Genomic DNA, 70,476 nt, shown 5'->3' with positions numbered 1-70,476 from the left:
GGGGCCTGAGTCTCTTGACACGGGTACGTGCCGGGGGTCTTTGGTCTCTGGACAGGGGTAGGTGCCGGGGGGCCGGGGTCTCTGGACATGGGTAGGTGCCGGGGGGCCTGGGTCTCTGGACGGGGGCATGTGCCGGGGGGCCTGTGTCTCTGGACAGGGGTAGCTGCTGGGGGCGGGTGTCTCTGGGCAGGTGTAGGTGCCAGGGGTCCTGAGTCTCTGGACAGGGGAGGTGCCGGGGGCCCGGGTCTCAGGACAGGGGTAGGTGCCGGGGTCCTGAGTCTCTGGACAGGGGTAAGTGCCGGAGGCCTGGGTCTCTGGACAGGTGTAGGTGCCGGGACACCTTGGTCTTTGGATAGGGTAGGTGCTGCGGGACCTGGGTCTCTGGAAGGGGCAGGTGCCTTGGTCTCTGTATAGGGGTAGGTGCTGGGGGGCCTGGGTCTCTGGAAGGGGCAGGTGCCGGGGGCCTAGGTCTCTGAACGGTGGTTGGTGCCAGGGGGCCTGGGTCTCTGGATGGGTAGGTGCCAGGGGTCCTTGGTCTCTGGACGGGGGCAGGTGCCAGGGGGCCTGGGCCTCGGTAGGTGCCGGGTTCCAGGGCCTCTGGACAGGGAAAGGTGCTGGGGGGACTGGGTCTCTGGACAGGGCTGGTGCCGGGGGCCTGGGTCTCTGAACGGGGATAGGTGCCGGGATCCAGGGCCTCTGGACAGAGGTAGGTGACGGGGGCCTGGGTCTCCGGACAGGGTAGGGGCTGGGGGCCTGGTTCTCTGGAAAGGGTTAGGTGTCGGGGTCCTGGGTCGCTGAACAGGGGTAGGTGCGGGGTCCTGAACAGGGGTAGGGGTTGCGGTCCTGTGCCTCTGGACAGGGGTAGGTATAGGGGGACCTGGGTCTTTAGACAAGGGTAGGTGTGGGGTCCTGGGCCTCTGGACAGGGGCAGGTGCCGGGGTCCAGGGCCTCTCGACAGGGGCACGTGGCGTGGGGCCTGGGTCTCTGAACAGGGGTAGGTGCCGGGGTCCTGGGTCTCTGGACAGGGGCTGGTGCCGGGGGCCTGGGTCTCTCAACGGGGGTAGGTGCCTGGGGCCTGGGTCTCTGGACAGGGACAGGTGCCTGGGGGCCTGGGACTCGACATGGGTAGGTCCCAGGATCCAGGGCCTCTGGATACGGGCAGGTTCCGGGGGGCCTGGGTCTCTTGACAGGGGCAAATGCAGGGGCGCCTGGGTCTCTGGACAGGGATAAGTGCTGGCTGGCCTGGGTCTGGGGACAGGGGTAGGTTCCCGGGGGGCCCGGGTCTCTGGACAGGGGTACGTGCCGGGGTCCAGGGCCTCTGTGCAGGGCTAGGTGCCGGGGGCCCTGGGTCTCTGGACAGGGGTACGTGCCGGGGTCCAGGGCCTCTGCGCAGGGCTAGGTGCCGGGGACCCTGGGTCTCTGGACAGGGTAGGTGCCGGGGGCCTGGGTCTCTGGACAGGGGTAGGTGCCTGGGGGCCTGGGTCTCTGGACATGGGTAGGTTCGGGGTGCTGGACAGGGGTTGGTGTTGGGGGACCTCGGCCTCTGTACAGGGGTAGGTGTTGGGGGACCTTGGTCTCTGGACAGGGGTAGGTGCAGGGTCCTGGGCTTCTGGACAGAGGCAGCTGCCGGGGGTTGGGGTCTTTCGACAGGGGCAGATGCCGAGGGGCCTAGGCCTTGGTAGGTGCCGGAGTCCAGGGCCTCTGAACAGGGGCAGGTGCCGGGGTTTAGGTCTCTGTACAGGGGCAGGTGCTGGGGGCCTGGGTCTGTGGACAGGGGAAGGTGCCGGGGGGGCTGGGTGTCTGGACAGTGGTAGGTGTCGGAGGGGCTGGGTGTCTGGATAGTGGTAGGTGCCGGGGGGCCTGGGTCTCTGGACAGGGGTAGGTTCCGGGGGTTCTGGGTCTCTGCACAGGGGTTTGTGCCGGGGGGCCTGGGTCTCTCGACAAGGGTAAGTGCCTGGGGATCTGTGCCTCTGGACAGGGGTAGGTGCCGGGAGGCCTGGGCCTGGGTAGGTGCCGGGGTCCAGGGCCTCTGGACAGGGGCAGGGGCCGGGGGCCCTGGGTCTCCGGACAGGGGCAGGTGCGGGGGCCTGGGTTTCTGAACGGCTGGGGTAGGTGCCGGGGTGCCTGGGTCTCTGGACAGGGATAGGTGCCGGGCTCCATGGCCTCTGGATGGGGTAGGTGCAGGGGGCCTGGGTGTCTGGACAGGTGTAGGTGCCGGGGGGCCTTGGCCTGGGTAATTGCTGGGGTCCAGGGTGTCTGGACGGGGCAGCTGTCGGGGGCCAGGGTCTCTGAACGCGGGTAGCTGCCAGGTTCCAGGGCCTCTGCACAGGGGTAGGTGCCTGGGGGCCTGGGTCTCTGGACAGGGGTATGTGCCGGGGTCCAGGGCCTCTGGGCAGGGGTAGGTGCCCGGGGGCCTGGGTCCCTGGACGGTGTAAGTTCTGGGGGCCTGGTTCTCTGGACAGGGGTAGGTGCTGGGGGGCCTTGGTCTCTGGACAGGGATAGGTGTGCGGTCCTGGAAAGGGGTAGGTGTTAGGGGTCCTCGGCCTCTGGACAGGGGCAGGTGCAGGGGTCCAGGGCCTCTGGACAGGGGCAGGTGCCGAGGGTCTGGGCCTCTGGACAGGCGCAGGTGCCGGGGCGCATGGGTCTTTGGACAGGGGTAGGTGCCGGGGGCCTGAGTCTCTAGAAACTGGTAGGTGCCTGGGTCTGGGTCTCTGAAGAGGGGTAGGTGCCAGGGGCCTGGGTCTCTGGACAGGGGCTGGTGCCGAGGAGCCTGGGTCTCTGGACTGGAGCAGGTGCCGAGGTCCAGGGCCTCTGTACAGGGCTAGGTGCCGGAGGCCCTGGGTCTCTGACCCGGGGTAGGTGCCGAGGGGCCTGGGACTTAGTAGGTGCTGGGCTCTAGGGTCTCTGGACAGACTCAGTTCCTGGGGGGCCTGTGTCTCTAGAGAGGGGTAGGTGCCAGGGTCCTGGGTCTCTGGACAGGGGTAGCTGCCAGGGTCCTGGGTCTCTGGACATGGGTAGGTGCCGGGGGCCTGGGTGTCTGGACAGGGTTAAGTACCGGGGTCCTGCGTCTCTGGACGGGATAGGTGCCAGGGGCCTGTGTCTGCGGACAGGGTTAGGTGCCGGGGGTTCTGGGTTTCTTGACAGGGGTAGGTACCGGGGGCCTGTGTCTCTGGACAGGGGTAGGTGCCGGGGTCCAGGGCCTCTGGACAGGGCTAGGTGCCAGGGGACGTGATGTGTCTGGACAGGGCTTGGTGCCGGGGGGCCTGGATCTCTGGATAGTTGTCGGTTCCCAGGGGCCTGGGACTGGGTAGGTGCCGGCGTCCAGTTCCTCTGGACAGAGGCAGGTCCTGGGGAGCCTGGGTCTCTGGACAGGTGTATGTGTCGCGGGGTCTGCATCTCTGGACAGGGCTAGATGTGGGGTCGTGGACCGGGGTAGGTGTTGGGGTCCTGGGCCTCTGGACAGGGGTAGGTGCCGGGGCTTGGGTCTCTGGACAGGGGTAGGTGCCGGGGGCCTGGGTCTCTGGACGGTGGTAGGTTCCGGCTCCTGGGTCTCAGGACAGCGGTTGGTGCCAGGGATCCTGAGTCTCTGGACATGGGTAGGTGCCAGGGGTCTGGGTCTCTGGACAGGGGTAGGTGCCGGGGGGCCTGGGTCTCTGAACAGGGGTAGGTGCCGGGCGTCTGGGTCTGTGGTCAGGGGTAGGTGCCGGGGTCTAGGGCCTCTGGACAGGGCTAGGTGCCGGGGGGCCTGGGTCTCTGGATAGAGGTAGGTTCTGGTGGGCCTGTGCCTGGGTAGGTGCTGGGTTCCAGGTCCTCTGTACAGGGTAGGTGCCGGTGGCCTGGGTCTCTGGACAGGGGTAGGTGCCACGGGTCTTGTGTCTCTGGACGGGGTAGGTGCTGGGGGACCTGGGTCTCTTGAAGAGGCAGGTGCCGTGGGTCTGAGTGTCTCGACGAGTAGGTGCCAGGGGTCCTGGGTCTCTGGATGGGGTAGGTGCAGGGGGCCTGGGTGTCTGGACAGGTGTAGGTGCCGGGGGGCCTTGGCCTGGGTAATTGCTGGGGTCCAGGGTGTCTGGACGGGGCAGCTGTCGGGGGCCAGGGTCTCTGAACGCGGGTAGCTGCCGGGATCCAGGGCCTCTGCACAGGGGTAGGTGCCTGGGGGCAGACAAAAACTACCACTCTTTGGAAGACAGGAGAGGAGTATTTCGTTACAAACGCAGTGAACAATTCAGTTGTATCTACATTCAGTTAGCAAATAAAAGTTGTTCAACTTGGTTGCTAATCGGACCCACTCTACTAACTGAGACTTTGTATAGAACTCATAGGGTAAGATGGCTTCCAGTAATGAACCACCCTGTGCTTTTCTTAGGACTAAAAAGCTCAGGAAACTGGTGATGAATGAAAACCTTAGTCCCACTGGCACTGCATGAGGAGCCAGGAGAGCAGCAGCATCATAAACCACAGGGTGGGGCAGCCCAGGCAGCGGGGGAGGGGCGGAATCCAGGGTGGGGCATTGTGAGGTATGGGGCGGGGCATTCTGAGGCCAGTGGGCCAGTGGGCTTCAGTCTGTAGGTGACTGCAGAAGGAGGAGGAGCTCCTTTTGTACTGTCTTGAGGCAGTTGTTGTGTCTCCCAGCGCTCGCTGGGTTGACAACCTATTAAATAAGTCGGCTGTTCTTCGCTCTCCCAAGCAAGTCAACTCAAGGGAGGCGGCAGGGTGAGGGCCTTGGCCTGAGCCCCGGCTGGGGCTGGGGCTGGGGCTGGGGCTGAGCTGTGGGGTGGGCAGGCGAGCAGCGGCGATAGCATCTCTGCCAAGTGCAGCATAACCTCGGCCTAGGGCAGCGGGAGTGCGTGGCCAACACTGTGAGCAGAGGCACAGGTGGCGGCAGACAGTCCAATGGGGTGCATACTGACCTGTTGCGTGTGCCCCAAGGCCAGCCCTGAGTTGGAACAGCATGAGGGGTCAGGGTGTCCCTCTCAATCTGAGGTCTGTGAGGCATCAGCTGAGGACACAATAGCAGCAGCGCCCATGGCTGCTGTTGAAGAGCCTGCTGAATTGATTGTTGAAGCTGATGAGGGCCTTCGTGTCCACCACATCCGTGACCAAGAGATGCCTGAAGGTAAGGAGGTGACGGTGCCATCTGCCCTGGCCACACCGCTGGTTGCTGCTGTCCCCAAGGTTCCCTGGGGGACATCCCCAACCTCAGGCTCCTTTTTACCTGTAACCAGCTTTTCCAGGGCTGGCCAGGAGCAAAGGCTGGCTCTGCCTTGCATTCCCATTCCCACCACTCAGTCTTTCTCCACGGAGTCCAGTCAATTTCTTTTCTCCTCCCCTCCCAAACACCCAGTTCTTGCTCCCTCATCTCATTCTCTCAGGCTGGCATGGGACCTTTTATTTATGGCTCGTCTTGTCGGTAGCTCTATTTATTATTCTGTGGGACTTTGTTGAGGCTTCTTTGGAATATTCTCTTCCCTTTTTCAATACAAACTTAAATATTCCAACTTTCCAGTATCCATCCCATTCTTTCTTTGTACCTATCCAGATGGTACCTAAGTGAAGGAACCAGCTAAGTGCCTAATTATTTCCTGTGTTAAAGTAGCTAAATCTCAAGACAATTCATACTGAAATATTTGGGGATTTCTTATTTAAAATCAGAACGAAGGTTGCCATGGGAGAGATGATAGGGTATTCTGAATGGGTTGCTTTAAGTCATCTTAATAGGCACTGTTTCTTCTAACTGTAATTTGAACACAAAAGGAAAGAAAATGGAAGGTGCTTAAAATAATTGTGAAAGGTATGAAATGTCATGGCCAGGGTTACAAAAAAATAGATATTCCCCCCCCCCCAAGTACTTTACCCATGAAGCTCTGATTACTTTAAAATTCTTACTTTAACACAGAATGTATCTCTAGATTTATTCTGGTGACTTAACAGACTTTATTTACCTTCTTGTTCTAAAAGAGAGGTAGGGGATGGTTCGTGGTCAAAACTTTCAAAAGACATGAAATGTAAAGGTAGACTTTTAATGTGTAAGATAAAGATTGAAGGTTAAAATGCCAGACCTTGCCTGTGTAAGAGTGTCTGTTGCCATGGCGTCCCCTTTGTCCTTCCCTCTCCTGACAATAGCATGTTGTTCAAAGATAAGAAACGAAAGCTCAAGAAGCTGGAAGTCATCATCCTCAGCAAACTAACACAGGAACAAAAAGCAAACACCGCATGTTCTCTCTCATAAGTAGGAGTTGAACAATGAGACCACATGGACACAGGGAGGGGAACATCACACACTGGGGCCATGGAGCCCGGGAGCCTGGGTCTCTGGACAGGGGCAGGTGCCGAGGTCCAGGGCCTCTGGACAGGGCTAGGTGCCGGAGGCCCTGGGTCTCTGACCCGGGGTAGGTGCCGAGGGGCCTGGGACTTAGTAGGTGCTGGGCTCTAGGGCCTCTGGACAGAGGCAGTTGCCGGGGGGCCTGTGTCTCTAGACAGGGGTAGGTGCCGGGGTCCTAGGTCTCTGGACAGGGGTAGCTGCCAGGGTCCTGGGTCTCTGGACATGGGTAGGTGCCGGGGGCCTGGGTGTCTGGACAGGGTTAGGTGCCGGGGTCCTGCGTCTCTGGACAGGATAGGTGCCGGGGGCTTGTGTCTGTGGGCAGGGTTAGGTGCCGGGGGTTCTGGGTTTCTTGACAGGGGTAGGTCCCGGGGGGCCTGCGTCTCTGGACAGGGGTAGGTGCCGGGGTCCAGGGCCTCTGGACACGGCTAGGTGCCGGGGGACCTGATGTCTCTGGACAGGGCTTGGTGCCGGGGGGCCTGGATCTCTGGATAGTTGTCAGTGCTGAGGGCCCTGGGACTGGGTAGGTGCCGGGGTCCAGTGCCTCTGGACAGGGGTATGTGCCGGGGTCCAGGGCCTCTGGGCAGGGGTAGGTGCCCAGGGGCCTGGGTCCCTGGACGGGGTAGGTGCTGGGGTCCTCGTTCTCTGGACAGGGGTAGGTGCTGGGGGGCCTTGGTCTCTGGACAGGGATAGGTGCGCGGTCCTGGAAAGGGGTAGGAGTTAGGGGTCCTCGGCCTCTGGACAGGGGCAGGTGCAGGGGTCCAGGGCCTCTGGACCGGGGCAGATGCCGAGGGTCTGGGCCTCTGGACAGGCGCAGGTGCCGGTGCGCATGGGTCTTTGGACAGGGGTAGGTGCCGGGGGGCCTGAGTCTCTAGAAACTGGTAGGTGCCGGGGTCTGGGTCTCTGAACCAGGGGTAGGTGCCAGGGGCCTGGGTCTCTGGACAGGGGCTGGTGCCGAGGAGCCTGGGTCTCTGGACAGGGGCAGGTGCCGAGGTCCAGGGCCTCTGGACAGGGCTAGGTGCCGGAGGCCCTGGGTCTCTGACCCGGGGTAGGTGCCGAGGGGCCTGGGACTTAGTAGGTGCTGGGCTCTAGGGCCTCTGGACAGAGGCAGTTGCCGGGGGCCTGGTTCTCTAGACAGGGGTAGGCGCCGGGGTCCTGGGTCTCTGGACAGGGGTAGGCGCCGGTATCCTGGGTCTCTGGAAAGGGTAGGTGCTGGGGGTTGGGTCTCTGGACAGGGGTAGGTGTTTGGGGATTTTGGTCTCTGGACAGGGGAAGGTGCGGGGTCCTGGGTCTCTCGAAAGAGGCAGGTGCCGGGTGTTTGGGTCTCTGGACAGGGTCAGGTGCCGAGGGGCCTTGGCCTGGGTAGGTGCCGGGGTCCAGGGCCTCTGAACAGGGGCATGTGCCGGGGGTTTAGGTCTCTGGAGAGGGGCAGGTGCCAGGGGCCTGGGTCTCCGGACAGGGGTAGGTGCTGGGGGGCCTGGGTCGCTACACAGGGGTAGGTGCCTAGGTGCTTGGGTCTCTGGACAGGTGCAGGGACCGTGGGGCCTGGGTATCTGGACAGGGGCAGGTGCTGGGGTTCAGGGCATCTGGACATGTTCAGGTGCTGGGGTCCTGAGTCTCTGGACAGCTGTAGGTGCCGAGGGGCCTTGGTCTCTGGACAGGTTCAGGTGCCGAGGGGCCTTGGCCTGGGTAGGTGCCGGGGTCCAGGGCCTCTGAACAGGGGCAGGTGCCGGGGGTTTAGGTCTCTGGAGAGGGGCAGGTGCCAGGGTCCTGGGTCTCCGGACATGGGTAGGTGGTGGGGGGCCTGGGTCTCTACACAGGGGTAGGTGCCTAGGTGCTTGGGTCTCTGGACAGGTGCAGGGACCGGAGGGCGTGGGTATCTGGACATGTTAAGGTGCCGGGGTCCTGAGTCTCTGGACAGCTGTAGGTGCCGGGGGGCCTTGGTCTCTGGACAGGGGCAGGTGCCGGGGAGCCTGGGTCCCTTGACAGGGGCGGGTGCCGGGGTCCAGGGCCTCTGGACAGGGCTAGGTGCCGGCGGGCCTGGGTCTCTGGACAGGGGTAGGTGCCGGGGGGCCTGGGTCTCTGGACAGGGGTAGGTGCCGGGGGTCCTCGGTCTCTGGACGGGGTAAGTGTCGTGGGCCTGGGTCCCTGGATAGGGGTAGGTGCCAGGGAGCCTGGTTCTCTGGACAGGGATAGGTGCCGGGGGGCCTGGGCCTGTGTAGGTGCCGGGGTCCAGGGCCTCTGGATAGGGGCAGGTGCCAGGGGGCCTTGGTCTCTGGACAGGGGTAGGTGCCGGGGGGCCTGGGCCTGGGTACGTGTCGCGGTCCAGGGTGTCTGGACAGGGGCATGTGCCGGGGGGCCTGGGTCTGTGGACAGGGGTAGGTTCCGGGGGACCTGGGTCTCTGGACAGAGGCAGGTGCCGGGGGGCCTGAGTCTCTTGACACGGGTACCTGCCGGGGGTCTTTGGTCTCTGGACAGGGGTAGGTGCCGGGGGGCCGGGGTCTCTGGACAGGGGTAGGTGCCGGGGGGCCTGGGTCTCTGGACGGGGGCATGTGCCGGGGGGCCTGTGTCTCTGGACAGGGGTAGCTGCTGGGGGCGGGTGTCTCTGGGCAGGTGTAGGTGCCAGGGGTCCTGAGTCTCTGGACAGGGGAGGTGCCGGGGGCCCGGGTCTCAGGACAGGGGTAGGTGCCGGGGTCCTGAGTCTCTGGACAGGGGTAAGTGCCGGAGGCCTGGGTCTCTGGACAGGTGTAGGTGCCGGGACGCCTTGGTCTTTGGATAGGGGTAGGTGCTGCGGGGCCTGGGTCTCTGGAAGGGGCAGGTGCCTTGGTCTCTGTATAGGGGTAGGTGCTGGGGGGCCTGGGTCTCTGGAAGGGGCAGGTGCCGGGGGCCTAGGTCTCTGAACGGTGGTTGGTGCCAGGGGGCCTGGGTCTCTGGACGGGTAGGTGCCAGGGGTCCTTGGTCTCTGGACGGGGGCAGGTGCCAGGGGGCCTGGGCCTCGGTAGGTGCCGGGTTCCAGGGCCTCTGGACAGGGAAAGGTGCTGGGGGGACTGGGTCTCTGGACAGGGGCTGGTGCCGGGGGCCTGGGTCTCTGAACGGGGATAGGTGCCGGGGGGCCTGGGTCTCTGCACAGGGGTATGTGCCGGGGGGCCTGGGTCTCTGCACAGGGGTAGGTGCCGGAGGGCGTGGGTCTGTGGACAGGGGTACGTGCCGGGGTCCAGGGCCTCTGGACAGGGCTAGGTGCCGGGGGTCCTGAATCTCTGGACAGGGTTAGGTGCCCGGAGCCTGGGTCTCTGGACAGGGTAGGTGCCGGGGGGCCTGGGTCTGTGGACAGGGGTAGATGCCGGGGTCCAGGGCCTCTGGACAGGGCTAGGTGCCGGGGTGCCTGAGTCTCTGGACAGGGGTAGGTGCCGGGGGGCCTGGGTCTCTGGACAGGGGTAGGTGCCAGGGGTCCTCGGTCTCTGGACGTGGTAAGTGCCATGGGCCTGGGTCTCTGGACAGGGGTAGGTGCCAGGGGTCCTCGGTCTCTGGACAGGGTAAGTGTCGTGGGCCTGAGTCTTCGGATAGGGGTAGGTACCGGGGAGCCTGGTCCTCTGGACAGGGATAGGTGCCGGGGGGCCTGGGCCTGTGTAGGTGCCGGGGTCCAGGGCCTCTGGATAGGGGCAGGTGCCAGGGGGCCTTGGTCTCTGGACAGGGGTAGGTGCCGGGGGGCCTGGGCCTGGGTAGGTGTCGCGGTCCAGGGCCTCTGGACAGGGGCATGTGCCGGGGGGCCTGGGTCGGTGGACAGGGGTAGGTTCCGGGGGACCTGGGTCTCTGGACAGAGGCAGGTGCCGGGGGGCCTGAGTCTCTTGACACGGGTACGTGCCGGGGGTCTTTGGTCTCTGGACAGGGGTAGGTGCCGGGGGGCCGGGGTCTCTGGACATGGGTAGGTGCCGGGGGGCCTGGGTCTCTGGACGGGGGCATGTGCCGGGGGGCCTGTGTCTCTGGACAGGGGTAGCTGCTGGGGGCGGGTGTCTCTGGGCAGGTGTAGGTGCCAGGGGTCCTGAGTCTCTGGACAGGGGAGGTGCCGGGGGCCCGGGTCTCAGGACAGGGGTAGGTGCCGGGGTCCTGAGTCTCTGGACAGGGGTAAGTGCCGGAGGCCTGGGTCTCTGGACAGGTGTAGGTGCCGGGACACCTTGGTCTTTGGATAGGGGTAGGTGCTGCGGGACCTGGGTCTCTGGAAGGGGCAGGTGCCTTGGTCTCTGTATAGGGGTAGGTGCTGGGGGGCCTGGGTCTCTGGAAGGGGCAGGTGCCGGGGGCCTAGGTCTCTGAACGGTGGTTGGTGCCAGGGGGCCTGGGTCTCTGGATGGGTAGGTGCCAGGGGTCCTTGGTCTCTGGACGGGGGCAGGTGCCAGGGGGCCTGGGCCTCGGTAGGTGCCGGGTTCCAGGGCCTCTGGACAGGGAAAGGTGCTGGGGGCCTGGGTCTCTGGACAGGGGCTGGTGCCGGGGGCCTGGGTCTCTGAACGGGGATAGGTGCCGGGGGGCCTGGGTCTCTGCACAGGGGTATGTGCCGGGGGGCCTGGGTCTCTGCACAGGGGTAGGTGCCGGGGGGCGTGGGTCTGTGGACAGGGGTACATGCCGGGGTCCAGGGCCTCTGGACAGGGCTAGGTGCCGGGGGTCCTGAATCTCTGGACAGGGTTAGGTGCCCGGAGCCTGGGTCTCTGGACAGGGTAGGTGCCGGGGGGCCTGGGTCTGTGGACAGGGGTAGATGCCGGGGTCCAGGGCCTCTGGACAGGGCTAGGTGCCGGGGTGCCTGAGTCTCTGGACAGGGGTAGGTGCCGGGGGGCCTGGGTCTCTGGACAGGGGTAGGTGCCAGGGGTCCTCGGTCTCTGGACGTGGTAAGTGCCATGGGCCTGGGTCTCTGGACAGTGGTAGGTGCCAGGGGTCCTCGGTCTCTGGACAGGGTCAGTGTCGTGGGCCTGAGTCTTCGGATAGGGGTAGGTGCCGGGGAGCCTGGTCCTCTGGACAGGGATAGGTGCCGGGGGGCCTGGGCCTGTGTAGGTGCCGGGGTCCAGGGCCTCTGGATAGGGGCAGGTGCCAGGGGGCCTTGGTCTCTGGACAGGGGTAGGTGCCGGGGGGCCTGGGCCTGGGTAGGTGTCGCTGTCCAGGGCCTCTGGATAGGGGCATGTGCCAGGGGGCCTGGGTCTGTGGACAGGGGTTGGTTCCGGGGGACCTGGGTCTCTGGAGAGAGGCAGGTGCCGGGGGGCCTGGGTCTCTTGACACAGTTACGTGCCAGGGGTCTTGGGTCTTTGGACAGTGGTAGGTGCCTCGGGGCCTGGGTCTCTGGACAGGGGCAGGTGCTGGGGCCTGGGTCTCTGAACGGGGGTGGGTTCTGGGGGCATGGGTCTCTAGACGATGGTAGGTGCCGGGGGGCCTGGGCCTGGGTAGGTTCCGGGGTCCAGGGCCTCTGGACAGGGGCTGGTACTGGGGGGCCTGGGTCTCTGAACGGGGGTAGGTGCCAGGGGGCCTGGGTCTCTGGACAGGGGTAGGTGCCCCGGGGGTCCTGGGTCTCTTGACGGGGGTAGGTACCGGGAGACCTGGGCCTGGGTAGGTGCCAGGGTCCAGGGCCTCTGGACAGGGGCAGGTGCCGGGGTCCTGGGTCTATGGACAGGACACGTGCCAGAGGCCTGGGTCTCTGGACAGGGGTATGTCCAGTCCCGGGGGGCCTGGGACTGGCTAGGTACCAGGGGTCCTGGGCCTCTCGACAGGGGCAGGTGCCGGGGGTTTGGGTCTCTCGACAGGGGCAGAGACTGGCTGAGCAGAAGCTCTTTCGTTAGATCCCATTTATCAATTTTGGCTTTTGTTGCAATGGCTTTTGCTGTTTTAGTCATGAAGTCTTTGCCCTTGCCTATGTCCTGGATGAGATTGCTTAGGTTTTCTTCTAGGGTATTTATAGTTTTAGTTTTTATGTTTGCGTCTTTAATCCATCTTAATTTTTGTGTAAGATGTAAGGAATGGGTCTAGTTTCTGTTTTCTGCATATGGCTAGCCAGTTTTCCCAGCACCATTGATTAAATTGGGAACCCTTTCCCCATTGCTTGTTCTTGACAGATTTGTGGAAGATCAGATGGTTGTGGACGCGTGGTGTTATTTCTGAGGTCTCTGTTCTGTTCCTTTGGTCTACATAATTAGTTCGTACCAGTACCATGCTGTTTTGGTTACTGTGTCTCTTTAGAACAGTCTCAAGTCAGGTAGTGTGATCCCTCCAGCTTTGTTCTTTTGACTTAGGATTGTCTTGGCTATACGGGCTCTTTTATGGTTTCACATGAAATTTAAAGTAGTTGTTTCTGGTTTTGTGAAGAAAATCAGTGGTAGCTTGAGGGGAATAGCATTGAATTTACAAATTACTTTGGGCAGTATGGCCATTTTCACGATAATGATTCTTTCGACCCACGAGCATGGAATGTTTTTCCATTTGTTTGTGTCCTCTCTTATTTCTTTGAGCGGTAGCTTGTAGTTCTCCTTGAAGAGGTCCTTCACTTCCCTTGTAAGTTGTCTTCCTAGGTAATTTATTTTCTTTGTAACAATTGTGAATGGGAGGAGTTCACTCAAGGTTTGGCTCTCTGCTTGCCTGAGATGATGGGGTTTTGTAAATATACACTCATGTTGTCTGCAAACAGAGACAATTTGATGTCCTCTCTTCCTGTTTGAATACACTTTGTTTCTTTTTTTTTGCTTGATTTCTCTGGCCAGAGCTTCCAATACTATGTTGAATAGGAGTGGTGAAAGCCGGCATCCTTGTCTTGTGCTGGATTTAAAGGGAATGATTCCAGCTTTTGCCCATTCATTATGGTACTGGCTATGGGTTTGTCATTAATAGCTCTTACTACTTAGAGATAGTTCTGTCAACACCTAGTTTATGGAGAGTTTTTAGCATGAAAGGGTGTTGAATTTTATCAAAGACCTTTTCTGCATCTATTGAGATAATCATGTGTTTTTTTTTTTTTTGGTCATTGGCCAGGGATATGTGCCGGGGGCCTGGTTCTCTGCACAGGTTAGGTGCCGGGATCCAGGGCATCTGGACAGGGCTAGGTGCCGGGAGCCCAGGGTCTCTGGACAGAGGTAGTTGCTGGGGCCCTGGGCCTGGGTAGGTGCTAGGGTCCAGTGCCTCTGGACAGGGGCAGGTGCCGGAAGGCCTGGGTCGGTCTCTGGACAGGGTTAGGTGCCTGGGGGCCTGGGTCTCTGGACAGGGGTATGTGCCGGGGTCCAGGGCCTCTGGGCAGGGGTAGGTGCTGGGGGCCTGGTTCTCTGGACAGGGGTAGGTGCTGGGGGCCTTGGTCTCTGGACAGGGATAGGTGTACGGTCCTGGAAAGGGGTAGGAGTTAGGGGTCCTCGGCCTCTGGACAGGGGCAGGTGCAGGGGTCCAGGGCCTCTGGACAGGGGCAGGTGCCGAGGGTCTGGGCCTCTGGACAGGCGCAGGTGCCGGGGCGCATGGGTCTTTGGACACGGGTAGGTGCCGGGGGCCTGAGTCTCTAGAAACTGGTAGGTGCCGGGATCTGGGTCTCTGAACAGGGGTAGGTGCCAGGGCCCTGGGTCTCTGAACAGGGGTAGGTGCCAGGGGCCTGGGTCTCTGGACAGGGGCTGGTGCCGAGGAGCCTGGGTCTCTGGACAGGGGCCGGTGCCGAGGTCCAGGGCCTCTGGACAGGGCTAGGTGCCGGAGGCCCCGGGTCTCTGAACCGGGGTAGGTGCCGAGGGGCCTGGGACTTAATAGGTGCTGGGCTCTAGGGCCTCTGGACAGAGGCAGTTGCCGGGGGGCCTGGGTCTCTAGACAGGGGTAGGTGCCGGGGTCCTGGGTTTCTGGACAGGGGTAGCTGCCAGGGTCCTGGGTCTCTGGACATGGGTTGGTGCCGGGGGCCTGAGTGTCTGGACAGGGTTAGGTGCCGGGGTCCTGCGTCTCTGGACGGGAAAGGTGCCGGGGGCCTGTGTCTGTGGACAGGGTTAGGTGCCGGGGGTTCTGGGTTTCTTGACAGGGGTAGGTCCCGGGGGGCCTGCGTCTCTGGACAGGGGTAGGTACCAGGGGCCTGTGTCTCTGGACAGGGGTAGGTGCCGGGTTCCAGGGCCTCTGGACAGGGCTAGGTGCCGGGGGACCTGATGTCTCTGGACAGGGCTTGGTGCCGGGGGGCCTGGATCTCTGGATAGTTGTCGGTGCCGAGGGGCCTGGGACTGGGTAGGTGCCGGGGTCCAGTGCCTCTGGACAGAGGCAGGTCCTGGGGTCCAGTCCCTCTGGACAGAGGCAGGTCCTGGGGAGCCTGGGTCTCTGGACAGGGGTAGGTGTCGCGGGGCCTGCATCTCTGGACAGGGCTAGATGTGGGGTCCTGGACCGGGGTAGGTGTTGGGGTCCTGGTCCTCTAGACAGGGTAGGTGCCGGGGCCTGGGTCTGTGGATAGGGGTAGGTGCCGGGGGCCTGGGTCTCTGGACGGGGGTAGGTGCCGGGGAGCCTGGGTCTCTGGACAGGTGTTGGTGCCGGGGTCCAGGTTCTCTGGACAGGGTAGGTGCCAGGGGCCTGGGTCTCTGGACAGGCGTAGGTGTCAAGAGTCCTGGGTCTCATGTCTTTCAAAAGACATGAAATGTAAAGGTAGACTTTTATTGTGTAAGATAAAGATTGAAGGTTAAAATGCCAGACCTTGCCTGTGTAAGAGTGTCTGTTGCCATGGCTTCCCCTTTGTCCTTCCCTCTCCTGACAATAGCATGTTGTTCAAAGATAAGAAACTAAAGCTCAAGAAGCTGGAAGTCATCATCCTCAGCAAACTAACACAGGAACAAAAAGCAAACACCGCATGTTCTCTCTCATAAGTAGGAGTTGAACAATGAGATCACATGGACACAGGGAGGGGAACATCACACACTGGGGCCCTTCAGGGGCCAGGGGGTAAGGGAACAGAGAGCATTAGTACAAATACTTAATGTATGTGGGATTTGAAATCTCGATGATGCGTTTATAGGTGCAGCAAACCACTATGGCACATTTGTAGGTATGTAACAGACCTGCACGTTCTGCACATGTTTCTCAGAACTTAAAGTTCAAAAACAAAAAAACTTTAGTTGGGCTCTTATGTTTTTTCCGGAGGTAGGATAATTAAGACTCATGATGAGTGTGTGACTTTGTAACTTGGAGTACTATACTCACTTTTCAAGATGTTTAAGAATTTAGAATAAACATATGTGAATTGATTATATTTTTATACACAAAATATGTCAGTACTTGTGTAAACTTATACTCTGGTTGCTGGTGTAAGGAAAGCCTGTGAGTGATTTTACACACCAGTTCATAGACTGGTAGTGTTGGATGAGAGCCCAAAAAAGGCTCTTTATTGTCATTCTTTAGGATTACAACACAGTTTATGTATGTCTCATTTGTCCCTTTCCAATCCAAAGGCCTGTGTATGTTCTCCCTATATATTGCTAATGAAGAAATGAAGACTTAGAGATCTTACACGACTGTGGAAGATAGCTACTCAATGGAACTAAGGTTCTGTGTCCTCAGAGTGACATGGAAGTGACAGATATGCTAAATTTACTTTTTTTTTAAATGTTTGAGCTCCAGAATAAATAATATATTTTGCCTATAAAATAGACCTGTCTTTAAAATGTACGGCCATCTTGTTTTTTCTATGTAGTTGATTTTACACAACTCAAAGGAAACATTTACCTCTTTCTTTCTTTCTTTCGGAGGGTCTCACTATGTTACTCACGCTAGCCACAAATTCCTGACCTAGCCTTAAGGGATTTTCCCATCTCAGCCCTACAGACATGGGCCATCTTGCCTGGCTCCATCTTATGTCTACACATTCATTTCAGTGGATAAGAATAAAGGTAGAGGTAGTGAAATGGCCTACATACAGCAGTCGAAGAAATGAGTTGATAAACTGTTAAAAGTGATCACATCCTTTTTCTTTTCTCCCTCTATAGGTATGGATTTGGAGCCCAACCCTTCTGACGATCCAGAGACAAGCACAATATTCCTGAGAAAATCTCGAACAGATGGTGAGACACCATGTTTTTTCCACCAAGAAAAAGAGTGAAAACTCTTCTTATTTGATCAAATGTATTGTAGAAAGTATTTAGAAAAACTCATATTGGTTTAAATTTTTCAATTTTTCACATATTCACTTGTCTTGTCTTATTTTACCATGTGATATACTTTAATTGTTATTGTGTTAGTGAAAACATGTAAACTTTTTATTTGTACAGTTTACCATCTTTTTATCAACACAATTTGTCATGTGATGGAGGAGTTGTAGATTTATCTTTATTTAATAATTCTTTGTCCCTTTTCCCTTGCTCCAGAGAGTACATTTTAAAGTTGACTGATAGAACTTAGGCTTCACCTTGGTTTCCATTTAAACAAATTAAAAAAAAAGAAATAGTTGTTCATCAACAAGGATTGAATCTGTGATTTTGGCCTCCTCTTCCACAGTCCTCCGACCACATGCATTTATCACATCCAAGTTTATGCTAATCAAAACTTCTGTTAACCTTTTAATTTGATGTAATGTAAATTTAAACATGCCCTACTCCTGCTTATTTTCCTCAGTGTTATGTTAAATCCTTGTTTGTTTGCTAAAAAGCTATACACAGCCAAGTTTTCCTGTTGATTTAAGCAGAAAGAATACAAGTGAGGATCTATAATCGTATGTGAAGTGATGCAGCACAGTAAAATATGGGAGTTTGTAACCTTTGTTTCTTGTAGTTTGAGTAGACTTTGCCTGTCTTGAGTCAGTTATTTCTGTCTAGAATTTGTGTTCATTTATGCATTGCTATAAAGAGATACCTAACGCTGAGTCTTTTATAACAAAAAGTGGTTTAATTGGCTCATAGATCTTCAGGCTGTACAAGCATGGCTTCAGCATTTGCTTCTGGTAGGGTCCTCCGCAAGCTTACCATCATGATGGTAGGCAAAGGGGAAGCGGGTGGTTCCACACTGTAAGAGGGTGGGGCGGGGGTAGGGGGAAGGTGCCACGCTCTTTTGAACTACCAGAATGAGAATTTGCTTATTACCATGGGGATGGCACCAAGCCATTCATAAGGAATCCACCATGACCCAAATGCCTCCCACTAGGCCTTGTCTCCAACATTCAGGATCACGTTTTAACATGAGATTTGGAGGGGGAAATATCCAAACCGTATCAGAATTGTTTTCCCAGTTCCTTCTAGAGCCATGGGCTTCTCACACGTAGAGAGCATGGAAGCAGTAAAAAAAAAAAAAAAAAAAAAAAACTACTGTGTGTCCCTCACTGTTCAGTGATAGCAGTGTTTGCCTACAAGGCCCTTTTAGCTTTAAAGGCAGAGGCAGTGTAGGAAACAAAGCATGGCCTAGGTCACTCTTGGAGCTTCTGTTATTCTGGCCTTTTTTTTAGGAAAAAAAATGACTTTTTGTGCTGCAGACACCATGTTCAATGAGGTTTATATACTCATTTTAGAATCTAAACTTAAAAAGGTTATTTTCCTGTTGTGTAAAGACTCTTTTTTGGTTTTGTTTTGTTTTTAGTGACATATTAGTAGGTGACCACTAAGTGTGGTTCAAAATGCTTACTGGGATTCTGGTGCATCTAGAGATAGGTGCCTGGCCAGGAAGTAGTTCTTAGAGCTGTTAGCTCTTAAATTCTGGTAAAAAAGTAAGCTATGTGTAAATACAGAATGAGAAAATGCTAATGGATCATGGCTCATATATGCAACAGTTAAACTTTTTTATTAGCTAATTTTTTCATCTGGCCTCATTTTTTTGCCCTTTCCTTTTGTATACAAGGTTTCTTTCATTTGTATATAATAGAAACAAAAAGTAAACTAGTCCAAAAAGTGAAACAAAGTTTTTATATTTTGCTTTATGAGATGTATCATGCCAGCTAATTTAAATATAAATTGTTGAAATAATTTTTTAAAATTGAATTTGTTCCCATGTTATTTAGGAGTAATCAATAAGACGTTAACAACTAGTTTTATTTTATGGTATTTGTATTAGAAGTGACCAGTTTGTTTGTTCTTTTTTCTTTCTTAGTAGAAGAAATAAGAAAAGGCAACTATACAAACCATGTAAGTAAACAGTCAAAAAGTTAAAAAACTGATAGTTTGACATAAAAGTATGTCTCTCTTAATTACTTTAAATTATAATGAGGACCCCATGCTGATAGCATGGACTTCTTTTTGTGGCTTTTCTAAATCTTACATTTTCCTAAGTATCAAATGTATTCAGAAAAGTCTTCAGCTTAGTGTGTCCACCTTTTAAGAATGTCTGACATTTAAGTTAAATTTCAATAGTCTGATTGTGGTATAAAGATCTGCCTTAAATATTTAGTCATATTTTTAATTTAGCTAAGTTAATTGTCAGCACTGTCTTTTAGTTAATTGTAAGCACTGTGTATTGACTTTCTGCCATAGCAGATGCAAGCATAGCTTCCTCACTACACCATGACCTTATTTGTCTCCCTCTGTTTCTTCCAATTGTAGCACACTTTTCCATTAAATCTAATATTTACATGATTATGACTATGCAAATATTATTCAGTGCTAAGTCATACAGTGTTTTCATTGTGCCTCTGCATTACATATTCCTTCATTTTTTCTCTGAACCAGTTCTGAAATCTGAGCACTTCTGCACTTCTGGATCATCTCTTTCTTCCTAGCCTGTGTTACTTTACCCAGCCAAATGCAGTAAGTAGCCCCTGGCTGGTCTGTTTGCTTTCAAAACCATTATTTTTAGCATGAAACTAATTTTCTGACTATTCGTTTGCCTGTTTTCTAACAGCCATTTTCCCCATCAAGTGTTGCAGCATCTATCATGTGCCTTTCCAACTATTTTCCATCTGCTAAAACGTATCTGTTCCATTTTTCTTTGTTGTGGGGGTGGGGTGACAACTTACTTTGGCCTTTTGTCATCGTAATTCAATATACACTGACTTTCCCTAGATATGCTCGATGTTTGCTTTTCTGATTCTTTCTGTGCCATCTCCTTAAAGTCTTTTGGGATCCTCTCATAACTGCTGTCTTGTGTGGGATCACCTGTGTCCTAGATTCTGTGTTTGCTTCTGTCCTGTTATCCTGGGTGGAGATGTTGAGAGATCTGCCCAGACTTAAAATCTCTCTTTTTTGATAGAGAGTAAACCTCTAGGTTGAATCTAAATTTTATGATTCTGAAGATATTCTACAATGGGCTCGCTTTACAATGTTGTTCTTACAATGTTGCCATTGTGTGATACATTGTTTGTAGTTGGCTTTTATATATCTGTAGAAACTCTTTTAGGAGCTTCTGTCTCTCTGAGATTCTGAAACTTTGTAACAACAGCTTAGTGGGACTCTTTACATTTTATTGAGGCTACTAAGTCTGCAGACTATCTGTGTTTGATAATTTGTTTTACTTTCTCTGTTACTTTATTTCTGATAGTCTTGTTATTCGTACACTAGGCTGCTTAGACCAGTATACCTGCATTGGTTTTTAATTTTTCCCCTTCTGTTTTTCAGTTTACCTTATTATTATAGATGGAGTTTTTTTCATGAATGCCCAGAGTCTTAGAAATATTTAAGTTAGTTAAGATTTATTTATTTTTAGCCTGGTCAACATAGCGAGACCTCAGCTCTACAAAAAGGTGAAATAACAAATTAGCCAGGTATGGTGGCATGTGCCTTCAGTTTTGCCTACTCAGGAGGCTAAGGTAGAGGATTGCTTCAGCTCAGGAGATTGAGGCTGCAGTTAACGATCATTGCACCACTGCCCTCCAGCCTGGGCAACAAAGTGAGACCCTGACTCAGAAAAAGGAAAAATGTTATTCTTAAAAAACATACCTAAAATTTGTCCTGCCAGAAAGGAGAGAGAAAAACATAAACTTTAGTTTTCATTTTATTTTATGTTTGCTGGCAAAAATGCTGTCGTTGATTTATTTACATATTTTTATTCTATAGGTTTTGGGGGGAACAGGTGGTTATAGGAGTAAATTCTTTAGTGGTGATTTGGGACATTTTGATGTACCCATCACTTGAGCAGCATCCACTGAAGCCAGTTTGTAGTCTTTTATCCCTCATTCCACTGCCATTCTTTCCACTGTGTCCCCAGAGTCCATTGTATCATTCTTATGCCTTTGCATCTTCATAGCTTAGCTCCCAGGTATGAATGAAAACATACAAAGTTTAGTTTCCCATTCCTGAGTTGCTTCACTTAGAATAATGTCTCCAATTTCATCCAGGTTGCTGGGAATGCCCCTAATTTATTCCTTATCATGGCTGAGTGGTGTTCTATGATATATACATATATATGTGTGTGTATATATATATATGTGTGTGTCTATATATATACACACACACATTATACATAGACATATGACAGTTTCTTTATCCACTCATTGATTGATGGGCATTTGGGCTGCTTCCATATTTTTAAAATTGCAAATTGTATTGCTGCAAACATACATGTGCAAGTATTGTTTTTGTATAATGCCTTTTTTTCCTCTGGGTAGATATCCAGTAGCAGGATTGCGGGATTGCATGGTGTTTCTACTTTTAATTGTTTAAGGAATCTCCACACTGCTTTCCATCGTGGTTGTACTAGTTTCCATTGTTACCAGCAGTGTAGAGAAGTGTTTTCTTTTCACTGCATCCACACCAACATCTATTAGTTTTGTATTTTTTGATTATGGCCATTCTTGCAGGAGTAAGGTAGTATGACATTGTGGTTTTGATTTTCGTTTTCCTGATCATTCATGATGTTGAGCATGTTTTCATATGTTGGTTGGCCATTGGTATATCTTCTTTTGAGAATTGTCTATTTATGTCCTTTGCCTACTTTTTGATGGGATTTTTTTTTTCTCTTGTCCATTTTTTTTTTTTTTTTTTTTTTTTTTTGTAGATTCTGTGTATTAGTCCTTCATCAGATGTAGAGATTGTGAAGGTTTTCTCCCATTCTGTGGTTGTCTGTTTGCTCTGCTGATTGTTCCTTTTCCTGTACAGAAGCTTTTTCATTAAGTCTCACCTGCTTAATCTTTGTTTTTGTTGCATTTGCTTTTGGGTTCTTGGCTATGAAGTCTTTGCCTAAGCCATTATCTAGAAGGGTTTATCAAATGGTATCTTCTAGAATTTTTATGGTTTATGGTTGTAGATTTATATCCTTGATCCATCTTGATTTGATCTTTGTATACGTGAGTGTTGAGGATCCAGTTTCATTTTCCTGCATGTAGCTTGCCAATGATTCCAGGCATTAAACTGTATATGGTTTAATTTCTTCACATTATGTTTTAGTTGGCTATTGGTATTTGGGTCTATTTCTGGGTTCTTTATTCTGTATCATTGGTGTATTTGCCTATTTTTATACCAGTATCATGCTGTTTTGGTGACTGTGGCCTTATAGTATAGTTTGAAGTCAGGTAAAGTGATGGCTCTAGATTTGTTGGCTTTGCTTAGTATTGTTTTGACTAAGTAGGGTCTTGGTTTGTTCCATATGAATTTTAGGATTATTATTATTATTTTTTTTTAGTTCTGTGAAGAATGATAATGGCATTTTGTTAGGAATTACATTGAATTTGTAGATTGCTTTTGGCAGTGTGGTCATTTTTACAATATTTATTTAAGCCATTCATGAATGTGGGATGTCTTTCTATTTGTTTGTGTTATCCATGATTTCATTCAGCTATGTTTTATAGTTCCCATTGGCATATCAAAAAGGCATTTCATACCAGGGATACAGGGATGGTTTAACATATGGAAGTCAGTAAATGTGATATATCACAGAAACAGAATTCAAAGCAAAAATCACATGATCATCTCGATAGATGCAGAAAAATCATTTGACAAAATCCTTTTATGATTAAAAGGTTTAAAAAGCGTTTGACAGCATGCTTTTATGATTAAAACCCTCAGCAAAACTGGCATACAAGGGACATACCTCAATGTAATAAAAGTCATTTATGACAGACCCACAGCCAACATAATACTGAAGGGCGAAAAGTTGAAATCATTACCCCTGAAAACTGGAACAAGGCAAGGATGCCCCAGTCTCACTACTTTTATTCAGCATAGATAGTGGAAGACCTAGCCAGAGTAATCACACAAGAGAAAGAAATAAAGGGCATCCAGATCAGTAAATAGGAAGTGAGACTGTCACTGTTTGCTGATAATATGAACGTATACCTAGAAAACCCTAAAGACTCCTCCAGAAAGCTCCTAGAACTGATAAATGAATTCAGCAAAGTTTCAAGATACAAAATTAATGTACACAGATCAGTAGGTCTGTTACACCCCAACAGCGACCAAGCTGAGAATCAAGCTAAGAACCTTAACCCCTTTTACAATAGCTGAAAAATAAAGTAAAATACTTAAAAGTACACCTAACCAAGGAGGTGAAAGATCTCTACAAGGAAAACAATTTTAGTGTTTTTAATGGGTTAAAATGAGAGGCAGCAGGTACAATGGAAGAAGTCAGTGGGTGGGCACTGGTATCCAAGGGGAACTGGACCTTTGATGGTAAGGCTTTAGTTTTGACTTGTTAAATTACTAGGTATGATTATTTTCTAGTTTTTGTTATTATACCTTAAAACCACTAAGTAAGCCCTTCCATTTCTTGTTAAAGATCATAGCATTTCATACTCTGATTTATGCTGACTGAAGTTAGATGATTTGTTTCTATTTTGTGACACCGTAAATAATACCTATAAAGAGTGATCTGTTAGCAGTGTTTTTGTTTTAATTAAATGTAGTAAGATGTTTAGTCCAAATGATGACTCAGTTAATTTGTCAAACACTTGTTGAAGTTTTTGATTTATTCAGAATTCTATGCTCAGCAGCTGGATGTAGGAACAGTTAGGGCCCGCTGTTACTTTCATAGAGAGGCATACTTTCTCATGAGAATACTTAGTCTCTTGTAACCAGTGGTCAGTCTGACTCATTAGTGTACCAAGGAAACATGTTTTGGTATGGCTGCTGGCAAACAGATCCAAGAGGGTAGATGTAGTCAAAGTTGCTGAAACAAGGAAAGAGAAAAGTGGTATTCTATGTAGAGAGTAGGGTATAGCAGGAAAATGCCTAGGGTGCAGCTCAAATGATTTATAGAATGAAATTAAGTTTTGAAATTAATGGCAAGTATTGTCGAAGAGTCTCATTTGAGTCATGTCGTGGCTGTCTTATTTAAACTTGAAGGGAAAGTTAAATTTTTGTTTTGTTTTGTTTTGTTTTGTTTTTTTGAGACGGAGTTTCGCGCTTGATACCCAGGCTGGAGTGCAATGGCGCGATCTCGGCTCACCGCAACCTCCGCCTCCTGGGTTCAGGCAATTCTCCTGCCTCAGCCTCCTGAGTAACTGGGATTACAGGCACGCACCACCATGCCCAGCTAATTTTTTATATTAGTAGAGACGGGGTTTCACCATGTTGACCAGGATGGTCTCGATCTCTTGACCTCGTGATCCACCCACCTCGGCCTCCCAAAGTGCTGGGATTACAGGCTTGAGCCACCGCGCCCAGCCAAAAGTTAAATTTTTTAAGTTGTCATCTGTTTTCAGGGTGTGAGAGAATGTTAAATTGTTACTGATTTTATCCTCCACATAAGAAAACAGGACTAGAGAAACCTATGGCTTCCTCACTTGTTGGTGGTCTAGCAACACTGGCACACAGAGTCTCTGAATCTGAAACTTGTTTTGTCACCTGAAATAATACATTTAGGATTAGTAATTTAGTAAATGTATTAGTCTTGTATTCACTGCAATAAAATGTTCTTCTACGATACTATTTAATACATTACATTTTACTGTAGTAAATAAATAATAGAAATAGAAATTCTCAGCTGTTTTATATCACTATAGAAAAAAATAAAACCTTATGTTAAACTTTTCTCATTATTTATAAAGGGAATTCATAAAATCCTTGTTGGGTTTGATGACAGGTACCTTATTTAGGGCAGCATTTTATAACCTGTATCTCAAACATCATCTCTGGAAATTAAGAGCCTCCGATGAGTTCTCTATGGAGTGCACAAGATGCCACACTCAGGCAGTTCACAGAGTGTAAGAAATATCCTAGTGCTTTGTCATTTGACATTTTAACCAAGAAAAAAAATACACCTTGATAAGTTTAACTTACACTTTCTTTCCTTCCCCTTCAGGTATCTACTAGGCTGTATCGTTCATGTTCGACAGTTTTCTTTGACGACAGCACAGCCAGTCAACGTCATCTTAAAACAGCACTAAAGCTGTAAGTACAACCATAGTGTCAAGGGACAGATTCCTTTATTCTAAAATTAATTATTTCAGCCATTTGGTTGTCCTCTTCAGCAGTCATTTTAAGAAAGTGAAGTCAACTATATATTGATATACAGATTCTAAATATTAAGTATCAATTTCTCTTTTAAAAAATCTTAGATGTCATGGTAGAAGGAAAAATCAGTTAGCAGATAAGCAATCCCAGCAAAGTATAGCTGTTTTTTTGGTGCCTTTATGCCTTAAGACAATGTTGACTGCAATGAAAAGGACACTTTATTGGATCCTTGACAGACAAGCAAATGCTGAGGGATTTTGTCATGGCTAGGCCTGCCTTACAAGAGTTACTGAAGGAAGCACTAAATATTGAAAGAAAAAATCGGTACCAGCTACTGCAAAAACATAGCAAAATACAAAGACAAATGACACTATGAAGAAACTGCATCAACTAATTTGCTACATAACCAGCTAGCATCTTAATGACAGGATCATATTCACACAGAACAATATTAACCTTAAATGTAAATGGGCTAAATGCCCCAGTTAAAAGACACAGACTGACAAACTGGATAGAGTCAAGACCCATTGGTGTGCTGTATTCAGGAGACCCATCTCATGTGCAAAGACACATAGAGGCTCAAAATAAAGGAATGAGGGAATCTTTACCTAGCAAATGGAAAGCAAAAAAAGCAGGGTTTGTAGTTCTTCTCTCTGATAAACCAGACTTAAAAACAACAGAGATCAAAAAAGACAAGGGTATTACATAATGGTAAAGGGATCAGTGCAACAGGCAGAGCTAACTATCCTAAATATATATGCACCTAATACTGGAGCAACCAGATTCATAAAGCAAGTTCTTAGAGACCTACAAAGAGGCTTAGACTCCCACACAATACTAGTGGGAGACTTTAACACCCCACTGTCAATATTAGATCAATGAGACAGAAAATTAACAAGGATATTCATGACTTGAACTAGCTCTGGACCAAGCAGACCTAAAAGACATCTACAGAACTCTCCACCCCAAGGCAACAGAACATACATTCTTTTCAGCACCACATAATTGGAAGTAAAACACTCCTCAGCAAATGCAAAAGAATGAAAGTCGTAACAGTCTCTCAGTCTGTTTTTTGCATTTGGTGAGGAGTGTTTTACTTCTAATTATGTGGTCCATTTTAGAATAAGTGCTATGTGAAAAAATAGAAAAAAAGAAACTCAAAACCGTACAACTACACAGAAACTGAATTACCTGGTTCCTGAATGACTGCTTGGTAAATAACGAAATTAAGGCGGAAATAAGTAAGTTCTTTGAAACCAATGAAAACAAAGACACAGTGTACCAGAATCTCTGAGACACAGCTAAAGCAGTGTTTAGAGGGAAAGTTGTAGCACTAAATGCCCAGATCAGAAAGTGGGAAAGATCTAAAATCGACACCCTAAGATTACCATTAAAACAACTAGAGATGCAAGAGCAAACAAATTCAAAAGCTAGCAGAAGGCAAGAAACAACTAAGATCGGAGCAGAACTGAAGGAGATGGAGACACGAAAATCCTTCAAAAAATCAGTGAATCCGGGAACTAGTTTTTGGAAAAGATTAACAAAATAGACCACTAGCCAGACTGATATAAAGGAGAAAAAAGAGAAGAATCCAATAGACACACTAAAAAATTCTAAAGGGGATATCACCACTGATCCCACAGAAATGCAGACTATGATCAGAGAATACTATAAACACCTCTACACAAAAAAACTTGAAAATCTAGAAGAAATGGATAAATTTTTAGACACATACATTCTCCTAAAAATAAACCAGGAAAAAGTCGAATCCCTGAATAGACCAGTAACAAGTTCTGAAATTAAGGCAGTAATTAATAGTCACCAAAAAAGCCCAGGAACAGATGGATTCACAGCTGAAAAACAGGGATGGCTGTGAGGCTTCTTTATGTGAAGAAAAGCATCCCAGAAGATTCTGATTTTCACCCCAACTCCATTATTCCAAACTTTGCTGCACATTGAAATTACCTGGGAAACTTAACAACAACTTTGATGCCCAAAGTCATCCCCAGTGCTAATGTAAATTAAAATGTTTTATGTAGAAAATGAGGCAGTTGTTAAAGCTCCTCAGGTGATTTTAATGTGCAGCAAAGTCTGAGAGCCACTGCTTAATTTGAGTTTAGGACAAGAAACTGCTCCTATTTGATAGGACCCTGGGCAAGTCAGTTTTAAGGTTTGTTTTCCTGATCTGTAAAATGAGTATTGGATTAAATGTGATTACACAGTTCCATATTTCTTGGTCCTTTCCAGCCTATAACTTCAAATTCTGTGATTTTAAAATTATTTCAGAGATGAAAACTACTTGAAGGACTATAGACATATCCATCTTAAGTGCTAATGTTACAGGCTTTTTAAAAAGTGCTAATATTATATAGACCTATTACTAAAATTGAGATTTGCCTTCCCTCAGTTATTTTGAGCCTCATTCTAGATGCTGAGGGCAAATGAAAGCACATAACTTACATAAGAGAACCTCTTGCTTTCTGTAGAACCTCTTGTTTTCTGATTCACAGCATCAGTGGGGAACTTAGGAATACAGTTACATATATCTGAAAAGCTGTATCTGTTCATAAGTATTTCAGTTAAACTAATTGAAGGTACCTGCCATTCATATTACGCTGCGTCATGTTACACTGCCTTGTTAGCACTGCTTATTTTAGGATCACTGTACTTATCATTGATTTCCTGTGTGCTAATATTTACTAATGTATCTTTTAATAATTATGCAAAAGTGATTTTGCATAATTTTCGGGAAATAATACAAATTGGGTGGGTAGGAGATAGTAAACTAAACTAAAATACAGGGCCTAACATCTTTTTTTTGAAATAGAGTCTCCCCCAGGCTGGAGTGCAATGTCATGATCTCAGCTCACTGCAACCTCCACCTCCTGGGTTCAAGCAATTCTCCTGCCTCAGCCTCCTGAGTAGCTGCTATTACAGGCACCCACCACCATGCCCGGCTAATTTTTTTTGTATTTTTAGTAGAGACGGTTTCACTATGTTGGCCACGCTGGTCTCGAACTCGTGACCTCATGACCTGCCCACCTTGGCCTCGCAAAGTGCTAGGATTACAGGCATGAGCCACCTCACCCATCCTGGGCCTAACATCTTAAAAAAGAAACCACTACTGTATGGGTTAAATTTAAACATATGGGCATATAGACATAAATTGCATGAGGCTGAATGCGGTGGCTCATGCCTGTAATCCCAGCACTTTGGGAGGCTGAGGCAGGTAGATCACTTGAGGCCAGTAGTTGGAGACCAACCTGACCATCATGGCAAAATCCCTTCCCTACTAAAAATACAAAAATTAGCTGGGCATAGTGGTGCAAACCTGTAGTTCCAGTTACTTGGGAGGCTGAGGCATGAGAATTGCCTGTACCCAGGAGGTGGAGGTTGTGGTAAGCCAAGATTGCACCACTGCACTCCAGTCTGGGCCACAGAGAAAGACATAAAATAAAGTGCGTGGGACAAAAGGTTTTGTAGGTAGAAGGGCATATAACAGGGAAATATGTTATTATTTATATATTATAATCATCAACAGAAAGATGTCTTCTAAGAGCATACTGCCTTGCATTTTGCTAAAAGCTAAGAAACGAAAGCAAGAAAGTGCCCTTGTGGTACTGTTCTGAACTAGAAGATTTTAATTTCAGGGCCACTAGGAGAGTTTCCTCTGTACCCTTTTTAAAAAATGTCTTCAGGCCTAACAAATGATAACATCTATTGTGACGAATGTTTTTTCTTCCACAGTGTGACCTTCGCGATACATTATCATATCAAGCGAAGGTGAGCTTTTAAAAATCCTGTCTTGTTATTCTGGCTGATTACTTTGCAAGCTATCAAGCTCAGCGTTAGGTCATAGCTCTAGATATCATAAGCTATATTGTGCCTACTGAAATATTGAAGCAAATTATTTATGTTTTCTTTGATCCTTCAGCCTCTTTTGATTCTTAAATGACTGAGAATCCCGAGTATGTTTTTATATTGATTATATTGGTATTCACTGTGATAGAAATATAAAATTGAGATTTTTTTCAAAATCTGTTTTTAGTTTAGATTTCATAGCTTTACCACTGTTGATACCATGAGCTAGATAATGCTTTGTCCTGACTGGTTATCATATAAAAGACTTTCCAGTAGAGGACATGAAGTGCTGAGTAAGAAGAGGTCAGGAAAACCTCTGCAGGTCAGGATCCAGGAGAAAAATTTGTAAAAACTGTTTGCTTTGGTGCAGTAAACACCAAAGCACATAGGAGGCATTCTTTTACAAAACAGATATTATACTAAGATACTAACAATTTTTGAAGTAATGCACATTCTTATTTTATAGAGATGCCGATAGATCTTTGGGCATATTTGATGAAGAGTTACATCCATTTACAGTAAGTGTCACTTTGTTTTTTCTTGAGACAGAGTTTTGCTCTTGTCTAGGCTGGAGTGCGATGGTGCCATCTTGGCTTACTGCAGCCTCCACCTCCCAGGTTCAAGCAGTTCTCCTGCGTCAGACTCCCAAGTAGCTGGGATTACAGGTGCCGGCCACCATGCCTGGCTAATTTTGTATTTTGGGTAGAGATGGGGTTTCACCATGTTGGATAGGCTGGTTTCAAATTCCTGACCTTGGCTTCCCAAAGTGCTAGGATTACAGGCATGAGCCACCGTGCCTGGCCCAGCAAGTGTCACTTTTGTTGAGGTTGTATTTTCATCAGAGACTTTTATCTGTTTCATGCCAAAGTCAAAGGCATCTTTCTTTAAGTCTCGATCCCCATTTCATGTTACATCTAGTCATCTTATTTCAAAAGCGTTATAAAAAGAACATGCTGGAATAAGATCTGATCTGCAGCTCTGTTTAATTAGTGAGCTCGTGTGAGTAAATATACTATCCAAGTAACACAAAATCTATCTTTTGGAAAGATACTTGTCAGCAGCATCAAGCAATATAAGAATATGTAAATACTTTTAACAGAAGCATTTTTATGAAGAGAGTTAAAAAACTTAAGTTGTTATCAATTTTACATGGTGTAAAAATTTAAAAATGCACTTCCTCAGGTACATAATAGCCACATGTGGCTAGTGATTATTGTATTTAACAGCATAGGCTTAGAATCTCATGGTTACAGGAAACTATTTTCTCAAAGTTTATTGCAGAGCAGAATGGCAGATGGTCAGTAAGACATTAAAGCCTAAGAGTAGCTTACATTTGGATAGAATTATGTGGGGGAAACAGCAAAAAAGAACATTTTCTGAGCCTCAGCTCATCCTATTTTTTAAGTGAATGTTGGTGAGTGTTAAATCATTATGGTATTTTAAGATCCTACTGCTCATATTATAAAAACTGAAAGACATCTCACCAATCAAAATTATTGTAAGTGATACATGGGCACCAATGTGAACACTGCTGTCTTAAGAGCACTTCAGATTTTTTCTTCAATGGATACTTACATCACGTCCTTTCTTCTTTCAGCAAGAACAGCTTCCAGAGGACTACTTGAAGTATGATCCTGAATACAAAGTGATTTTCAGATTTGTTAGACCTCTGTTTGAAGCTCTAAGGCTAACAGCTGAATTTGCAGTCGTGAGTCTGGTAAGATATTTTCTTTTTATAAAGCATCGTTAGCAATTTGTCTTGTAAACAGGGTGGTATGGTCATGTTTTTAAATAACAGTAAGTTTCTGAAATTATCTCAGAATGTTAAGAGAAACTTATGAGAGCAAATATACACATTGAGTTGAATCATCATTTTGGCTTAGAATGTCTCAATTGCTTTTCTAATCGCAGAACAATTGCTATTAAAGACAGCAGGACGGATTTCAATTTCTCCCCGCACACTTCAGTGCACACATGCATACACAGTGCACACACATCCAGGGCACGTGGAGGACTTGGAATGGGGAGTGGTAACAAAACCATCCAGTTGATGGGCAGGAATAGATGCCAGTATAGGTCTAAGCTGAGTCCCAGGCTATATCCCCAGGCAATTCTGATGCTTGCTGTGATTGTGAGCTGCTGCCCTAAATTCATTGTTCCTTGGATGATGAGTGTTAATCCACCCCTGCTGATCGCCTGTGCCTGCTCATGAAGTTGCCCAGGAATGTGGTTCCAGTAGCACTTGGACACAGGCTTTGCCAGTTGGTCTACCAAGTCATAGCTGTGTCATTACATTTACATCATCCCTACAGAATTTTTTTGATGAAACTATTATTTTAAATAATAAATTCTGTTCAAATTGTTAAAATTAGTCTTATTCCTCCCCACAGCAAACCTACAGAGTAAAGTCAACTTCATGGCCAGGAAGGAAAAAATACTTCGATCAGTACTTCTTTAGCATCTAGTTAAGTCTAGGGGAGAAGGTTCCTGCTGTACACTTGAATCAAAGGCAATGGGCACTGGACCAAATACAGGCCTTCTAGAGGAGCTGCAAATCATTTGGAACTCTTGGCATGTGCTGGAGGGAAGCAGGAGTGGTGCTTCCAGATACAGAGAGATAGGTGATGTAGGAAGGAAAGCTGGATTGTAAAAGGGAGAGTTTTGTACATGGGATAAGCTCAATGTGCCTTTGAGAGAGCAGAGTGGCAGAGTCTAGTCATCATTTGGATATACAGGGCTAGAGCATGAATCTGATGTAGAGCTACAGAAAGAAGAGCAACAGTGGCTGTTTAAATACCAAGAAAGTGTGTAGAATGAAACTGGACAAGCCAGGCCTGGTGGTTTCATGCCTTTAGTCCTAGCTATTTGGGAGGCTAAGGTGACGGAATTACTTTAGCCCAGCAGTTTAAGTCCAGCCTTGGCCAGAGGATGAGACCCTGTATTTTAAGAGAAGAAAAAGGCCAGATACAGTATCTCATGCCTATAATCCCAGCATTTTGGGAGGCCAAGTTGAAAGAATTGCTCGACTGTGGGAGTTCAAGACCAGACTGGGCAGTAAAGTGAGACCCATTTCTACCAAAAAAACAAAAAAAAAAAATCAAGAAATTAGCTGGACATGGTAGCACATGCCTGTGGCCTCAGGTCCATGGCAGGCTGAAGCAGGAAGATCACTCGAGCCCAGGAGGTGGAGGCTGCAGTGACCTGTATCTATGCCACTGTACTCCAGCCTGGGCAACAGAGTGAGACCCTGTCTCAAAAACAGTAAAGCAGACAGAAAATAGGTCAGTAAGGACTGTTATGATTTAAGGGACAAGCCCCCAGAAGAACGGCTACTAGAGTGGGAGGAGGAAAAGCAGAAGAGGATAATAAAAGGAGAAAGAATTCAAGATAGGAGAGGCTGTGGTCACAGTGCTGAATGCTGCCAAGCGGTGCTTAATTCATGAACACTCACTGGATGCTGACTCTGTGCTGCTCTTCTAAGTGCTGGGGTAGAGGAGAGGACAGGTGGAACACAGTTGTTGTTTTTATGAGCTTGTGTTCTAGGTGGATTGAACTTAAGTATTTTTTTAGGTAGTATGAAACAGCAGAAAGAGAAAGCAGGATAAAGGGACACAGAGTGATTGGGGGCTATTTGAGGTAGAATGGTAAGAAGAGCCTCTCTAGAGAGCTGACATTGGAACGGACCCAAATAAATGTATGACGAGAAAGAGTGCTGACATTACAGGAAGCAGGATGACTGCCAAGACAGACAGAAACATGTTTCATGTGTGTTTGAGGAACAAACAGCAAGGTGACCAGCATGGTCAGAGTTAAGAATGAGGGAAACAGTAGAGATGAGGTACCACGGGCAGTGCCATAGCTCACGGGGCCTTTTGGCTTGCAGGCCATAGGAAGAAGTTAAGGTTTTGCTCCAGTTTGATGGGAAACTCATGGTAGATCTTAGGCAGGGGAGTGCCATGCTCTAAATGAAGAGGCTATGCTGGCTGCTTTGGGGACAGTAGGCCATAGCTGGGAGGCAGAGTGGAGGCAGAGAAGAGAGTTAAGAAATCTCTAGGGTAGTACAGGTGAGCACTGACAGACTGTGGTTCACCGTGAAACCAGGCAGACTACCAGTGAAGGTAGACGTAACAGGCATTGCACACAGATTGGAGCAGGGGAAGCGAAATGCAGGTGTTTGGCCCCAGCATCTAGGCAAATGGAAATGTATGAGGAGCTCCAGTTTGTCAGTGTGAAGGCACCAGAAATAAGAGCCTATTGGCAAAACGAACCTTGGGAGAGTCATGTCAGGGCAGGCAGCATAGGTGAAGGGGAGTTGGAAGATGAACTGGCATGAGGTTATGGTGTTGTGCGCACCAGTGAGAGGACATAGTTGGAGAGCAGTGAGGAGTGGAATGGGGACAAAGGAAACACCATTTGGGAGAAGTCTCTGGTAGAGAGGAAGAAAATCTTCAGAAAGAGGTGACTGTGGGAAGAGTATTCTGCAAAAGTGAGATGGGGTCAACTGCGCTGAGGGAAGAGTTGACATCAGTGGGAATAAAGAATTTTTCTCAAACTCACCTAGAAGGGCTTGTGGCATGGATGAGTGTCAGCAGCTCAGCGGCTCAGCAGGAAAGGGGATGGGAAGTTGCAGCCTTGCCATGTTTCAGTGCTCTCTGAATCCTATGCAGTTGAACCCAGGGAGGGAGATTCATTCTTGAAATACTTGAGAGTGCAGTTTGGGAGAAAGGGAGCAGAATCTTTAAAACATGTCATGTTCAATAGCCATTTGTTTTTGAAAACATACTTGAGTTTGGCAGCTCAGATCTGGCAGTGTTTTCCAATTGGATAACCTGCATACAAGAAATAAACTCACCTGTTTTTAAAAAATAAATAAATAAAGTTTCATCCTTTTGTTAAGATGTAAAGAGTTCAAGTAGCTCACAGACATACTGTTCCGCAGAGCACCCTCTGAGGTAACAACACCTCACAGCTCACCTTTAATCTTTACTCAGCTGTTCACTTTGCCCAATTCTTTGTGGGACCGATGTTTGATAGATGTAAAGTAATTCATGAAATTGTTTCACAAACTGCTGGGCAGCAGGTTTAGAGGAATCCCAGGGATACTGAGATTGGCAGCTTTTTCCACTTTAAAACCAACAGAATTGTTTAAGTTGCAGATGATGTAAGACATAATAAATTTGCATGAAGTGATCATGAAGATGTGAAAAATAGGGGCTGTGGGAAGGACTCTCCTTTGTACATGTGTGTTTCTTATCAAGTGAGCAATTGCATATGTGGAATGTTTTACAACCCCCGAGACTTGTGTCCGCCATGCTGCTCTGCACAGCAGCCACTGGGAGGCTCTCTTGACCAGCAGTTTTTCAAGCTAGTGCCCCAGAAGGGTGAGTTTTTGTGATAAGGAGGTTAATATTTGCTATCACATAGGTTTTACATATTCAAGTTTGACATATTTGTAAAATTCCCATCTGCCTACTAGCTAGATGTGAGATATTATATGTGATAGGCACTTGAGGATTTATTGAACAACTTTAATCCACACTGGGCATGTGTGTGTGTGTGCTCTCTCTCATGAGTGTGAAGGTGACAACACTGCCTCTTTTTATGATGCCCTTGGCTGAGACGTACAGTCATTCTTGTGACCAAATTGGGCTGTAAATTTCTATGGGCAGAGTAAGTAGCAGAAGTATCTGACCTATGATTGCGATATGGCCGCTTGCCTGGCCTGATCAAGTCTCTGTAGAACATAAGAATAAAAGGCACTTACTTTCTGGTCAAGACCACAAGGAATCTGTCATTCATAAGAGTTCTTATCACAGCACTTAAACGGAGTTAAATCAAAGGCCAGTGTTTGCTATGTTTTGCAGATTTACATAGAAAGATTCGTGAGTTACAATTATATCGACATTTGTCCAACCAACTGGAGGAGGATTGTCACGGGAGCCATTCTTATTGCCGCCAAGGCTTGGAATGATGCAGCTTGGAGGAATGCGGACTACTGCACGCTCTTTGACAGTGTTACAGTTGAAGAAATGTGAGTTCGTATGGTTTTTGTGAACTTTCTTTCCTTTCTTTCTTTCTTTTTCTTTTTTTTTTTTTTTTTGAGATGGAGTTTCACTCTTGTTGTCCAGGCTGTGGTGCAATGGCATGATCTCGGCTCACTGCAACCTCCGCCTCCCAGATTCAAGCGGTTCAACCTCCCGAGTAGCTGGGATTACAGGCATCCACCACCACATCCAGCTAACTTTTTGTATTTTTAGTAGAGACGGGGTCTCACCATTTTGGCCAGGCGGGTCTCAAACTCCTGGCCTCACGTGATCCACCTGCCTTGGCCTCCTAAAGTGCTGGGATTACAGGCATGAGCAACTATGCCCAGCTGTCTTTGTGAACTTTCTAATCATTTTTCAGTACTTTTTGGTCCCATAAACTTAACACTTTAAGAACTATTTTAAAAGTTTACATTGTACTGATAATGGAAATGGGCATAAACATCACATTTTAGAACAACTGTTCATATTTTCATTGCTCATTGGTAGGTCTTGGTAAATTGTTATTGTAATAATCTGCTCATAAATTGAAAAATATTTTTCTGTGGATATTTTTGGCAAACATTTTACCAGTGTACTACCAGAAAATAATAGTACAGCAAATATCCTTATGGCTTTTTACAAGCTGTCTGCAAGTTCCAGTCTCTTTGTAAGGAGCACATGTCTGGCCTTTGCAATAATTGTTTGGCCATTGACAGGTCTGGGGCCTGTGGACTGGGGAAAATGTATAGCTTCACCCTTTTGCTGGTGTTCTCCCTGCTTTTATCTGAAGATCTGTTTTATAGAAACCTTGAGATACAGAATAGCCACAGATCCCTGTGCCCCTGTCCCCTCCCTCTTCAGAGTGTCGCATCATTGGGCTGATGAGTTAGAAGTTCCAGTGTTCCCCTCAGGCAGTCTGAGAAACATTGCTGGAGCATCACCCAATGCTCGCCACACTCAGGAGGTTCCCAGGGCACTCGTGCAACCACAGCAGCATTTGCGGCGGGTGGGGGGGCAAGTTATCCATGCGAGTGCAAGAAATCTTGCTGAGTCATGGAGTTGGCACCAGATGGCACCAACATGACACTGAAAGAAAAGCTTCATGGGTCTTTCTTCCACTCTGGCCTCCTGAGTGCTGTAAAGGGAAGGGCCTTGGAGCTAGTTGGCAGGGTGAGCCAGGGAGGCATTTCCAGCAGAGGCTCTCACAGTGTCCACTAGACAGAGAGAATGGCTTTGTGGGTGACACTTAGAAAAATCTGAAAAAACACCTCTTGGTGACATTTAGCAGCATATGAAAATCAAGATTATGACAGGCACCGGCAAGAGGTTTTGGGTTTTTGGTTTTCTTTTTTTTTCACATTTGCCTATTACTCCAGATAAGACTGTCATTCAGAATGTATGCAGTCACAGAGGTGGAGCCTGATGGCTGAGTAGAAATCGGTGCCAGTTGTGCTCCCCATAGGAATAACAAATTTAGCAACTGTTTAAATAAAAAAGCACCTTCATAAGAACTAGAAATCAGGTAAGTGATCGTAGTACTTGGGTTTAACTTCATATCACTGAAAGAGGCACTGAACAGGGTAGAAAAGACAGTCTTGAATTGCCGATGCCACCCTGTGAACCTGTGGCAAGGAGAGAGGCTACATGCTTGGGGCAGGGAGAGCACAGCAGCTGTGGGACTTTTCCTGAACTCAGTGCTCCCTTGTCATAGCAGAAAGCACAACAAGGCTGAACTCACCCAATGCCCACCCACCGAAAAAAAAAAACATTTAGACTAGTGCCAGCCATAGGGGAGTTGTTCATCCCAGTGGATGGAACTTGAGTTTGGAAAGCCTGGCTGCTGTGGGATAAAATACTCTGGGGTCCTTAATAAACCTGAAAGCCTGTCTAGGTCACAAGGACTGCAACTCTTAGGCAAGTTCAAGTGCCGTGCTGCGCTTGGAACCAGTGTGTCGGGGGGTGGCATGTGACCCTGGGAGACAGCAGCTGGGACAGCTAGGGAGTGTTTGCCCACCCCTCCTTCAACCCTTGACATTGCAGCTCGCAGCTCTGACAAAGACCTCTTTTTTCGGCTTGAGGGGAGGAAAGAGGACTTTGTCTGGCAACTCGGATACTAGCTCAGCCACAGTGGGAGAGGGCACTGGTCAGAGTCACGAAACCCCCATTTGAGGTCCCAGCTTTGGGATAGCATCTCTAGACAAACTCTGGGCCAGAAGGGAACCTGCTAGGACTCAGTAATGGCAAGATTCATCTCTTTCTGATGAAAGAGCCCTTGGGCCCTGAAGCATCATCAGTGATGACCAGGTAGTACATGCCATGGGCCTGGAGTGAGACACAGATGTGCTGGGTCAGCTGCGGTGGCTACAAGGAGAGACTCCCTCTGCTTGATAAATGCTGAGGGAAGAGTAAAGAGGAGTTTTCTTGAGCTTAGATACCAGCTCAGCTAGGGTCAGAGGAGCACCAGGTGAGCTGTAGGAGTCCACGATTCAGGCCTTGGCTCTTGGATGGCATCTCTCTCTGGACCGACCCTGGGCCAGAGGGGAGCCCACAGCCCTGAAGAATGAGTTCCAGGGAAGGCAGCACTCACAAGCCGATTAATACCTTGGGGTATTAAGTGAACACCCGTGGGGTATTATTAAGTGAACATCTGTGGTGACCTGGCACTAAGCTCCATGGGACTGCAATGATGTGCGTGGGGACTGACTACTCTGCCTAGGGAAAAAGGAGGGAAGAGTGGGAAGGGATTTGCCTGGTGGATTCAGTGCCAGCTCAGCCATGGTAGAACAGAACACCAGGTAGATGTCTAAGGTTCATGACTCCAGCCTAGGCTCCCAGGCAGCACCTTTGAACCCATCCAGGTGTTATACCCAAGTGAGTCAAGGAACGAGCCACACTCTGAGGTTGAATTATGAGTCCTTTATTTTAGCCAGTGACCGAGAGGTGGCTAACACCCAAAATTCTCTCGGCCCTCAAGAAAGAGTTAAGGGGTTTCTTATACCCTAGTTTGAAAAGGGAGGGGGGAACCTAGCTGAAGCAACTTTTTCACAGAAGCAGAGTAAGCAAAAAAGTTAAAAGATAAACTGGTACATGAGAAATAAAACAGTACCAGGTGCGAGGGCTAGAGCTGTCATAAAAAGACATCCAGTTTATACATATGGGGGCTCTGGGTACTCAACAGCAACTGCATTCCCAGGCTCTGCTGGAACTGCTTAACTCAGGCGCTTATCAGCAGATGCACTCCGGGATGTGCCCAGTGTCATCCTGCCCCAGCTACATACTGCATTTACTTACTTAATGAGGGGAATAACTAAAATGAAGACACGAAGGTGGAGTCTGTCTGGCTCAAGAAGCTAACATGAAGCCTGAACAGCTCTCAGCTAAGAAAGAGAGAGTCGGTTTAAGCCAATGAAAAGCAGGTTATCACATAGGGACCAGGGCAACTTACTGCACTTAAGGGAAGGACAGAAGCCTGGCTAGCTTCACTACCTGCTAATTGTAGAGCCCCGGGGCCTTGAGTGACATAAGTGGCAGCAGGTAGATTTTACAGTGGGCCTTGTGCAGTCACAATGCTGTGTCGACTTCAGACCTAGTGCCATCTGGACAGACCTAGTGCTGTTCCAGAGGTCGTGGCCACAGGGGTGCTTGTATCGCTCCTCTCCCAGCTCCAGGCAGCGTAGCACAGAGAGACAGACTTCATTTGTGGGAAAGTAAGGGAAGAAGGGAGCCTGTTTGCTAATACAGAGAATTCCTCCAGGTTTTATCCGAGACCACCAACGTGGTACCTCCACAAGTCTGCAAAAACAATGACATTCTTCACAGAAATAGAAAATCAAGTGTATTGACACATTTTTTATATCCATGTTTTTTTCCAATACAAGTTTTTTCTATTTTCAAAGCGAGCTGGGAAAGTTGCATGCTTTCTTGTATTTCTTCGATTGAAAGCGTTCTTTCCAGTGTGAGTTCTTTCATGCGTTCTAATAAACTAGAGCACGGGATGGCTTTACCACATTTCTTACATGAGAATGATGTTTTTGAAGCTGGCCCAGTGAACTAACATGGTCCTGTGTTGGTTTTGTTGTGTTTCTCCTTCCCCAGGAATGAGTTGGAAAGGCAGTTCTTGAAGCTAATTGATTATAATGTCCAAGTTCCTGCCAGCATTTACACCAAATACTACTTTGATCTTTGCACTTTGGCACAGGACCACGTGGGTTTGCCTCTTTCTCTCCTTGACAGAGAAAGAACACGGAAGCTTCCGGAGGTAAGACTATGAAGTTACTAAGTGGATTTGCAGTCAGCAGTGCCATCATCTGTGACTAAGTCATATTAAGTTGTGATTAGAAAAATGGAAAGCTTCCGCCCAGTGCAGTGGCTCATGCCTGTAATCCCAGCACTTTGGGAGGCTGAGGTGGGTGGATCATGTGAGGTCAGAAGTTCGAGGCTAGGCTGACCAACATGAAGAAATACTGTCTCTACTAAAAATACAAAATTAGCTGGGTGTGGTGATTCATGCCTGTAAGCCCAGTTACTCAGGAGGCTGAGGCAGGAGAATTGCTTGAACCCAGAGGTGGAGGTTGCGTTGAGCCGAGATTGCGCTATTGCACTTTAGCCTAAGTAGCAGGAGTGAAATCAAAAAGATTAAAAAAGGAAAAAAATGGAAAGTTTCAAAATTAACTGATTGGTTTTTCTTTGTAAATTATAAAAAACCTATACTGGAGGGATAAATGAGCAATAAATTTTGCAGGCTCTGGAGCTGTAAAACTTCTTTCAGCCTATGGTAATTTTGATTATTAAATAAAACAAGAGGTCAAGACACACAAGTTAAGTAGCTGAATAGTCTGCACATTTTTGATTATTTGTGAAATATAATCATCTTTAGACAACAGTAAATAAAAGATATTTTTTTAGAGATATTTTAGTGTAAGTTAAGTGTGACTTAGTTATAATTCTATGTTGACCAAAAGACTAAACAAGAAGCAGGAGAACTTAAAGAAATGTAATATGAGTTTTGTTCTGAGCCAAGCTTGTGATCTGCTAGCCCAGGAATGAGATCTGCACAAACTGAGATCGTGTCCCGGAGTGGGCCACACAAGACACGGCATGTATACATTTCTGTTACATAGAAAATGGAAGAAGGGGGCAGTGAAACAAATGTGACATCCTCAGCAGTTCTGATTGGTGCTCAGTGACACTGTATATAAGATAAAGTAAATATGTGGTTAACGTATTTTACTCATTAGCCTTTTACCCTAATGAGTACGTAGGGGGACTCAGGGTCAGGAGAGGGATGGTTGATTCTGTGCTGCCTTTGTGTTTCATCCTATAGGCAGGTTGTAATCGGTACATGTCAGGGAGGTATTTGACAGGCTCTGGCCTTGCAGGTGAGGTTCAGCTTTCATTCATAGGCCCAGTTTCTGTTACCCATGTGGCCAAGATGCAGCCATTTTAGACCATTACATTTTTTTTTCTTCATACTTTCCTTATTTTCTGATACCTATCAAGAAAGTAAATTTGGGCAGGCATGGTGGCTCACGCCTGTAATCCCAGCACTTTGGGAGGCTGAGGCAGATGGATCACCTGAGGTCAGGAGTGTGAGATCAGACTGGCCAACATAGTGAAACTCCATCTCTACTAAAAATACAGAAATTAGCTGGGTGTGGTGATGCACGCCTGTAATCCCAGCTACCGGGGGGGCTGAGGCAGCAGAATTGCTTGAACCTGGGAGATGGAGGTTGCAATGAGCCGAGATTGTGCCACTGCACTCCAGCCTGGGGAACAGGGCAAGACTCCGTCTCAAAAAAAAGAAAAACAGAAAATAAACTTCATGACAAGGATGAGGAGTTAGCTTGTTTTCAAGAAAATTAAAACTAGTATTTTGGGTAGCATTTTCTGTGGTTTAGGACCTTAGTTATACATGAAGGAAGAATATGATATGCCGTACTTAAGTCTCTTTTTAAAAAATCTCCCTTATCAACTAGTTGTATTGAATTTTTATATAGTTTTCAGTGAGTGCAGCGTGTTCCACAAAAGCCTTTTCCTTCAATCACTTCAGTGTTGCTTGATCTCTTCTGAAATTCTTTATGATCTTCCAGTTCAAATGGTTTTGCACTTGAATGATCTCTTCCTGACAATAACTGAAAATCCCCTTGCTCTGTTCATTCTTCTTTCATCACATTTTAAAATCATGATGAGCAATGCCCTTCCTTAGTTTCCCAAATCTGCCTTCCGAACTTGATTTAGGCATTGCCTCAAAGCACACTTTCTCGTGTCATATGGTAAGATTTGTATCTATACTATACTATAGTAGAGCTTTAGTTTTTTTCTCAAGAACTTGTTGATAAGTCACTTGCCCCAAAGATGCCATGAATTCCAGGTCAGTCATGAACCTCAGTTTCCTAGTCCCTCAAATTCCTGCCTCCCTGATAAGATGAGATGAGAAATGGGCTCAAGTGCTTGCAGACTTGTATTGAGCACTCAGTTGGTGTAAAACGCTGGGACTGGCCACGGAAATACAGTTTGTAGTCCTTTCAGATGAACGGATAAACAGATGTGTGCTAGCAGTTAGTTAGGAAGAAAGTCAAGGAAGGGTCAGGTGGAGAGATAAATACTATGTTTATTCAACAAAGCAACTGATGGGAACAGAAAGACCGTGCGTGATGTCTGAGCAGGGCTTGAAGGATGAGGAAGATTTGTTTCTACGGACATCGAGGGCAGTGTGGTATGGAAGTTTGAAAGTTTGCAGTGACTTTAAGGAATAGCAAGCACATGAGTAGAGGGAAGAATGGGGTGTCTGCTGAGTGTCATTTGCTTCAAGGAGTGCAGGTTTCGGGTGGGAGAGGACATGTTCCAGTAGTTGTGTTTTATCAAGACAACTCTGGATGATGTCTTCTAGTTGAAATATCACAGGAGTGAGACAGAGAGAGAGAGACTCATAATCGTCTGATGGCAGAGGTAAGGATCTGAGTGAGGGAGGCGTAGGGGTTGACAGACACAAGTAGACCGATGCAGGTGATGCATGAAGTACCCTGTCCATAAGTCCCGGGTGGTGATATTTGTTGCTTCTCCCTTTTGGTGCCGTCTTCACTATCCTGTCTTCTCTTCCACCACCACATTTAGCTGAAGCCCTAAGAGGATGGTTTGGGCTTGTTCTGAATATGGCCATGCTCATCAGACACAACTTTTTTATTGTTGTGGATGTTGTGTGCTCTTCTTTTGGTAGAAAAAAGAGATCATCTCTGAGGCACCACCTTTGCTGTTTAGCAATGAAGAAGAGAAGGAGGCACCACTTGGAGGGAAGCCTGTGGATAAGAAGGTTGAGAGTGCCAAGGAATCATCAGAATTTGGGAGAAGTGATGTGGCCGAGTCAGAAAAGGTGGACTTTTTTCTCTCGTATACTTGAATACATTTGTGTCTCATGTGTTGTTTTAAACACACACAACCCCTTAAGTTTTTTGACCACAGAAAATAAATGGCATATTTGTAGGCCGATTTGAAAACACAGACAAGGAGTCTGTGTCCCCACAGTGCAGGAAGCCTCTGCAGGGCCTTTCCTCCTGGTCCTTCTACAGGACACATGTACACTGCGGTGTGCCTGCCACTGTCTCTGCAGTTACTGTCATGTCATGGCATCATTGCCTTTCTAACTTGTTCTCTTCTGTGCAGCGTTCCTGTTACCCTTGGTTCTCCTTTGGTCCCTAGCTGTACTTGAATTTAAATGTCAGTTTTAGGCTGGGCATGGTGGCTCACGCCTGTAATCCCAGCACTATGGGAGGCTGAGGCAGGCAGATCATGAGGTCAGGATATTGAGACCATGCTGGCCATGGTGAAACCCCATGTGTACTGAAAAAAAAAAAATTAGCCAGGTGTGGTGGCGCACACCTGTAGTCGCAGCTACTCAGGAGGCTGAGGCAGGAGAATCGCTTGAATCCGGGAGATGGAAGTTGCAGTGAGCCGAGATCATGCCACTGCACTCCAGCCTGGCAAAAGAGCAAGACTCCGTCTCAAAAAAAAAAAGTCAGTCAGTTTTAAGGAGTTGTTAGTTAGCATCCTTTTTTTTTGTTTTTTGAGACGAAGTCTCACTCTGTCACTAGGCCGGAGTGCAGTGATGAGATCTGGGCTCACTGCAACCTCTACCTCCTGGGTTTGAGATTCTCCTGTCTCAGCCTCCTGAGTAGCTGGGACTACAGGTGTGCGCCACCATGACCGGCTAATTTTCATGTTTTTAGTAGAGACGGGGTTTCACCATGTTGGCCAGGATGGTCTCGATCTCTTGACCTTGTGATCCGCCTCTCAGAGTGCTGGGATTGCAGGTGTGAGCCACCATGCCTGGCCCAGCATCCTTTTACTTTCAGATGGTGTTGGCAAGGAATTACAGAGTAGACTAAAATTTGTACTCTTTCTAAAACACTAGCTTTCGTGTCCTGGACAGTCTGCCATCTTTTGCAGGAAGCCTGTGGGTAATGCTGCTGGCCATGCTTGGCCATTCAGCCGTGTGGTTTCCTGCAGTCTCTATAGGCCTCCTCTCTTTCTCTAACTTTTCTTATATGCTGTGTGTCAGCTGCTTAGGTCTAGTATCTCCCAGAGCCTGTGTGAAGAGCGTTGCATTTGCATTTCCTGCTGAGGCTCCTTGGAGCTACAGTGATACGAGCATTTTATTTGTACTTGTGTTCCTGCATGACATTCTCTTCCCAGTGGCTGTGTGAGGACCCCAGTCCTATTCCCATTGTGGTCCACACTTGACTGGCTGGTTGCTGTGCTGCCTTCTCCCTCACTGAGTGTAAGCCCCTTGCAGATTGGGCCAGGTTTGTTTTGCTCACCATTTTATCTGTAGTACTTGGCATATTACCTTGCACATGGTACGCACTATGTTATAAATTATGTATTTCTTCAAAGGAGCATTTTTTGAATAGTTTGGGTACTCTGAAATCGGAATGTACCTCATAATCAATCGTTTCTTACCTGAAATGTGCTACCTGTTGAATGAATGAATGTTGCCTTTTAGAATTACTTGAGAGGTTCTTCTTGAATTGCATATACAGTGTAAAGCCTTCTGCAATTCAAGGGTCTGATTTTGCCCTTTAGATTTCCTCCTTGGAGCTTATGTATTAAATGCTAGGAATTCATGGTCCACTCCCAATGATTGGCATTTGTGTTATCTTTGCCACTTAGAAGTTCTTCGTAGCTCCAGAGCAACCAGTGTGCATCAGGATTATAGCTGGTCCATCTCTCTTTCAGCAGAGAGGGACCCATGGTCTTAAAATGCTTGGAAAAATGATCTTTGGCTATGGATGATTGTATAAAACTGTCTCTTGGAGCAGCCAATCAAGAACTGACCTCAGTGTTTTGTTACTTGGGAGCAAATGTGATTGACTGTGCCTTGAATCATGCAAATGTGGCAGTTACTGAATTAATGAGAAGCTTGGCAGGCTCCATGTAGGATTTGCATTTCCAAGTGTTACTTATTTTCTTTCCCTTATTATTTTCATTTTCAGGAAGTACTTTTGACTAGATCTGCTCAGGAAGCAGTCAAACATTCTGATTTATTTTCTCCATCATCCCCATTGGACAAAGGAACCAAGGCTAGAACCAGAGCTGTTCTTAGCTTGTTTGATGAGGAAGATGATAAAATGGAAGATCAAAACACTATCCAAGCTCCACAGAAAGAAGTAGGAAAGGTGAGCAAAAAGCAGTAGTGGTTCAAATCTCTAGATGAGATAAAAGACTCTCATCTCATGGTGATCATTCTGTCATGTGAGTTACTAAAGGAATCTTAGCCTTCAGTGCAGCATGTTAATGATTCTCTGCAGTCATTTATGTATTTGGGAATCTTAATCAAGAACTCTTACCTCAAGTAGCAATGTTAGGATAGGCGATTAGAATTTTACCCACCTCTTCTGGAATTTACAGACCTTGTTGTTCCTTCTAGCAAAGCTTTGCCCCTTGACCAGTTATGGGATATAAGCAACAGGAAAAAGAAATTAGGCTGAATCTGTACAGTTAAGTATTTCTAACATTCACTTTAAGAAATATGTGTTGTAGATGGACGTTTCATACTGATCGGATGTCAAAAAACTCTTTCTGTAAAGGGTCTCTTAATGACTATTTTAGCTTTTGTAGATCATATGGGCTCTCTCATAACTGCCTAGCTCTGCCATTGATAGCATGAAAGCAGCCCTAGGAAAGATGAAGATGGTTGGGCATGACTGTGTTCCAATAAATTGTATTAATAAAAATAGGTGATGGTCATTCTGTGAGATTAGTATGACCCTGATATTAAAACTAGGCAGAGAGATTACCAGAGAACTACAGATACCCTTTATGAATGTAGATGCCGAAATCCTCAACAAAATACTACTAAACCCAATCCAGCAAAAATGTAAAAAGGATTGCACACCATGAGAAGTGACGTCTAAAAATCAACTGATGTTATATCAATACAGATGATATAATACACTGTATCAATAAAATACAGAATTAAAAGGTACATGATCATCTCAACAGATGCAGAAAAAGCATTTAATAAAATCCAAACCTTTTCATGATAAAAAGCACTCAGTAAATTAGGCATAGGAGGGAAATTAATGAACTCAATAAAGGGCATCTGTAAAATCACACAGCTGATATCATACTTAATGGTGAGAGAGTGCATGCTTTTCAATCCTAAGATCATGAATTACACAATGATGTCCACTCTAGGCAATTCTAGTCAACCTCGTACTGGGGATTCTAAGCAGGGCACTTAGGTGAGAAAATGAAGAAAAGGCATTCAGATTGGAAAGAAGAAGTAAAGTAAAGCAATCTGTATCTGCAGATGGTGTGATCTTTTATATAGAACATCTTAAGGAATCTACAAAAAGACTATTGGAACTAACTAAATTCATTAAGATTGCAGGATGTAAGATCAGTATGTGAAAATCAATCGTAGTTCTGTAAGCTAGTAATGAACAGTTAACTAGCTTATGAAAGTTACTAGTAGTAACATTTTCTTGAGACAGTTTTTTTACTAGTAGTAACCTTTTTTTTTCTTTCTCCCTTCTCTCGAAATCCTTAGCTGATCTCCAAGTAAGTGACAGGACAGAATGACCTAACCCTGGAAAACAGATTCATTTCAGATGTTTCCAGATCTGTTTCCTTGTAGAAAATAAAACATCCTTCCTTTTATTACATTTTTTATTGGCTTTTTTTTTTTTTGGTCAAGTTTCAATTGGCAAATGAAATTATGAAATTCCCCTGAAGTTGGCAAACATAATCATACTTTGCCCAAAGTGGATCGTAGCTTCTCAAAATTCTACTTGTTTGTGTATTTTGGAAAATATCATAAACTATCGCTGCGTCATTGCTACTAAATGATTCATGTTTTGAGACTATATTAAAAGTTCTGATTTCTAAGCCATATTTATTATGTGGAATATTTAGCATTTGAATTTAATGACTTGAAGAAAACAGCACCTTAGATGACCTGTTTTTATTGTCTTACATTTCTCCCTGCTCCTGGAGGCTGAATTTAGACTAGCCCCCCCAACAAAAGTTAGCACCAGAATTCCCCCTGATTCTTTCTTGTTTTGAAAGATACCCAGGTTTCTATTGAGGGCACAGTAGGGGCCAAGGGAGGGGTTCTGAGAAACATAGCAGCAACGTGCCTGCTCTCCAGGTTTCCAGGAACAGATGAAGCTTTTTCTGTGAAACTGAACTGAAACTGGCCTGGAAAGATTAAAAAATGGCGAACGCTAAAGGATTAAGAATGACTTAGTCCTAGAGTGCTAGGAGCTGTTAAACTTATTCCTTGGGAATCATTAGGAAATAACCTCTTGTGTATTCTTAGATAGCATCTTGACTGAAGTAGGCCAGATAACCTTACGATATTTTGAGTCACTGATTCTTTGCCATGGTAGGTTTGAACACCGTATCACCAGATCAGCGTGTGTTTTTTTGCCATTGCAGGGCCGTGTCAAGGCGAGGAGGAGGCGTAGACGACGGACTCGTGCGGCTAGGCGGCTGGCTGCCCAGGAGTCAAGCGAGGCTGAGGCCACGGGCCTCCCCGGGGGACCCACTGCGCAGTGGGCTGATGGTACCATTTCCCCAGATGGCCATCGGCCACAGCTCAGAGCAGCCAGTGGAGAAGACAGCACTGAAGAGGCCCTGGAAGCTGCAACTGCACCCTGGGAAGGCGGTCCTGTGCCTGGAGTGGACGGAAGCCCCTTTGCGAAGTCTCCGGGTCATTCCAGAGGGGAGGCTGAGCTTCGCGCCTCTAGGGACATCTTTTCCACGGGCACTGGATCTCAGTCCGTGGAGAGAACAACACCCGAGGCAAAGATAGCAGAGAATCCTGCCAGCCCTCCAGGGGGAGGTAAAGAAAAGAGCCCCACGTTTCCTGCTCTGAGGGAGGCCAGCAGTGACGGCCATCTCTTTCAGTCTGCTAAACCAAAACCGGCAAAGGAAACAAGTCCCTTCCCTCTCCTGGAAGAGGAGGAGGATCTCTTTACAGATCAGAAAGCCGGGAAGAATGAGTCAAGACCCAACAATCGTCAGCAGGATGTCGTATCAACAACACAAGACATTTTTGAGGTAACGGGACTCAACATGTTTTTGCGTTGAGGTTAAGGAAGGTATCTGATTGGCTCATTTGAGCCACAGATTATGTTTAGCTTTTTGCGTGCATGTCCCATAGCTTAGTAATTATAATTAGGCTCTTTTACTGGTAAGTTTAACATTGACTCAGAAGTGTTTTTTTGTTTTGTAAAGGGTATTTTGTAAAGGTTTTTTTGTCACATAAAGGGTATTTCTCGGCTGACCGTAATCATTGATACAGCTCTAGTTTTTGTGGTTTTGGTTTTTTTATAGAATTTCGTAATTAGCTTCTCAGGCATGCCACACAGTGACACGCATACAGCATACACAAGTTCGAGACCAGCCTGGTCAATGTGGTATAACCCCGTCTCTACTAAAAATACAAAAATTACCTGGGTGTCGTGCTGCACGCCTGCAGTCCCAGCTACTTGGGAGGCTAAGGCAGGGCAATCGCTTGAATCTGGGAGGCGAACGCTAAAGGATTAAGAATGACTTAGTCTTAGAGTGCTAGGAGCTGTTAAACTCACTCCTTGGGAATCATTAGGAAATAACCTCTTGTGTATGCTTAGATAGCATCTTGACTGAAGTAGGCCAGATAACCTTACGCTATTTTGAGTCACTGATTCTTTGCCATGGTAGGTTTGAACACCGTATCACCAGATCAGCGTGTGTTTTTTTGCCATTGCAGGGCCGTGTCAAGGCGAGGAGGAGGCGTAGACGACGGACTCGTGCGGCTAGGCGGCTGGCTGCCCAGGAGTCAAGCGAGGCTGAGGCCACGGGCCTCCCCGGGGGACCCACTGCGCAGTGGGCTGATGGTACCATTTCCCCAGATGGCCATCGGCCACAGCTCAGAGCAGCCAGTGGAGAAGACAGCACTGAGGAGGCCCTGGAAGCTGCAACTGCACCCTGGGAAGGCGGTCCTGTGCCTGGAGTGGACGGAAGCCCCTTTGCGAAGTCTCCGGGTCATTCCAGAGGGGAGGCTGAGCTTCGCGCCTCTAGGGACATCTTTTCCACGGGCACTGGATCTCAGTCCGTGGAGAGAACAACACCCGAGGCAAAGATAGCGGAGAATCCTGCCAGCCCTCCAGGGGGAGGTAAAGAAAAGAGCCCCACGTTTCCTGCTCTGAGGGAGGCCAGCAGTGACGGCCATCTCTTTCAGTCTGCTAAACCAAAACCGGCAAAGGAAACAAGTCCCTTCCCTCTCCTGGAAGAGGAGGAGGATCTCTTTACAGATCAGAGAGTCGGGAAGAATGAGTCACGACCCAACAACAGTCAGCAGGATGTCGTATCAACAACACAAGACATTTTTGAGGTACCGGGACTCAACATGTTTTTGCGTTGAGGTTAAGGAAGGTATCTGATTGGCTCATTTGAGCCACAGATTATGTTTAGCTTTTTGCGTGCATGTCCCATAGCTTAGTAATTATAATTAGGCTCTTTTACTGGTAAGTTTAACATTGACTCAGAAGTGTTTTTTTGTTTTGTAAAGGGTATTTTGTAAAGGTTTTTTTGTCACGTAAAGGGTATTTCTCGGCTGACTGTAATCATTGATACAGCTCTAGTTTTTGTGGTTTTGGTTTTTTTATAGAATTTCGTAATTAGCTTCTCAGGCATGCCACACAGTGACACGCATACAGCATACACAAGTTCGAGACCAGCCTGGTCAATGTGGTATAACCCCGTCTCTACCAAAAATACAAAAATTAGCTGGGTGTCGTGGTGCACGCCTGCAGTCCCAGCTACTTGGGAGGCTAAGGCAGGGCAATCGCTTGAATCTGGGAGGCGAACGCTAAAGGATTAAGAATGACTTAGTCTTAGAGTGCTAGGGGCTGTTAAACTCACTCCTTGGGAATCATTAGGAAATAACCTCTTGTGTATGCTTAGATAGCATCTTGACTGAAGTAGGCCAGATAACCTTACGCTATTTTGAGTCACTGATTCTTTGCCATGGTAGGTTTGAACACCGTATCACCAGATCAGCGTGTGTTTTTTTGCCATTGCAGGGCCGTGTCAAGGCGAGGAGGAGGCGTAGACGACGGACTCGTGCGGCTAGGCGGCTGGCTGCCCAGGAGTCAAGCGAGGCTGAGGCCACGGGCCTCCCCGGGGGACCCACTGCGCAGTGGGCTGATGGTACCATTTCCCCAGATGGCCATCGGCCACAGCTCAGAGCAGCCAGTGGAGAAGACAGCACTGAGGAGGCCCTGGAAGCTGCAACTGCACCCTGGGAAGGCGGTCCTGTGCCTGGAGTGGACGGAAGCCCCTTTGCGAAGTCTCCGGGTCATTCCAGAGGGGAGGCTGAGCTTCGCGCCTCTAGGGACATCTTTTCCCCGGGCACTGGATCTCAGTCCGTGGAGAGAACAACACCCGAGGCAAAGATAGCGGAGAATCCTGCCAGCCCTCCAGGGGGAGGTAAAGAAAAGAGCCCCACGTTTCCTGCTCTGAGGGAGGCCAGCAGTGACGGCCATCTCTTTCAGTCTGCTAAACCAAAACCGGCAAAGGAAACAAGTCCCTTCCCTCTCCTGGAAGAGGAGGAGGATCTCTTTACAGATCAGAGAGTCGGGAAGAATGAGTCACGACCCAACAACAGTCAGCAGGATGTCGTATCAACAACACAAGACATTTTTGAGGTACCGGGACTCAACATGTTTTTGCGTTGAGGTTAAGGAAGGTATCTGATTGGCTCATTTGAGCCACAGATTATGTTTAGCTTTTTGCGTGCATGTCCCATAGCTTAGTAATTATAATTAGGCTCTTTTACTGGTAAGTTTAACATTGACTCAGAAGTGTTTTTTTGTTTTGTAAAGGGTATTTTGTAAAGGTTTTTTTGTCACGTAAAGGGTATTTCTCGGCTGACCGTAATCATTGATACAGCTCTAGTTTTTGTGGTTTTGGTTTTTTTATAGAATTTCGTAATTAGCTTCTCAGGCATGCCACACAGTGACACGCATACAGCATACACAAGTTCGAGACCAGCCTGGTCAATGTGGTATAACCCCGTCTCTACCAAAAATACAAAAATTAGCTGGGTGTCGTGGTGCACGCCTGCAGTCCCAGCTACTTGGGAGGCTAAGGCAGGGCAATCGCTTGAATCTGGGAGGCGAACGCTAAAGGATTAAGAATGACTTAGTCTTAGAGTGCTAGGGGCTGTTAAACTCACTCCTTGGGAATCATTAGGAAATAACCTCTTGTGTATGCTTAGATAGCATCTTGACTGAAGTAGGCCAGATAACCTTACGCTATTTTGAGTCACTGATTCTTTGCCATGGTAGGTTTGAACACCGTATCACCAGATCAGCGTGTGTTTTTTTGCCATTGCAGGGCCGTGTCAAGGCGAGGAGGAGGCGTAGACGACGGACTCGTGCGGCTAGGCGGCTGGCTGCCCAGGAGTCAAGCGAGGCTGAGGCCACGGGCCTCCCCGGGGGACCCACTGCGCAGTGGGCTGATGGTACCATTTCCCCAGATGGCCATCGGCCACAGCTCAGAGCAGCCAGTGGAGAAGACAGCACTGAGGAGGCCCTGGAAGCTGCAACTGCACCCTGGGAAGGCGGTCCTGTGCCTGGAGTGGACGGAAGCCCCTTTGCGAAGTCTCCGGGTCATTCCAGAGGGGAGGCTGAGCTTCGCGCCTCTAGGGACATCTTTTCCCCGGGCACTGGATCTCAGTCCGTGGAGAGAACAACACCCGAGGCAAAGATAGCGGAGAATCCTGCCAGCCCTCCAGGGGGAGGTAAAGAAAAGAGCCCCACGTTTCCTGCTCTGAGGGAGGCCAGCAGTGACGGCCATCTCTTTCAGTCTGCTAAACCGAAACCGGCAAAGGAAACAAGTCCCTTCCCTCTCCTGGAAGAGGAGGAGGATCTCTTTACAGATCAGAGAGTCGGGAAGAATGAGTCACGACCCAACAACAGTCAGCAGGATGTCGTATCAACAACACAAGACATTTTTGAGGTACCGGGACTCAACATGTTTTTGCGTTGAGGTTAAGGAAGGTATCTGATTGGCTCATTTGAGCCACAGATTATGTTTAGCTTTTTGCGTGCATGTCCCATAGCTTAGTAATTATAATTAGGCTCTTTTACTGGTAAGTTTAACATTGACTCAGAAGTGTTTTTTTGTTTTGTAAAGGGTATTTTGTAAAGGTTTTTTTGTCACGTAAAGGGTATTTCTCGGCTGACCGTAATCATTGATACAGCTCTAGTTTTTGTGGTTTTGGTTTTTTTATAGAATTTCGTAATTAGCTTCTCAGGCATGCCACACAGTGACACGCATACAGCATACACAAGTTCGAGACCAGCCTGGTCAATGTGGTATAACCCCGTCTCTACCAAAAATACAAAAATTAGCTGGGTGTCGTGGTGCACGCCTGCAGTCCCAGCTACTTGGGAGGCTAAGGCAGGGCAATCGCTTGAATCTGGGAGGCGAACGCTAAAGGATTAAGAATGACTTAGTCTTAGAGTGCTAGGGGCTGTTAAACTCACTCCTTGGGAATCATTAGGAAATAACCTCTTGTGTATGCTTAGATAGCATCTTGACTGAAGTAGGCCAGATAACCTTACGCTATTTTGAGTCACTGATTCTTTGCCATGGTAGGTTTGAACACCGTATCACCAGATCAGCGTGTGTTTTTTTGCCATTGCAGGGCCGTGTCAAGGCGAGGAGGAGGCGTAGACGACGGACTCGTGCGGCTAGGCGGCTGGCTGCCCAGGAGTCAAGCGAGGCTGAGGCCACGGGCCTCCCCGGGGGACCCACTGCGCAGTGGGCTGATGGTACCATTTCCCCAGATGGCCATCGGCCACAGCTCAGAGCAGCCAGTGGAGAAGACAGCACTGAGGAGGCCCTGGAAGCTGCAACTGCACCCTGGGAAGGCGGTCCTGTGCCTGGAGTGGACGGAAGCCCCTTTGCGAAGTCTCCGGGTCATTCCAGAGGGGAGGCTGAGCTTCGCGCCTCTAGGGACATCTTTTCCACGGGCACTGGATCTCAGTCCGTGGAGAGAACAACACCCGAGGCAAAGATAGCGGAGAATCCTGCCAGCCCTCCAGGGGGAGGTAAAGAAAAGAGCCCCACGTTTCCTGCTCTGAGGGAGGCCAGCAGTGACGGCCATCTCTTTCAGTCTGCTAAACCAAAACCGGCAAAGGAAACAAGTCCCTTCCCTCTCCTGGAAGAGGAGGAGGATCTCTTTACAGATCAGAGAGTCGGGAAGAATGAGTCACGACCCAACAACAGTCAGCAGGATGTCGTATCAACAACACAAGACATTTTTGAGGTACCGGGACTCAACATGTTTTTGCGTTGAGGTTAAGGAAGGTATCTGATTGGCTCATTTGAGCCACAGATTATGTTTAGCTTTTTGCGTGCATGTCCCATAGCTTAGTAATTATAATTAGGCTCTTTTACTGGTAAGTTTAACATTGACTCAGAAGTGTTTTTTTGTTTTGTAAAGGGTATTTTGTAAAGGTTTTTTTGTCACGTAAAGGGTATTTCTCGGCTGACCGTAATCATTGATACAGCTCTAGTTTTTGTGGTTTTGGTTTTTTTATAGAATTTCGTAATTAGCTTCTCAGGCATGCCACACAGTGACACGCATACAGCATACACAAGTTCGAGACCAGCCTGGTCAATGTGGTATAACCCCGTCTCTACCAAAAATACAAAAATTAGCTGGGTGTCGTGGTGCACGCCTGCAGTCCCAGCTACTTGGGAGGCTAAGGCAGGGCAATCGCTTGAATCTGGGAGGCGAACGCTAAAGGATTAAGAATGACTTAGTCTTAGAGTGCTAGGGGCTGTTAAACTCACTCCTTGGGAATCATTAGGAAATAACCTCTTGTGTATGCTTAGATAGCATCTTGACTGAAGTAGGCCAGATAACCTTACGCTATTTTGAGTCACTGATTCTTTGCCATGGTAGGTTTGAACACCGTATCACCAGATCAGCGTGTGTTTTTTTGCCATTGCAGGGCCGTGTCAAGGCGAGGAGGAGGCGTAGACGACGGACTCGTGCGGCTAGGCGGCTGGCTGCCCAGGAGTCAAGCGAGGCTGAGGCCACGGGCCTCCCCGGGGGACCCACTGCGCAGTGGGCTGATGGTACCATTTCCCCAGATGGCCATCGGCCACAGCTCAGAGCAGCCAGTGGAGAAGACAGCACTGAGGAGGCCCTGGAAGCTGCAACTGCACCCTGGGAAGGCGGTCCTGTGCCTGGAGTGGACGGAAGCCCCTTTGCGAAGTCTCCGGGTCATTCCAGAGGGGAGGCTGAGCTTCGCGCCTCTAGGGACATCTTTTCCACGGGCACTGGATCTCAGTCCGTGGAGAGAACAACACCCGAGGCAAAGATAGCGGAGAATCCTGCCAGCCCTCCAGGGGGAGGTAAAGAAAAGAGCCCCACGTTTCCTGCTCTGAGGGAGGCCAGCAGTGACGGCCATCTCTTTCAGTCTGCTAAACCAAAACCGGCAAAGGAAACAAGTCCCTTCCCTCTCCTGGAAGAGGAGGAGGATCTCTTTACAGATCAGAGAGTCGGGAAGAATGAGTCACGACCCAACAACAGTCAGCAGGATGTCGTATCAACAACACAAGACATTTTTGAGGTACCGGGACTCAACATGTTTTTGCGTTGAGGTTAAGGAAGGTATCTGATTGGCTCATTTGAGCCACAGATTATGTTTAGCTTTTTGCGTGCATGTCCCATAGCTTAGTAATTATAATTAGGCTCTTTTACTGGTAAGTTTAACATTGACTCAGAAGTGTTTTTTTGTTTTGTAAAGGGTATTTTGTAAAGGTTTTTTTGTCACGTAAAGGGTATTTCTCGGCTGACCGTAATCATTGATACAGCTCTAGTTTTTGTGGTTTTGGTTTTTTTATAGAATTTCGTAATTAGCTTCTCAGGCATGCCACACAGTGACACGCATACAGCATACACAAGTTCGAGACCAGCCTGGTCAATGTGGTATAACCCCGTCTCTACCAAAAATACAAAAATTAGCTGGGTGTCGTGGTGCACGCCTGCAGTCCCAGCTACTTGGGAGGCTAAGGCAGGGCAATCGCTTGAATCTGGGAGGCGAACGCTAAAGGATTAAGAATGACTTAGTCTTAGAGTGCTAGGAGCTGTTAAACTCACTCCTTGGGAATCATTAGGAAATAACCTCTTGTGTATGCTTAGATAGCATCTTGACTGAAGTAGGCCAGATAACCTTACGCTATTTTGAGTCACTGATTCTTTGCCATGGTAGGTTTGAACACCGTATCACCAGATCAGCGTGTGTTTTTTTGCCATTGCAGGGCCGTGTCAAGGCGAGGAGGAGGCGTAGACGACGGACTCGTGCGGCTAGGCGGCTGGCTGCCCAGGAGTCAAGCGAGGCTGAGGCCACGGGCCTCCCCGGGGGACCCACTGCGCAGTGGGCTGATGGTACCATTTCCCCAGATGGCCATCGGCCACAGCTCAGAGCAGCCAGTGGAGAAGACAGCACTGAGGAGGCCCTGGAAGCTGCAACTGCACCCTGGGAAGGCGGTCCTGTGCCTGGAGTGGACGGAAGCCCCTTTGCGAAGTCTCCGGGTCATTCCAGAGGGGAGGCTGAGCTTCGCGCCTCTAGGGACATCTTTTCCACGGGCACTGGATCTCAGTCCGTGGAGAGAACAACACCCGAGGCAAAGATAGCGGAGAATCCTGCCAGCCCTCCAGGGGGAGGTAAAGAAAAGAGCCCCACGTTTCCTGCTCTGAGGGAGGCCAGCAGTGACGGCCATCTCTTTCAGTCTGCTAAACCAAAACCGGCAAAGGAAACAAGTCCCTTCCCTCTCCTGGAAGAGGAGGAGGATCTCTTTACAGATCAGAGAGTCGGGAAGAATGAGTCACGACCCAACAACAGTCAGCAGGATGTCGTATCAACAACACAAGACATTTTTGAGGTACCGGGACTCAACATGTTTTTGCGTTGAGGTTAAGGAAGGTATCTGATTGGCTCATTTGAGCCACAGATTATGTTTAGCTTTTTGCGTGCATGTCCCATAGCTTAGTAATTATAATTAGGCTCTTTTACTGGTAAGTTTAACATTGACTCAGAAGTGTTTTTTTGTTTTGTAAAGGGTATTTTGTAAAGGTTTTTTTGTCACGTAAAGGGTATTTCTCGGCTGACCGTAATCATTGATACAGCTCTAGTTTTTGTGGTTTTGGTTTTTTTATAGAATTTCGTAATTAGCTTCTCAGGCATGCCACACAGTGACACGCATACAGCATACACAAGTTCGAGACCAGCCTGGTCAATGTGGTATAACCCCGTCTCTACCAAAAATACAAAAATTAGCTGGGTGTCGGGGTGCACGCCTGCAGTCCCAGCTACTTGGGAGGCTAAGGCAGGGCAATCGCTTGAATCTGGGAGGCGAACGCTAAAGGATTAAGAATGACTTAGTCTTAGAGTGCTAGGGGCTGTTAAACTCACTCCTTGGGAATCATTAGGAAATAACCTCTTGTGTATGCTTAGATAGCATCTTGACTGAAGTAGGCCAGATAACCTTACGCTATTTTGAGTCACTGATTCTTTGCCATGGTAGGTTTGAACACCGTATCACCAGATCAGCGTGTGTTTTTTTGCCATTGCAGGGCCGTGTCAAGGCGAGGAGGAGGCGTAGACGACGGACTCGTGCGGCTAGGCGGCTGGCTGCCCAGGAGTCAAGCGAGGCTGAGGCCACGGGCCTCCCCGGGGGACCCACTGCGCAGTGGGCTGATGGTACCATTTCCCCAGATGGCCATCGGCCACAGCTCAGAGCAGCCAGTGGAGAAGACAGCACTGAGGAGGCCCTGGAAGCTGCAACTGCACCCTGGGAAGGCGGTCCTGTGCCTGGAGTGGACGGAAGCCCCTTTGCGAAGTCTCCGGGTCATTCCAGAGGGGAGGCTGAGCTTCACGCCTCTAGGGACATCTTTTCCCCGGGCACTGGATCTCAGTCCGTGGAGAGAACAACACCCGAGGCAAAGATAGCGGAGAATCCTGCCAGCCCTCCAGGGGGAGGTAAAGAAAAGAGCCCCACGTTTCCTGCTCTGAGGGAGGCCAGCAGTGACGGCCATCTCTTTCAGTCTGCTAAACCAAAACCGGCAAAGGAAACAAGTCCCTTCCCTCTCCTGGAAGAGGAGGAGGATCTCTTTACAGATCAGAGAGTCGGGAAGAATGAGTCACGACCCAACAACAGTCAGCAGGATGTCGTATCAACAACACAAGACATTTTTGAGGTACCGGGACTCAACATGTTTTTGCGTTGAGGTTAAGGAAGGTATCTGATTGGCTCATTTGAGCCACAGATTATGTTTAGCTTTTTGCGTGCATGTCCCATAGCTTAGTAATTATAATTAGGCTCTTTTACTGGTAAGTTTAACATTGACTCAGAAGTGTTTTTTTGTTTTGTAAAGGGTATTTTGTAAAGGTTTTTTTGTCACGTAAAGGGTATTTCTCGGCTGACCGTAATCATTGATACAGCTCTAGTTTTTGTGGTTTTGGTTTTTTTATAGAATTTCGTAATTAGCTTCTCAGGCATGCCACACAGTGACACGCATACAGCATACACAAGTTCGAGACCAGCCTGGTCAATGTGGTATAACCCCGTCTCTACCAAAAATACAAAAATTAGCTGGGTGTCGTGGTGCACGCCTGCAGTCCCAGCTACTTGGGAGGCTAAGGCAGGGCAATCGCTTGAATCTGGGAGGCGAACGCTAAAGGATTAAGAATGACTTAGTCTTAGAGTGCTAGGGGCTGTTAAACTCACTCCTTGGGAATCATTAGGAAATAACCTCTTGTGTATGCTTAGATAGCATCTTGACTGAAGTAGGCCAGATAACCTTACGCTATTTTGAGTCACTGATTCTTTGCCATGGTAGGTTTGAACACCGTATCACCAGATCAGCGTGTGTTTTTTTGCCATTGCAGGGCCGTGTCAAGGCGAGGAGGAGGCGTAGACGACGGACTCGTGCGGCTAGGCGGCTGGCTGCCCAGGAGTCAAGCGAGGCTGAGGCCACGGGCCTCCCCGGGGGACCCACTGCGCAGTGGGCTGATGGTACCATTTCCCCAGATGGCCATCGGCCACAGCTCAGAGCAGCCAGTGGAGAAGACAGCACTGAGGAGGCCCTGGAAGCTGCAACTGCACCCTGGGAAGGCGGTCCTGTGCCTGGAGTGGACGGAAGCCCCTTTGCGAAGTCTCCGGGTCATTCCAGAGGGGAGGCTGAGCTTCGCGCCTCTAGGGACATCTTTTCCCCGGGCACTGGATCTCAGTCCGTGGAGAGAACAACACCCGAGGCAAAGATAGCGGAGAATCCTGCCAGCCCTCCAGGGGGAGGTAAAGAAAAGAGCCCCACGTTTCCTGCTCTGAGGGAGGCCAGCAGTGACGGCCATCTCTTTCAGTCTGCTAAACCAAAACCGGCAAAGGAAACAAGTCCCTTCCCTCTCCTGGAAGAGGAGGAGGATCTCTTTACAGATCAGAGAGTCGGGAAGAATGAGTCACGACCCAACAACAGTCAGCAGGATGTCGTATCAACAACACAAGACATTTTTGAGGTACCGGGACTCAACATGTTTTTGCGTTGAGGTTAAGGAAGGTATCTGATTGGCTCATTTGAGCCACAGATTATGTTTAGCTTTTTGCGTGCATGTCCCATAGCTTAGTAATTATAATTAGGCTCTTTTACTGGTAAGTTTAACATTGACTCAGAAGTGTTTTTTTGTTTTGTAAAGGGTATTTTGTAAAGGTTTTTTTGTCACGTAAAGGGTATTTCTCGGCTGACCGTAATCATTGATACAGCTCTAGTTTTTGTGGTTTTGGTTTTTTTATAGAATTTCGTAATTAGCTTCTCAGGCATGCCACACAGTGACACGCATACAGCATACACAAGTTCGAGACCAGCCTGGTCAATGTGGTATAACCCCGTCTCTACCAAAAATACAAAAATTACCTGGGTGTCGGGGTGCACGCCTGCAGTCCCAGCTACTTGGGAGGCTAAGGCAGGGCAATCGCTTGAATCTGGGAGGCGAACGCTAAAGGATTAAGAATGACTTAGTCTTAGAGTGCTAGGGGCTGTTAAACTCACTCCTTGGGAATCATTAGGAAATAACCTCTTGTGTATGCTTAGATAGCATCTTGACTGAAGTAGGCCAGATAACCTTACGCTATTTTGAGTCACTGATTCTTTGCCATGGTAGGTTTGAACACCGTATCACCAGATCAGCGTGTGTTTTTTTGCCATTGCAGGGCCGTGTCAAGGCGAGGAGGAGGCGTAGACGACGGACTCGTGCGGCTAGGCGGCTGGCTGCCCAGGAGTCAAGCGAGGCTGAGGCCACGGGCCTCCCCGGGGGACCCACTGCGCAGTGGGCTGATGGTACCATTTCCCCAGATGGCCATCGGCCACAGCTCAGAGCAGCCAGTGGAGAAGACAGCACTGAGGAGGCCCTGGAAGCTGCAACTGCACCCTGGGAAGGCGGTCCTGTGCCTGGAGTGGACGGAAGCCCCTTTGCGAAGTCTCCGGGTCATTCCAGAGGGGAGGCTGAGCTTCGCGCCTCTAGGGACATCTTTTCCCCGGGCACTGGATCTCAGTCCGTGGAGAGAACAACACCCGAGGCAAAGATAGCGGAGAATCCTGCCAGCCCTCCAGGGGGAGGTAAAGAAAAGAGCCCCACGTTTCCTGCTCTGAGGGAGGCCAGCAGTGACGGCCATCTCTTTCAGTCTGCTAAACCAAAACCGGCAAAGGAAACAAGTCCCTTCCCTCTCCTGGAAGAGGAGGAGGATCTCTTTACAGATCAGAGAGTCGGGAAGAATGAGTCACGACCCAACAACAGTCAGCAGGATGTCGTATCAACAACACAAGACATTTTTGAGGTACCGGGACTCAACATGTTTTTGCGTTGAGGTTAAGGAAGGTATCTGATTGGCTCATTTGAGCCACAGATTATGTTTAGCTTTTTGCGTGCATGTCCCATAGCTTAGTAATTATAATTAGGCTCTTTTACTGGTAAGTTTAACATTGACTCAGAAGTGTTTTTTTGTTTTGTAAAGGGTATTTTGTAAAGGTTTTTTTGTCACGTAAAGGGTATTTCTCGGCTGACCGTAATCATTGATACAGCTCTAGTTTTTGTGGTTTTGGTTTTTTTATAGAATTTCGTAATTAGCTTCTCAGGCATGCCACACAGTGACACGCATACAGCATACACAAGTTCGAGACCAGCCTGGTCAATGTGGTATAACCCCGTCTCTACCAAAAATACAAAAATTAGCTGGGTGTCGTGGTGCACGCCTGCAGTCCCAGCTACTTGGGAGGCTAAGGCAGGGCAATCGCTTGAATCTGGGAGGCGAACGCTAAAGGATTAAGAATGACTTAGTCTTAGAGTGCTAGGGGCTGTTAAACTCACTCCTTGGGAATCATTAGGAAATAACCTCTTGTGTATGCTTAGATAGCATCTTGACTGAAGTAGGCCAGATAACCTTACGCTATTTTGAGTCACTGATTCTTTGCCATGGTAGGTTTGAACACCGTATCACCAGATCAGCGTGTGTTTTTTTGCCATTGCAGGGCCGTGTCAAGGCGAGGAGGAGGCGTAGACGACGGACTCGTGCGGCTAGGCGGCTGGCTGCCCAGGAGTCAAGCGAGGCTGAGGCCACGGGCCTCCCCGGGGGACCCACTGCGCAGTGGGCTGATGGTACCATTTCCCCAGATGGCCATCGGCCACAGCTCAGAGCAGCCAGTGGAGAAGACAGCACTGAGGAGGCCCTGGAAGCTGCAACTGCACCCTGGGAAGGCGGTCCTGTGCCTGGAGTGGACGGAAGCCCCTTTGCGAAGTCTCCGGGTCATTCCAGAGGGGAGGCTGAGCTTCGCGCCTCTAGGGACATCTTTTCCACGGGCACTGGATCTCAGTCCGTGGAGAGAACAACACCCGAGGCAAAGATAGCGGAGAATCCTGCCAGCCCTCCAGGGGGAGGTAAAGAAAAGAGCCCCACGTTTCCTGCTCTGAGGGAGGCCAGCAGTGACGGCCATCTCTTTCAGTCTGCTAAACCAAAACCGGCAAAGGAAACAAGTCCCTTCCCTCTCCTGGAAGAGGAGGAGGATCTCTTTACAGATCAGAGAGTCGGGAAGAATGAGTCACGACCCAACAACAGTCAGCAGGATGTCGTATCAACAACACAAGACATTTTTGAGGTACCGGGACTCAACATGTTTTTGCGTTGAGGTTAAGGAAGGTATCTGATTGGCTCATTTGAGCCACAGATTATGTTTAGCTTTTTGCGTGCATGTCCCATAGCTTAGTAATTATAATTAGGCTCTTTTACTGGTAAGTTTAACATTGACTCAGAAGTGTTTTTTTGTTTTGTAAAGGGTATTTTGTAAAGGTTTTTTTGTCACGTAAAGGGTATTTCTCGGCTGACCGTAATCATTGATACAGCTCTAGTTTTTGTGGTTTTGGTTTTTTTATAGAATTTCGTAATTAGCTTCTCAGGCATGCCACACAGTGACACGCATACAGCATACACAAGTTCGAGACCAGCCTGGTCAATGTGGTATAACCCCGTCTCTACCAAAAATACAAAAATTAGCTGGGTGTCGTGGTGCACGCCTGCAGTCCCAGCTACTTGGGAGGCTAAGGCAGGGCAATCGCTTGAATCTGGGAGGCGAACGCTAAAGGATTAAGAATGACTTAGTCTTAGAGTGCTAGGGGCTGTTAAACTCACTCCTTGGGAATCATTAGGAAATAACCTCTTGTGTATGCTTAGATAGCATCTTGACTGAAGTAGGCCAGATAACCTTACGCTATTTTGAGTCACTGATTCTTTGCCATGGTAGGTTTGAACACCGTATCACCAGATCAGCGTGTGTTTTTTTGCCATTGCAGGGCCGTGTCAAGGCGAGGAGGAGGCGTAGACGACGGACTCGTGCGGCTAGGCGGCTGGCTGCCCAGGAGTCAAGCGAGGCTGAGGCCACGGGCCTCCCCGGGGGACCCACTGCGCAGTGGGCTGATGGTACCATTTCCCCAGATGGCCATCGGCCACAGCTCAGAGCAGCCAGTGGAGAAGACAGCACTGAGGAGGCCCTGGAAGCTGCAACTGCACCCTGGGAAGGCGGTCCTGTGCCTGGAGTGGACGGAAGCCCCTTTGCGAAGTCTCCGGGTCATTCCAGAGGGGAGGCTGAGCTTCGCGCCTCTAGGGACATCTTTTCCCCGGGCACTGGATCTCAGTCCGTGGAGAGAACAACACCCGAGGCAAAGATAGCGGAGAATCCTGCCAGCCCTCCAGGGGGAGGTAAAGAAAAGAGCCCCACGTTTCCTGCTCTGAGGGAGGCCAGCAGTGACGGCCATCTCTTTCAGTCTGCTAAACCAAAACCGGCAAAGGAAACAAGTCCCTTCCCTCTCCTGGAAGAGGAGGAGGATCTCTTTACAGATCAGAGAGTCGGGAAGAATGAGTCACGACCCAACAACAGTCAGCAGGATGTCGTATCAACAACACAAGACATTTTTGAGGTACCGGGACTCAACATGTTTTTGCGTTGAGGTTAAGGAAGGTATCTGATTGGCTCATTTGAGCCACAGATTATGTTTAGCTTTTTGCGTGCATGTCCCATAGCTTAGTAATTATAATTAGGCTCTTTTACTGGTAAGTTTAACATTGACTCAGAAGTGTTTTTTTGTTTTGTAAAGGGTATTTTGTAAAGGTTTTTTTGTCACGTAAAGGGTATTTCTCGGCTGACCGTAATCATTGATACAGCTCTAGTTTTTGTGGTTTTGGTTTTTTTATAGAATTTCGTAATTAGCTTCTCAGGCATGCCACACAGTGACACGCATACAGCATACACAAGTTCGAGACCAGCCTGGTCAATGTGGTATAACCCCGTCTCTACCAAAAATACAAAAATTAGCTGGGTGTCGTGGTGCACGCCTGCAGTCCCAGCTACTTGGGAGGCTAAGGCAGGGCAATCGCTTGAATCTGGGAGGCGAACGCTAAAGGATTAAGAATGACTTAGTCTTAGAGTGCTAGGAGCTGTTAAACTCACTCCTTGGGAATCATTAGGAAATAACCTCTTGTGTATGCTTAGATAGCATCTTGACTGAAGTAGGCCAGATAACCTTACGCTATTTTGAGTCACTGATTCTTTGCCATGGTAGGTTTGAACACCGTATCACCAGATCAGCGTGTGTTTTTTTGCCATTGCAGGGCCGTGTCAAGGCGAGGAGGAGGCGTAGACGACGGACTCGTGCGGCTAGGCGGCTGGCTGCCCAGGAGTCAAGCGAGGCTGAGGCCACGGGCCTCCCCGGGGGACCCACTGCGCAGTGGGCTGATGGTACCATTTCCCCAGATGGCCATCGGCCACAGCTCAGAGCAGCCAGTGGAGAAGACAGCACTGAGGAGGCCCTGGAAGCTGCAACTGCACCCTGGGAAGGCGGTCCTGTGCCTGGAGTGGACGGAAGCCCCTTTGCGAAGTCTCCGGGTCATTCCAGAGGGGAGGCTGAGCTTCGCGCCTCTAGGGACATCTTTTCCACGGGCACTGGATCTCAGTCCGTGGAGAGAACAACACCCGAGGCAAAGATAGCGGAGAATCCTGCCAGCCCTCCAGGGGGAGGTAAAGAAAAGAGCCCCACGTTTCCTGCTCTGAGGGAGGCCAGCAGTGACGGCCATCTCTTTCAGTCTGCTAAACCAAAACCGGCAAAGGAAACAAGTCCCTTCCCTCTCCTGGAAGAGGAGGAGGATCTCTTTACAGATCAGAGAGTCGGGAAGAATGAGTCACGACCCAACAACAGTCAGCAGGATGTCGTATCAACAACACAAGACATTTTTGAGGTACCGGGACTCAACATGTTTTTGCGTTGAGGTTAAGGAAGGTATCTGATTGGCTCATTTGAGCCACAGATTATGTTTAGCTTTTTGCGTGCATGTCCCATAGCTTAGTAATTATAATTAGGCTCTTTTACTGGTAAGTTTAACATTGACTCAGAAGTGTTTTTTTGTTTTGTAAAGGGTATTTTGTAAAGGTTTTTTTGTCACGTAAAGGGTATTTCTCGGCTGACCGTAATCATTGATACAGCTCTAGTTTTTGTGGTTTTGGTTTTTTTATAGAATTTCGTAATTAGCTTCTCAGGCATGCCACACAGTGACACGCATACAGCATACACAAGTTCGAGACCAGCCTGGTCAATGTGGTATAACCCCGTCTCTACCAAAAATACAAAAATTAGCTGGGTGTCGTGGTGCACGCCTGCAGTCCCAGCTACTTGGGAGGCTAAGGCAGGGCAATCGCTTGAATCTGGGAGGCGAACGCTAAAGGATTAAGAATGACTTAGTCTTAGAGTGCTAGGGGCTGTTAAACTCACTCCTTGGGAATCATTAGGAAATAACCTCTTGTGTATGCTTAGATAGCATCTTGACTGAAGTAGGCCAGATAACCTTACGCTATTTTGAGTCACTGATTCTTTGCCATGGTAGGTTTGAACACCGTATCACCAGATCAGCGTGTGTTTTTTTGCCATTGCAGGGCCGTGTCAAGGCGAGGAGGAGGCGTAGACGACGGACTCGTGCGGCTAGGCGGCTGGCTGCCCAGGAGTCAAGCGAGGCTGAGGCCACGGGCCTCCCCGGGGGACCCACTGCGCAGTGGGCTGATGGTACCATTTCCCCAGATGGCCATCGGCCACAGCTCAGAGCAGCCAGTGGAGAAGACAGCACTGAGGAGGCCCTGGAAGCTGCAACTGCACCCTGGGAAGGCGGTCCTGTGCCTGGAGTGGACGGAAGCCCCTTTGCGAAGTCTCCGGGTCATTCCAGAGGGGAGGCTGAGCTTCGCGCCTCTAGGGACATCTTTTCCCCGGGCACTGGATCTCAGTCCGTGGAGAGAACAACACCCGAGGCAAAGATAGCGGAGAATCCTGCCAGCCCTCCAGGGGGAGGTAAAGAAAAGAGCCCCACGTTTCCTGCTCTGAGGGAGGCCAGCAGTGACGGCCATCTCTTTCAGTCTGCTAAACCAAAACCGGCAAAGGAAACAAGTCCCTTCCCTCTCCTGGAAGAGGAGGAGGATCTCTTTACAGATCAGAGAGTCGGGAAGAATGAGTCACGACCCAACAACAGTCAGCAGGATGTCGTATCAACAACACAAGACATTTTTGAGGTACCGGGACTCAACATGTTTTTGCGTTGAGGTTAAGGAAGGTATCTGATTGGCTCATTTGAGCCACAGATTATGTTTAGCTTTTTGCGTGCATGTCCCATAGCTTAGTAATTATAATTAGGCTCTTTTACTGGTAAGTTTAACATTGACTCAGAAGTGTTTTTTTGTTTTGTAAAGGGTATTTTGTAAAGGTTTTTTTGTCACGTAAAGGGTATTTCTCGGCTGACCGTAATCATTGATACAGCTCTAGTTTTTGTGGTTTTGGTTTTTTTATAGAATTTCGTAATTAGCTTCTCAGGCATGCCACACAGTGACACGCATACAGCATACACAAGTTCGAGACCAGCCTGGTCAATGTGGTATAACCCCGTCTCTACCAAAAATACAAAAATTAGCTGGGTGTCGTGGTGCACGCCTGCAGTCCCAGCTACTTGGGAGGCTAAGGCAGGGCAATCGCTTGAATCTGGGAGGCGAACGCTAAAGGATTAAGAATGACTTAGTCTTAGAGTGCTAGGGGCTGTTAAACTCACTCCTTGGGAATCATTAGGAAATAACCTCTTGTGTATGCTTAGATAGCATCTTGACTGAAGTAGGCCAGATAACCTTACGCTATTTTGAGTCACTGATTCTTTGCCATGGTAGGTTTGAACACCGTATCACCAGATCAGCGTGTGTTTTTTTGCCATTGCAGGGCCGTGTCAAGGCGAGGAGGAGGCGTAGACGACGGACTCGTGCGGCTAGGCGGCTGGCTGCCCAGGAGTCAAGCGAGGCTGAGGCCACGGGCCTCCCCGGGGGACCCACTGCGCAGTGGGCTGATGGTACCATTTCCCCAGATGGCCATCGGCCACAGCTCAGAGCAGCCAGTGGAGAAGACAGCACTGAGGAGGCCCTGGAAGCTGCAACTGCACCCTGGGAAGGCGGTCCTGTGCCTGGAGTGGACGGAAGCCCCTTTGCGAAGTCTCCGGGTCATTCCAGAGGGGAGGCTGAGCTTCGCGCCTCTAGGGACATCTTTTCCCCGGGCACTGGATCTCAGTCCGTGGAGAGAACAACACCCGAGGCAAAGATAGCGGAGAATCCTGCCAGCCCTCCAGGGGGAGGTAAAGAAAAGAGCCCCACGTTTCCTGCTCTGAGGGAGGCCAGCAGTGACGGCCATCTCTTTCAGTCTGCTAAACCAAAACCGGCAAAGGAAACAAGTCCCTTCCCTCTCCTGGAAGAGGAGGAGGATCTCTTTACAGATCAGAGAGTCGGGAAGAATGAGTCACGACCCAACAACAGTCAGCAGGATGTCGTATCAACAACACAAGACATTTTTGAGGTACCGGGACTCAACATGTTTTTGCGTTGAGGTTAAGGAAGGTATCTGATTGGCTCATTTGAGCCACAGATTATGTTTAGCTTTTTGCGTGCATGTCCCATAGCTTAGTAATTATAATTAGGCTCTTTTACTGGTAAGTTTAACATTGACTCAGAAGTGTTTTTTTGTTTTGTAAAGGGTATTTTGTAAAGGTTTTTTTGTCACGTAAAGGGTATTTCTCGGCTGACCGTAATCATTGATACAGCTCTAGTTTTTGTGGTTTTGGTTTTTTTATAGAATTTCGTAATTAGCTTCTCAGGCATGCCACACAGTGACACGCATACAGCATACACAAGTTCGAGACCAGCCTGGTCAATGTGGTATAACCCCGTCTCTACCAAAAATACAAAAATTAGCTGGGTGTCGTGGTGCACGCCTGCAGTCCCAGCTACTTGGGAGGCTAAGGCAGGGCAATCGCTTGAATCTGGGAGGCGAACGCTAAAGGATTAAGAATGACTTAGTCTTAGAGTGCTAGGGGCTGTTAAACTCACTCCTTGGGAATCATTAGGAAATAACCTCTTGTGTATGCTTAGATAGCATCTTGACTGAAGTAGGCCAGATAACCTTACGCTATTTTGAGTCACTGATTCTTTGCCATGGTAGGTTTGAACACCGTATCACCAGATCAGCGTGTGTTTTTTTGCCATTGCAGGGCCGTGTCAAGGCGAGGAGGAGGCGTAGACGACGGACTCGTGCGGCTAGGCGGCTGGCTGCCCAGGAGTCAAGCGAGGCTGAGGCCACGGGCCTCCCCGGGGGACCCACTGCGCAGTGGGCTGATGGTACCATTTCCCCAGATGGCCATCGGCCACAGCTCAGAGCAGCCAGTGGAGAAGACAGCACTGAGGAGGCCCTGGAAGCTGCAACTGCACCCTGGGAAGGCGGTCCTGTGCCTGGAGTGGACGGAAGCCCCTTTGCGAAGTCTCCGGGTCATTCCAGAGGGGAGGCTGAGCTTCGCGCCTCTAGGGACATCTTTTCCCCGGGCACTGGATCTCAGTCCGTGGAGAGAACAACACCCGAGGCAAAGATAGCGGAGAATCCTGCCAGCCCTCCAGGGGGAGGTAAAGAAAAGAGCCCCACGTTTCCTGCTCTGAGGGAGGCCAGCAGTGACGGCCATCTCTTTCAGTCTGCTAAACCAAAACCGGCAAAGGAAACAAGTCCCTTCCCTCTCCTGGAAGAGGAGGAGGATCTCTTTACAGATCAGAGAGTCGGGAAGAATGAGTCACGACCCAACAACAGTCAGCAGGATGTCGTATCAACAACACAAGACATTTTTGAGGTACCGGGACTCAACATGTTTTTGCGTTGAGGTTAAGGAAGGTATCTGATTGGCTCATTTGAGCCACAGATTATGTTTAGCTTTTTGCGTGCATGTCCCATAGCTTAGTAATTATAATTAGGCTCTTTTACTGGTAAGTTTAACATTGACTCAGAAGTGTTTTTTTGTTTTGTAAAGGGTATTTTGTAAAGGTTTTTTTGTCACGTAAAGGGTATTTCTCGGCTGACCGTAATCATTGATACAGCTCTAGTTTTTGTGGTTTTGGTTTTTTTATAGAATTTCGTAATTAGCTTCTCAGGCATGCCACACAGTGACACGCATACAGCATACACAAGTTCGAGACCAGCCTGGTCAATGTGGTATAACCCCGTCTCTACCAAAAATACAAAAATTACCTGGGTGTCGGGGTGCACGCCTGCAGTCCCAGCTACTTGGGAGGCTAAGGCAGGGCAATCGCTTGAATCTGGGAGGCGAACGCTAAAGGATTAAGAATGACTTAGTCTTAGAGTGCTAGGAGCTGTTAAACTCACTCCTTGGGAATCATTAGGAAATAACCTCTTGTGTATGCTTAGATAGCATCTTGACTGAAGTAGGCCAGATAACCTTACGCTATTTTGAGTCACTGATTCTTTGCCATGGTAGGTTTGAACACCGTATCACCAGATCAGCGTGTGTTTTTTTGCCATTGCAGGGCCGTGTCAAGGCGAGGAGGAGGCGTAGACGACGGACTCGTGCGGCTAGGCGGCTGGCTGCCCAGGAGTCAAGCGAGGCTGAGGCCACGGGCCTCCCCGGGGGACCCACTGCGCAGTGGGCTGATGGTACCATTTCCCCAGATGGCCATCGGCCACAGCTCAGAGCAGCCAGTGGAGAAGACAGCACTGAGGAGGCCCTGGAAGCTGCAACTGCACCCTGGGAAGGCGGTCCTGTGCCTGGAGTGGACGGAAGCCCCTTTGCGAAGTCTCCGGGTCATTCCAGAGGGGAGGCTGAGCTTCGCGCCTCTAGGGACATCTTTTCCACGGGCACTGGATCTCAGTCCGTGGAGAGAACAACACCCGAGGCAAAGATAGCGGAGAATCCTGCCAGCCCTCCAGGGGGAGGTAAAGAAAAGAGCCCCACGTTTCCTGCTCTGAGGGAGGCCAGCAGTGACGGCCATCTCTTTCAGTCTGCTAAACCAAAACCGGCAAAGGAAACAAGTCCCTTCCCTCTCCTGGAAGAGGAGGAGGATCTCTTTACAGATCAGAGAGTCGGGAAGAATGAGTCACGACCCAACAACAGTCAGCAGGATGTCGTATCAACAACACAAGACATTTTTGAGGTACCGGGACTCAACATGTTTTTGCGTTGAGGTTAAGGAAGGTATCTGATTGGCTCATTTGAGCCACAGATTATGTTTAGCTTTTTGCGTGCATGTCCCATAGCTTAGTAATTATAATTAGGCTCTTTTACTGGTAAGTTTAACATTGACTCAGAAGTGTTTTTTTGTTTTGTAAAGGGTATTTTGTAAAGGTTTTTTTGTCACGTAAAGGGTATTTCTCGGCTGACCGTAATCATTGATACAGCTCTAGTTTTTGTGGTTTTGGTTTTTTTATAGAATTTCGTAATTAGCTTCTCAGGCATGCCACACAGTGACACGCATACAGCATACACAAGTTCGAGACCAGCCTGGTCAATGTGGTATAACCCCGTCTCTACCAAAAATACAAAAATTAGCTGGGTGTCGTGGTGCACGCCTGCAGTCCCAGCTACTTGGGAGGCTAAGGCAGGGCAATCGCTTGAATCTGGGAGGCGGAGTTTGCAGTAAACCAAGATCACGCTTCTGAACTCCAGCTTGAGCAACAGAGTGAGACTCCGTCTGATAAAAATATATATGTTTTAATCAAGTTTAATTCATTCTCAATGGTTTGCTTTTGAACCTTTGCCCTTTCAGAGAAGTATACAGAAATAATTTCTTGCCATTGTATTCCTAATGATGTCTAGGAATAGACATCATTATATAATGCACTTACCACTCTTGACTATTTTTTATTACTCAGTTTGGAAATTTATGTCATTTTCTACTGTGTATACTACAGTGCAGTCAGTCCCATGGGTGTGTTAGACAAACCATTAGTGCCTCAGCCGAGAGACCTGCACTTAGACTGTATGAGGTGTGCGTGTCTCAAGTATTGGATGCAGGAAGTACTTGGGATTTTACTGGAAATGATAACTTCTATAACTTTCATGGGACTAAGTAATATTTATGGTTTGTGACTTTTGGTAATTACACAGTAAAATTACAGCTGACAAGGTTGAACATTTAAAATAGGCATGCTCTGTAGTACCCTGGAACTATTTTAAAATAATACTTTTTTACCATAATTAATGTGCAAGTGAAGTAGTGCCTTTTGATGCTTTAGTCTTTAGACTTCATTGACATTCCAATACAATCCAGCACATGCCTTCCTCATTAAAATTTGCTTTGAGTATATAATTACTACAAATTGAGTAGAATTTGAATAGATTAATAAACTAACTTTTTGCAGAAGTGTGTGTTCATTACATTTAAGGAGTAAGGGCACAGGTAACAGATGATACTGCTGTTAGAAGCCTGTCACAATACTGTGACATCTTTGGGAACCTAATTTTTAAGTAACTTAATAAAACAAGACCCCTTTTCTCCAGCAATCTAATTCTAGCCCTGAGATTATCTTAGTGAGTTGACAGAAATTGGCAGTGTAAACCTCAGCCTAAGTAGCTGTAACTGAACTACCTAAAGAAGTCTGCATGTGTGCCTTATTATCAGTGGTGACTGTTAAAAAGTTGGAACCCTTTTTAAAATTGTACCTCTTTTCTGTTTGACATTCTTAGGCTTTTTCAAGGATGGGAAAAGACGGAGACGTAGATAGTGCTGCCAAGGACAGGTCTTTGAGTCCTGATGATTTAACTAATCTTGAGTGCGCTAAAGCCATCCTCTCCTAAAGGAAGAAATGAGGGGTAATATAACATCTGAACCCCTCATCAAAAAAGACAGGAAAATACCACCTCTCCTGCTACAGAACTAGAAAACTTCATATTTTCAAAAGAAGAAACACCTCAATTCAAGTTAACTCAAGGACAACTAAGACCTTGTCAGGGCAACAACACACTCTTACACTCTTCTGTCTGTTTTAATGTAAACACAGTTACAGGTGCCACTCCAAAGTGATGGCTCCTTCTGCCTATGCACAGAGACTTCCTTAGTGTGTGGGCTGATAGCTGTGAATTATGTAAGGCTTTTAAAACAATAAAAGCTTTTTAAATGTTAAAGATAACTTTTCTGTTTCTTTCATATTTTTTTCTCCCAATATTGCTGCACATGCATTTGGAATCAATGCAGTATTCCTATTAAAACATGGGACTCAACTGGGCATTGTGGCTCAAGCCTGTAATCCCAGCACTTTGGGAGGCTGAGATGGGTAGATCACGAGGTCAAGAGATGAAGACTATGCTGGCCAGCATGGTAAAACCCTGTCTCTACTAAAAATACAAAAATTAGCTGGGTGTGGTGGCAGGTGCCTGTAGTCCTAGCTACTCAGGAGGCTGAGGCAGGAGAATCGCTTAAATCAGGAAGGCAGAGGTTGCAGTGATTCAAGATCATGCCACTTCATTCCAGCCTGGACAGAGGGAGACTTTCTCTGAAAAAAAACAACATGGGACTCTAACAACTCCCAAAGCCAGTAGGAGCAAATGCAGCATTGTCAGGGATTGA

The 70,476-nt window shown here is 48.1% G+C and overlaps 1 protein-coding gene and 1 long non-coding RNA gene across 2 annotated transcripts; both read left to right on the top strand.

Annotated features, from left to right (window-relative positions):
* Positions 1-16,258: 16,258 nt before the first annotated feature.
* On the top strand, positions 16,259-38,733 carry LOC135277940 (cyclin-Y-like protein 2). Its single transcript, XM_064384109.1, has 8 exons — positions 16,259-16,335; positions 18,347-18,381; positions 24,425-24,513; positions 28,324-28,359; positions 28,904-28,955; positions 30,035-30,154; positions 34,302-34,468; positions 38,559-38,733. The coding sequence occupies exons 1-8, from the start codon at positions 16,263-16,265 to the stop codon at positions 38,731-38,733; spliced, it is 747 nt and encodes a 248-aa protein (XP_064240179.1). The 5' UTR covers positions 16,259-16,262.
* Positions 38,734-41,699: 2,966 nt separating this feature from the next.
* LOC135278002 (uncharacterized) lies at positions 41,700-46,587 on the top strand. Its single transcript, XR_010345522.1, has 3 exons — positions 41,700-41,832; positions 43,952-44,134; positions 46,401-46,587. It is a non-coding gene; the product is annotated as an uncharacterized LOC135278002 (long non-coding RNA).
* The last annotated feature ends 23,889 nt before the right edge of the window (positions 46,588-70,476 follow it).

Source organism: Aotus nancymaae, unplaced genomic scaffold (genome assembly GCF_030222135.1).
Source record: "Aotus nancymaae isolate 86718 unplaced genomic scaffold, 86718_ANA_hifiasm-v0.15.2.pri h1tg000036l, whole genome shotgun sequence".
NCBI classification, from domain to species: domain Eukaryota; kingdom Metazoa; phylum Chordata; class Mammalia; order Primates; family Aotidae; genus Aotus; species Aotus nancymaae.
This window is presented reverse-complemented; position numbering and strand designations above follow the sequence as displayed.

What these genes read in the sequence shown, in the direction of transcription:
- LOC135277940 (XM_064384109.1), top strand. Translation starts at nt 16,263, where the DNA reads ATGGATTTGGAGCCCAACCCTTCTGACGATCCAGAGACAAGCACAATA. An exon ending in GAGAAAATCTCGAACAGATG is followed by an intron (nt 16,336 to 18,346) that starts GTGAGACACCAT and finishes TTTCTTTCTTAG; the next exon opens with TAGAAGAAATAAGAAAAGGC. An exon ending in AGTGTTACAGTTGAAGAAAT is followed by an intron (nt 34,469 to 38,558) that starts GTGAGTTCGTAT and finishes CTCCTTCCCCAG; the next exon opens with GAATGAGTTGGAAAGGCAGT.